This window comes from Lycium barbarum, chromosome 3, assembly GCF_019175385.1.
Source record: "Lycium barbarum isolate Lr01 chromosome 3, ASM1917538v2, whole genome shotgun sequence".
Classification (NCBI taxonomy): Eukaryota; Viridiplantae; Streptophyta; class Magnoliopsida; order Solanales; family Solanaceae; genus Lycium; species Lycium barbarum.
In genome coordinates this window covers 95,368,150-95,440,238 of record NC_083339.1, presented here as the reverse complement: position 1 = coordinate 95,440,238, position 72,089 = coordinate 95,368,150, and the positions used below count along the sequence as shown (strand labels likewise).

At 39.1% G+C, this 72,089-nt stretch overlaps 1 long non-coding RNA gene and 1 other non-coding gene across 3 annotated transcripts; one reads left to right on the top strand and one right to left on the bottom strand.

The window, feature by feature from the left end:
- Nucleotides 1–32,067: 32,067 nt before the first annotated feature.
- LOC132634429 (small nucleolar RNA R71) lies at nt 32,068–32,173 on the bottom strand. Its single transcript, XR_009580155.1, has one exon. It is a non-coding gene; the product is annotated as a small nucleolar RNA R71 (small nucleolar RNA).
- Nucleotides 32,174–45,848: 13,675 nt separating this feature from the next.
- Nucleotides 45,849–58,518, top strand: LOC132631644 (uncharacterized). 2 transcript variants are annotated; one of them, XR_009578949.1, is made up of 5 exons: nt 45,853–45,972; nt 46,083–46,217; nt 46,832–46,926; nt 48,344–48,425; nt 58,188–58,518. It is a non-coding gene; the product is annotated as an uncharacterized LOC132631644 (long non-coding RNA). The 2 variants fall into 2 exon arrangements; XR_009578948.1 differs by lacking the exon at nt 46,083–46,217 and having other exon boundaries at nt 45,849–45,972.
- The last annotated feature ends 13,571 nt before the right edge of the window (nt 58,519–72,089 follow it).

Sequence of the window (72,089 nt, the reverse complement as noted above, 5' to 3'; positions counted from 1 at the left end):
GTTCATCCAAGTCAAGAAATCACATTGGAAGTGAATTAGGGTTTTGGTGCAAGAGAAGTATTTCCACTCAAGGATTATTCCTACACTATCTAAGGTAAGTTTTATGATCATTCCATGTTGTTTAAGGTAATGAGAGGTTGAAAGACTTGGATTGCAGAAGGAGATAGAAAATGGGTCATGTATGAGAGAATAATGAGATTTTTGAGTTGTAGTTGAAATGAATCATGATTCTTGAGATGTTGTGATTATAAGAATGTTATAAATGACATTTAGAATATGGGATAAGCATTATATGCGAGAAAATGCAATAGTGAACTATGACCATGAGTAGGGAGGAATTGAAGTGAAATTGTGAAATGTGGATGATGTAGATGAAAGATGATTGTTGCTTATTATATTGTGAATGTTGTTAGGGATGTTTGGGAGTTGATATGTGGTATGAGGAAAGTTGTATAAACAAAGGAAATACTGCCCAATTTTCTCTAGCATTAGTAAGCGCGTTCATATAATCGATTAGCTAATGTTGATGTGAATTCTCTTGAAGGTGGAAACGTGAGCGTTGAAGGAGAACGATCAAGCGATAGGATAGCTAAACAAAAAGGTATGTGAGGCTAGTCCCTTCTTCCTAAGGCATGAATATTATGACATGATTTTCCCTCCTTCTCTATGAATTCGTTATATTTCGGAAACTAAGAGTCTATGTTCATGAATAGCCATATGAGATAAAGATAAGAGATGCATTATGAGCACGATAATGATATGATGTTTCTACAAAGCTAACAATCTTAACTACGATGCATTAATGTTGTTTCTTGAATACACTCACCTTATATGCTAATTCCTTCAAGGTGAGGCAGAATGCTTATGGATGCTCCATAATGGAATCGGGGGTTCACGACCTTATGTCACCCCGATAGAGTATAGTTGTCTTTGAGTTTCCATGCATGCAATATGATGAGTACATGATGATGATATTACATCGCGCCTATATGGTCGGGCAGACACAGCTAAGGCGGGCAGCGTATACACCATGTCTAGATGGCATGGGCAGACACCACTAGTGGGCGGCATGAGATGGTACCCCCGGACGCGGGAGGCCTGGACGCAGGCTAATGATGATCACACCGTACCTATATGATCGGGAAGCTTATACACATATATGCATACATGATATGATGATGTTTATGAAGTAAGTCAGCATGCATTGTTTCTATCATGATTAATAGTCAGTTATAGGTTGTTCTTCATTTGATATCCCTATATATCATTGATGTATCGTTATTGTTTATGCCTTACATACTCAGTACAATGTTCGTACTGACGTCCGTTTTCCTTGGACGCTGTGTTCATGCCCACAGGTAGAAAGGGAGGTGATCCAGACTCGTAGGAGCTACTAGCAGTCTTTGAGAGCACTCCATTGTTCCGGAGGTGCCATTGATTTATTCTTTTGTGCATATATATGTTTTGGGCATGACGGGGTCCTGTCCTGTCCATACGTCTAGTACTCTAGTAGAGGCTCGTAGATACGCATGTGTGGGTAGTATGGTCTCACGATTTTTCCCACGTGCATATATGTAATGTTTTGATAGCCGAAGGGCTTATGTATATAAAGGTAATGATGGTTCAAATTGAAAAATGGTTTTCCCATGATTTGAGTAAAAGATTAATGAATGAACGTTTGATGTGTACGATGGGTAATGGTACGAGCGGTGCTCGGTGGTTAGCCTCGGGTACCCGTCATGGCCCCTTGTCGGGTCGTGACAATAGTGGTATCAGAGCAGTTCAGTCCTAGAAAGTGTCTATAAGACGTGTCTAGTAGAGTCTTGTTTATGTATGTGTTGCGTGCCACACTAATAAATAGGAGGCTACAAGGCATTTAGGAAAAACGACCATTCTTCTCCTTATGAGATCGTGCGACAAAGCCATGTTATAAGATTTTCTCCTCCCTAATTGTGTGTTATGATTTCAACGATGCCGCCAAAGGGAAAAGCTACAGCTGCCCAGAAGGGCAAGACTACGATGAAAGGGCGAGTAGAAAGAGAGCCACCAATGAATGTAGAAGAGGGTGAATCACATAATGAGGCTCCATCTAATGCCTCTTCTACTCCGCCTATTATAGAAGAACAACAAGGGGCTTCAGCTCCAACTCCTATGCCTCTAGTTCCTCCACCGGCTACTTTGGGTCAACAAGTGACTGAGGCTATTCATCTATTGACGCAGTTAGTTGCCTCCCTGGCACAACGGAATGGTTCGGGTTCAAGTGACAGGGCCGTTAGTACTAGAGCCCGTGATTTCATGAGTTTGAATCCTCCGGAACTTTTCGGGTCAAAGCCGGATGAAGACCCGCAAAGTTTTATTGATGAAACGTTGAGAACATTGAAGATTATTCATGCCTCCGAAACTGAATCTGTGGAGTTGGCATCTTATAGACTCCGGGATATGGCGGTCTTATGGTAAAATAATTGGATATCATCAAGAAAAGAGAATGCGCCTCCTCCGGTTTGACAAGAATTCGTAGATGCCTTTATCCGTCACTATTTGCCACCCGAGGTCCGCCGAGCTTGAGCGAATAGATTCTTAAATTTGAAATAAGTATGAGTGCCCGGGAGTGTTTAATTCATTGGCTAGATATGCTCCGACTATGGTGGCCGATATGGGAGATAGAGTGCACCGATTTGTGAGTGGCTTTAGGCTACATTTGTTCAAGGACTGCTTGACGGCTTCGTTGCAAGATGGGATGGATATTTCCCACATTCAGGCCCATGCCCAGAACTTAGAAAGGCAACAACATCCACAAAGGGGTGAGCGTAATATTGATAGAGGGCAAAGCAAGAGGGCCAGATCTATGGGTACAGGTAGTGATTTTAGAGAGGGATCGAGGAAGACATATCCTAGACACTCAGGCCAGTCGCTGACTAGTGCACCTCCACGATTTGCAGGTAGGAGATTTGATGACTCCATTCCTTCAGGATAGGGTCAGAGTTCGAGAGCTTCAGGTTCTCAGTTTGGCGATGTTTATAGTCAGAGGAGATCACCAGTACCGCGATGTAGTCAGTGCAGTAAGTTACATTTCGGACAGTGTCATCGAGGTTCAGATGCTTGCTATGCCTGTGGCCAGGTTGGGCACATGATGCGAGATTGCCCGTCGATGAGTGGTAGAGTTGGGTTCAGCCCACAGGATCAGCGGCTGGTTCTTCTTCAGTGCGCCCGGCAGGGCATACTCCCCAGATTCCAGCAGGCCGAGGGGGAGCATCTATTTCAGGTGCCACTCAGCCCCGTATCTATGCTTTAGCCGGACGACAGGATCTTGAGTCCTCCCCGGATGTGGTTACAGGTATATTATCCGTATTTTCTCATGATGTGTATGCATTGATAGATCCGGGTTCTACCTTATCTTATATTACTCCGTATGTTACTGGTCGTATTGGGGTGAAACCCCAGCCAATTAAGCCTTTTGAGGTGTCTACTCCGGTTGGTGATCCCGTGATAGCTAGACAAATGTACAAAAATTGTGTAATTTTGATATGTAACCGCCAGACTAAAGTTGATTTAGTTGAGCTGGAAATGCTAGATTTCGATGTAATTATGGGCATGGATTGGTTGGCCTCATGTTATGCTAATGTTGATTGTCGCATGAAAATGGATCGATTTCAATTTTCGGGAGAGCCCGTACTTGAATGGAAGGGTAATACAGGATCTCCAAGAGGTAGGTTTATTTCCTACCTTAAGGCAAGAAAGATGATAGTTAAGGACTATATTTATCACTTAGTCCGAGTTCATGATACTGTAGCAAAGTCGCCAACTTTCCAATCCGTTCCTGTAGTTAATGAATTTCCAGATGTGTTTCCAGATGAACTTCCAGGCCTTCCTCCGGAAAGAGAGGTTGATTTCTCTATTGATGCATTGTCGGATACCAAGCCTATATCTATTCCTCCTTATCGAATGGCTTCGGCAGAATAGAAAGAGCTAAAGGCACAGTTGAAAGATTTGCTTGAGAAGGGGTTTATTAGACCTAGTTCATCACCGTGGGGAGCACGAGTCCTATTCGTGAGAAAGAAACATGGTTCCTTACGGATGTGTATCGATTATAGGCAGTTGAATAAGGTGACGATAAAGAAAAAATATCCTCTCCCAAGGATTGATGATTTGTTTGATCAATTACAAGGTGCCAAGTGGTTTTCCAAAATAGACCTAAGGTCAGGTTATCATCAAGTGAGAGTTAAAGAAGAAGATATTCCCAAAACAGCTTTCAGAACGAGATATGGCCATTATGAATTCTGGGTGATGTCATTTGGGTTAACTAATGCTCCGGCAGTGTTCATGAATTTGACGAATAATGTATTCAGGCCTCTCTTGGATTTATTCGTAATAGTATTCATTGACGATATTCTGGTATACTCTCGCACAGAATCAGAACATGCTGACCATTTACGTATTGTTCTTGGAATTCTTCGAACTCGAGAATTGTATGCCAAATATTCAAAGTGCGAGTTTTGGCTGAATTCTATGACATTTTTGGGTCATGTTATTTCAGATGATGGCATTAGAGTTGATACTCAGAAAATTAAAGCTGTGAAGACTTGGCCAAGGCCTACGACGCCTACATAAGTCCATAGTTTTCTGGGATTGGCAGGTTACTATAGAAGGTTCGTAGAGGGATCTTCATCTATGTCAGCCCCATTGACGAAGCTAAACCAGAAGTCAGCTAAATTTCAGTGGAATGATGCTTATGAGCATAACTTTCAGGAATTGAAAGATAGGTTAACTTCAGCTCCAGTCTTAACACTCCCAGATGGTTCTGTTGTGTATTGTGATGCTTCTGGCATTGGGTTAGGATGCGTATTGATGCAGCACGGTAAATTCATTGCTTATGCTTCGAGGCAGCTGCGGAAACATGAAAATAACTACCCAATTTATGATCTCGAATTGGCTGCAGTTAATCATGAATTAAAGATGTGGAGACATTACTTGTATGGTGTGCATGTTGATATCTATATAGATCACAAGAGTATTCAATACATTTTTAAACAGAAGGAGTTGAATCTGCGGCAGAGACGGTGATTAGAATTATTAAAAGATTATGATGTGAGTATTTTATACCACCCCGGGAAGGCAAATGTAGTAGTTGATGCGCTTAGCCGCCGATCGATGGGCAGCCTATGTGAAGTTCCTCCGGAGAAGAAAGAATTAATTCATGAGCTCCACCAACTAGATAATCTTAGAGTACGTCTAATTGATTCAGGTAGTGCAGAAATTGGTATTAATAATCCCACAGTTTCGTCTTTGAATATGGAAGTGAAAGAGCGTCACTATGAAGATTCTCAGTTGAGCCATTATAGAGACACATTTCATGAAAAATAGAAGTCTCCATTTGAAACTTCTATGGATGAAATTCTTAGATACCGAGGCAGGCTATGTGTTCCAAATGTTGCAGAATTACGTCGCCGAATTCTAGAAGAATCTCATTATTCTATTCATCCAAGAGTGACAAATATGTATCATGATCTCAAGTTAATTTATTGGTGGGATGGAATGAAGAAAGACATAGAAAAATTTGTAGCTCAATGTCCAAATTGCCAGCAAGTGAAAATCGAACATCAAAAGCCAGGAGGATTATTGCAAGCAATGGAAATCCCCACTTGAAAATGGGAAGTAATCAACATGGATTTTATTGTGGGATTACCCCGTTCCCGAAGCAAGTATGATTCTATATGGGTGATTGTGGATAGATTAACGAAAGCAGCTTATTTTCTTCCAGTCAGAACCACATACTCAGCAGCAGATTATGCAAGGTTGTATCTCAAGGAGATTGTGCGACTCCATGGTATTCCAATATCTATTATCACAGAAAGAGGAGCACAGTTTACAGCTAAGTTCTGGAAATCTTTCCAAGAAGGTTTGGGTACTCAAGCAAAGCTTAGCACGGCATTTCATCCGCAGGCTGATGGACAAGCCGAACGTACCATCCAGACCTTGGAAGATATTCTACGAACATTTGTTCTAGATTTCGGTGGTAGTTGGGATGACCACTTACCCCTTATTGAGTTTGCATATAACTATAGCTACCATTCGAGTATCCAAATGGATCCATATGAAGCTCTACATGGAAGGAAGTGCAGATCCCCAATTGGATGGTTTGAAATAGGGAAAGTACAGCTAATAGGCCCTGAATTGATTCAACAAGCAGTGGAAAAGATCAAGATAATTCGAGGTCGATTGTTGACAGCCCAAAATCGCCAGAAATCATACGCGGACAACCATCGGCGAGACTTAGAATGTCAAGTCAATGACTGGGTATTTTTGAAGGTGTCGCCAATGAAAGGTGTGATGAGATTTGGAAAGAAAGGGAAATTGAGTCCTTGATACATTGGACCCTATAAGATTATCCGCAATGTGGGTCAAGTAGCTTATGAATTGGACTTACCCTCAGAACTTGAATCAGTCCATCCAGTTTTTCATGTCTCAATGCTCCGTAAGTGTATTGGAGATCTTATGAGGATTGTCCCGATAGATGATGTTCAAGTGACAGAAAGGTTGACTTATAAAGAAGTGCCTGTTGTCATACTAGATAGGCAAGTACGGAGAGTTAGAAATAAAGAAGTGGCTTCAGTCAAAGTCTTATGGAGATATAATAACCGAGAAAAAATGAATTGGGAAGCGGAAGAGAATATGAAATCCAAGTACCCGCACCTATTTCAGCCCCCGAAGGAGACCCAAGATGAAACGTCAAGATTATGAGGTACGTATGTTTTCTTTTATGCATATGGGTCGTGTGTGGCCAAACTATATTGATATTATGTTGTGGCCCTATGAGGCATTGTTATAACGGGCTGTTGTGACAGGATTGCAGTGCCATATTACAGGGGAAACTCTGGCGAAATTTTCATAGAATTCCTGAGTGCTTAACATTCGAGGACGAATGTTCCAAAAGGGGGGAAGAATGTTACACCTCGGAAATTTCCTGTTAACATACAGTGAATAGACTAACGAAGGGCACGAAGTATACGATGTTTCGATAAGTAAGAAATAGTATTTGATGATCCTAACCGAGATTTCAAAGACATTCGAGGTAGGAGACGGAAGTTGTTAAGGAAAGCAAGGTATATGTTGTGTGTCGGGCAAGATTTGCGAGTATCGAATTAATGATGGCTTAATGATGTTTTGGAGAAGAGATATAACGTCCCTTGGATTGGTAATGAGGTGTTGAAAAGTGTCAAGAAGGTTCCATAAGGATTGGAGGTCAAACGAGTCAACGAGAATGAACTCCGGAAAACTGGGCATTATACGGCCCAACATACTGGCTGTATGTTAGGCCGTATGTTGTGACCAGAATGGGTCCTTCACTGGACCAGATCTACGGCCACACATACGGCTAGTATAATTTATATGGCCAGTTTGTTGGTCCGTAGAATCTGGTCGGGACAGCTTTTAAAATTTATATAAGGGACCATTCTCATTCCATTTATTTCATTCTTTCTCTCCACACTTCAAGAACACTCTAGAGAACTCTCCACTCTTCACCCACAAGAACTCAAGAGAGATTGGTGATCAACTTCATCAAACCAACAAAACTAAGCGTAAGAAACTCATTGGAGTTCATCCAAGTCAAGAAATCCCATTAGGGTTTTGGTGCAAGAGAAGTATTTCTACTCAAGGCTTATTCCTACACTATCTAAGGTAAGTTTTATGATCATTCCATGTTGTTTAAGGTAATGAGAGGTTGAAAGACTTGGATTGTAGAAGGAGATAGAAAATGGGTCATGTATGAGAAAATAATGAGATTTTTGAGTTGTAGTTGAAATGAATCATGATTCTTGAGATGTTATGATTATAAGCATGTTATAAATGACATTTAGAATATAGGATAATCATTATATGTGAGAAAATGCAATAGTGAACTATGACCATGAGTAGGGAGGAATTGAAGTGAAATTGTGAAATGTGGATGATGTAGATGAATGATGATTGTTGCTTATTATATTGTGAATGTTGTTAGGGATGTTTGGGAGTTGATATGTGGTATGAGGAAAGTTGTATAAACAAAGGAAATTCTGCCCAATTTTCTATAGCATTAGTAAGCGCGTTCATATAATCGATTAGCTAATGTTGATGCGAATTCTCTTGAAGGTGGAAACGTGAGCGTTGAAGGAGAACGATCAAGCGATAGGATAGTTAAACGAAAAGGTATGTGAGGCTAGTCCCTTCTTCCTAAGGCATGAATCTTATGGCATGATTTTCCCTCCTTCTCCATGAATTCCTTATATTTCGGAAACTAAGAGTCTATGTTCATGAATAGCCATATCAGATAAAGATAAGAGATGCATTATGAGCACGATAATGTTATGATGTTTCTACAAAGCTAACAATCTTAACTACGATGCATTGATGTTGCTTCTTGTATACACTCACCTTATATGCTAATTCCTTCAAGGTGAGGCAGAATGCTTATGAATGCTCCATAATGGAATCGGGGGTTCACGACCTTATGTCACCCCGATAAAGTATAGTTGTCTTTGAGTTTCTATGCATGCAATATGATGAGTACATGATGATGATATTACACCGCGCCTATATGGCCGGGCAGACACCGCTAAGGCGGGCAGCGTAAAAACCATGTCTAGATGGCATGGGCAGACACCACTAGTGAGCGGCATGAGATGGTACCCCCGGACGCGGGAGGCCTAGACGCAGGCTAATGATGATCACACCGTACCTATATGGTCGGGCAGCTTATACACATATATGCATACATGATATGATGATGTTTATAAAGTAAGCCAACATTCATTGTTTCTATCATGATTGACAGTCAGTTACAGGTTGTTCTTCATTTGATATCCCTATATATCATTGATGTATCGTTATTGTTTATGCCTTACATACTCAGTACATGTTTGTACTGACGTCCGTTTTCTTCGGACGCTATGTTCATGCCCACAGGTAGACAGGGAGGTGATCCAGACTTGTAGGAGCTACTAGCAGTCTTTGAGAGCACTCCATTGTTAGGGAGGTGTCATTGATTTATTCTTTTGCGTATATATTTGTTTTGGGAATGACGGGGTCCTGTCCCGACCATATGTCTAGTACTCTAGTAGAGGCTCGTAGATACGCATGTGTGGGTAGTATGGTCTTACGATTTTTCCCACGTGTATATATGTAATGTTTTGATAGCCGAAGGGCTTATGTATATAAAGGCAATGATGGTTCAAAGTGAAAAATGGTTTTCCTATGATTTGAGTATAAGATTAATGAATGAACGTTTGATGTGTACAATGGGTAATGGTACGAGCGGTGCTCGGTGGTTAGCCCCGGGTACCCGTCATGGCCCCTAGTCGGGTCGTGACTGTTTATGTGTTCTTCGTTTTCATCATATAGTGAGTGGTTGCAAACATTAGCTAATGCCATAAACTTGGGTTTATTTGGGAAAATAAATAGGGTTTGGTAAGAACACATAGAAAGAACTCAAGGCTTTAAACCTTGTTTAATCAGTTAGGAATAAGAGGAATCTACTTGGCATAATTAACCATTCTTCATGCATACTTTCTTATCTTTGGAAAAAGCATAGAAAGAAATAGTTTATACTTATTGGAAAATAAACTAGATTCACATAGAGGTTAAGTGCATCCATACAAACGATCCATTAGAAGTATATCAAGAGCAATACCCATGATCATACACTTCATCTAAAGGGGACACAACCTTGGTTTCTTTTATCATAAATTACAATCCAAGGCAATTAGTTAGCTATTAGTCATAAACAACCCAATTTTACAAACATCATCGGATTAAAACATTAGACCTAAATTAAGCATTCTACGAGTTTAGTAACCTTTTCACAGCATATTCCCTGTGGGATTCGACCCCAACCTTATTGGGTTACTATATTTGACATCATCCACTTTACACTAATTAAAGGTGTAATTTGAGTGTATGAATATACATGTATACCCATGTATACAATGGGTATAAGATTAGGCCGTCGCCCTTCCCTATTTAAATCACACCGAGCCCAAGCCCAATGCCTAGACCCAGACCATTTATGTATCCACCACAAGCATATACACGTAGCTCCTTATTGCCTATGATCTGTATATAGAGGTGTTATCAGTTAATTAGTGTGGTTAGAAATCTTCACATTCATCATGCTTGTTTAGATAGTTGTGGAACTGCTTAATTTCTTTACATCATGTGTTGTCTAAGTGACTCTAGTTACTGCATGTCTGTCCAACTCCTGATACACCTATTATGTGTTGTTTGAACTATTGAATTTGTTAAGGGTCACTATGAATTTACTAATGTCTAAAATAGTCAAGCATGAACCCCTACTTGTACTGAAAACTTGTTTGCTTGTGTACTGTCTATGGACTTATCTTACCTTAGTTTTAAGCCAAGCATGATGGGTGATTGAATCAAATTTGATATGTGTGCCCTACAGTCTCCATCATGTTCTTTTCCATGCCTATAATTAACATATGAAGCCATGCTATAGTTTAATAGAAGATAAATGCATTTCTGTCACGACCTATTTTCCTTAGGCCGTGCGGGCACTTACCTTCCCACATCGGTAAGCAAACCCTTATCCCAACAATGAACTAATACATAAATTGAAGAAAGTTAAGTAGCAAAAATCAATAAATACGTAAGTCTCACGATATATGTAGATAGATAGTAGTAAAAAGTGCGAAAGATAGTAAATAACCCAGGGTCTAGTTTGAATAATACAAGAGCATCTAAGGAGAATAGTACAGTCTGGAATACTAATACATAATGTCTATGTCTCTAAAATAAAAGTTAGACATATGATAGGAAAGTCTTCAAGGTCAGCGGATGTCATGCTCACCCTAGAAACTCGAGACGAAGCTGAAGAGTCGATCAGCCACGGGTCACAAAAGTAGATCCGTCCTGGTACTCTGCATTCATAAAAGAATACAGCAAGTGCAGGTCAGTACAAACAACAGTACTGGTAGGCATCATCGGCCGACTAGGCATAGTTAACACAATTCAGAAAATAAGGTAGATAAGCAAGGAATCTAACAAGTATAAGACTATATGATCACAACCAAGTATCCATCATCGCCTATGTAAAGCATCTAAACCCAACTACGTCAAGTCCGAATATATCCGATCCAATCCAAACATCACAAGTAAATCACCAAGAACCTCAATCAAGTCACAATGCAATGCAGTGCAATGATGAAATGAATGAAATGCAATGCCACGCAAATGAGGTGTACACATGTACTCTGGAAAGAAATATCGATGTCTCGGTAACACAACCCAGCGTGACTTGTGAAGTTTAAGTGCCACCCATCCCGGATCTTTGCCCAACAGACAGACGGGACCCTGGCTAATTGCTCACAGGGGGGGTCTCACCGGCACCACCCTGGGGGACCAGCGGAGCCCATGCACTAACAATGATTACAGGATAACATCGGAATTGGCCATGCAACAACGATAACAGAATAGCTCATCGTACAATGGCCATCTCATAGTCACTTAAGTAAAAGGGTCTGTCAAATATCTGTTTCACACAATCAATGATTCCGGAATTGAACCTTGGACATCGGCCTTCTCACAATCACTAAAGTAAAAGAGTTTATCAAAATATCAGTTTCATATAATCAACGAATCCGGAATGGATCTTTAGACATTGGCCTTTTTACAATCACTCAAGTAAAAAAGTTTATCAAATATCAGTTTCGCTCAATCAACGATACCGGATCGGCCTTCTCACAATCACTTAAGTAAAAGAGTTCATCAAAATATCAGTTTCATATAATCAACAATTCTGGAATGGATCTTCGGACATCGGCCTTTTACAATCACTCAAGTAAAAGAGTTTATCAAATATCAGCTTCGCTCAATCAACGATACCGGATCATCACCGGGTATCGGCCATGCATAACTATGAGAGAATGCATGCTATGCATATGTAAATAAATCAAGTTCAATATCACAAGTACCACAACGTGGTACACCAACAAGTATCACATCACAATACCAACAGTGGATATGCCAATATATATCAATAAGTCAAGTACTAACAGTGGGTACGCCAACAATATATCCAATACAAATATCAACCACGGGTATGTCAATTCTATCCAAATCAAGACGATAATACAGAAGTCGATATTTACTGACTACACATGGCATCAAGCCAACACAATTGAACATCAAGCACACATAACAGGGTGGCTAGTCCCAACACATATCAAGGCCCAACTTAACGCAATATCCATCCCAACTTCATGCCTGAAGGTTCACATGTTGTCTCTGACATTATAATCTAAATATGTGATTTACTATACGAAGTCTCACTAAAGGTAAACCATAACCTACCTGGGCTGCCGAATTGCAACACCAACAACACACTTCTTTGCCTTGCCCTTCTGTTGAAGCTCAGAACCAAAGTAGTCTAAGCATAATCAAATTCTATATTAGAAATCATGAAGAATGATACTAATATTGCTATGATTTCAATTAAGTCAAATCTAACCCTAGAATTTGGGGAAACGGACCCACAAGGGCAAAATACCAAATTAAGTACTAGAAAATCATAATCCAACCATTAATTGCTGATTTGGCTCAATAATTAGCCTAGATTCTGATTTCATACAAAACCCCCAAATAAGGTATAAACCCTAAGTCTCCAATCCGAAATTCAACATTAAAAGTGGAAGATCTATGATTAATGAACCTAGATTAGTCAATATCTAACAAAACATCACCAATTTATTCATTAATAACCCTAGGAACAATGTTCTTCCAAACCCTCTTTCAACTCTTACCACCATGGGTTCATTCAAGGGGAAGGGGGAATCTATATGATTATGGTTTAAAGGAAGAATGAAGAAATTAGTAAGAATTACCTCTAAGACTTTCCTCCTAATATCCTTAAGAGCAGTTTCTTCAAGCTCAAATATCGAAATGGGGTCAAATAAGGGTCTAGGGCTTTTTAACACTTCATTAATATTATTAACTACCCGTCACTCGCTGTAGCGGTACTGGGACCGCTCCAGCCGAGTCGCCCCAGCGGTCCAGCCTAAATGGCTAGGACCGCTTTAGTGGCAGGGCTACCACTCCAGCAGTGCCGCTGCTGCGGTGCTGGTGCCGCCAAAGCGGGCACCAGACTCCAGAAACTTAGCCCAAGTTTCACCTTTCGATCCAATTTTTTGACTAATTCTCGAGGCTATATGCTCACATACCAGACGCATAGTCCCACATAAAAACGCGCTACGAATGAGCCTGTGGCTTCGGAATTTCCAACGGAGGTGTCGTTGATCGAGTCAACCCCCGGTGCCTTAATAGCAAACTTTCATCTCAAGTGCATTGGGACCAGAACCAAATACACACACAAGTTCTAAACGACCATCCGGATCTCTTGGAATTGGCAGAATTTGTTTGCCCAAAAGTCAACTTGGGTCAATCATTTTTCACTTTAAACCTATATTTTCACAAAAGTTGCCCGAATCAGGTCTATACACCTCGGGAAGCGTGTCAACGGACCCCTCGGGTCAAAAGTGAGCTAATCGATGCTCGAGAAAGGGCGAAAATGCCGAGGAGACTATAACAACCAAACGGGTCGTTACAATTTCATGTCAAGATTCTGATATATGTTAAAGATGCTTTGCTTTGTATTCTGCATTTAGGGGTGTCAATGGTTTTCAAAAACCCGACTAACCGACCTAACCGTACCGTACCGAACCAATTTTTACGTTTTCTTTAATAAAATCGACGGTTTTTATATAATTTATAACCGTACCGAATAATTGGGTTGGTTTTAAATTTTATAAAATAAACTGAAAATACCAAACCGTACCGTAAATTTATATGTGTAAAATATATTCTATATATTAGATTTAAATATAATAAAATATTAAAAAAATTATCTTGGGTTCGGGATGTGTGATGAAATAATTAACACCTAAAGTTCCAACTCTGAAACCTATTATACTACTCTTATTGAAATTAAATTAGTTCTAGCGCCTTGAGTAGTAACTACCTTGTAAGCTACAAGGTATTCCAACGATGTTGGATAGAAATCTACAAAGTATTAGATATTTTTCCTCTCATTTGATTTTAAATTTCTCTTATTGGATACTTAATCTTAGTAGTCTCAGCTCTTGAGTCCCATCTTTATTGATGTTTGCCCCCTCGTGTGATATAAATTATAATTTTTGTCTTTGTTTAACATTGTTTTACACTATCGTAAAATAGTGGGATCAATCTGTATTCTTGTCGTCTTTTATGTTTTCTTGATTCATCACCTTTTAAAAAGTAAAAATATCTAGACTTTTTGCCAAAGTCCTATAGAAGTATGCATGATACCGTGTCTTTAACTTTTACTAGTGACTATAACATGATGATGTTTTGTTAAAAAAAATTGAAAATTCACCGAACCATACCGATACCGAAGGGAAACCGATATAATGGGATGGTTTCGTAAAGTATCATATTGGTTCTACAAAATGAGATGACCGAAAAATTGGTATGGTATAAATTTTATAAAATAACTGCCTGAACCGTACCATTGACACCCCTATTTGCATTAGCCTTCTCTGTGGTATGCTTGTGTTAATATACATGAAATATACGAGGTATACACAACCCGTATAGATTTCATACGTAGGTATATCTTGTGTATTACAAAGGGAAATGTGGGATTTTCAACTGATGTGTCTTGTAGTATTGTTTTGGGCCTGCCTTCCTCCTATGTGTTGCATCTTACTATTGAATGGGTCTTTCTTACATAAATTGTTGTTTTGAACTTCGTTTCCTTCGCTATCTGTAATTTGGGCCTGCTCCCTTATCTGTGTGTTTTCATTGGGCCTCTGTCTATTTCTGAATTTTGGACCCTCAGTTTTGTCTTATTTATTTCACTAAGTGTATATGATATATTAGGCATCCATGCAATAGTGATCGTATCATTTACCCTTCAATGTCCCAATTTGTTGAAGTTAAGTCATAATACTCTTTAATCTCATTTTCTTCTTACTTCTTTGTTGCATGGGGTTTCCTCTTGGCCCGTTACATTCTCGTATAAACCTGTTGAGCTGAGGCATAACATCTCTTCTTCATCTTGTCCAAAAGAAATAATGAAAGGGAAGCTAATATTTATGAAGACCAAACCATAGGTGAAGGCCCAGCTATGGGTCAAAATAGCCAACTGGTGGGCTTAGGTAGGCCCACAAGCCTAACCTTGCCTCATTTATTCATTTACGTGTATATGTATGTATATGTAAACACTTGAATTTTTTTGAAACCCATGTGGGTGTAGAACTTAGGAAATATTTAGTATTTTAGGAAAGTTGTCAAAATCATTTTCAAACTCGGATAATAACTACTTTTGCATAAAAATTGTAACTTAATCAAGGTCTTTAAGTTTAAGACTGATTACGACCATGGCTAAGTATAAAAAATGGGATTTGTTTAAGTCACACCCGTAACATTTTTTTAAGGTAAAAACCACTCTTCAAAGTGATTATTAACTAGTTTTGGTCCTTAAGCCCGTGAATGAGTAGCAAAATTGTTTTCTTGGACTAAGACCAAACTAAATTTAAAAATGAGATGATAATTTTAAAGGCAATTCTACGGTTTGTAAAGAAAACTGATTTGATTTAAAAATTTGGACTGAGAACAAGAAGATCCTGTTTGGGTCAATGTTTGAGATAAGATGGAATCTGGACTCAGACTGCGGATTGATTATTGAGCTTCAACGATAAAATTGGACTTGAAACTAAATACTTATATTTTCCTTATATTTATACGTATAAAAATCGGAGATATACTCCATATTTTCTAGATATGTATAATAAAATCGATGAGTACTAAACCCGTTTTATTAGGACTAAAATAGTAGTGAGCTACTCGGGAGAAATCCCGGGTGTATCTTAGTCCGGCAATAAAGTTGTCACGATCCAACTTCACTAAGTCATGAGCGCACCTACCTTTCCCGCCTCAGTAGGTGAACCCTTAACCCAACATTTCATAAACACGTAAATAGATAATAAATAAGCGGAAGACAATAGGATAACGGAAGTCTCATGATAATAATATGAGAAAGAGGAAACAATAGAAATACACTCCAGTATCTAGTCTGGTCATACAAGAACAACTAGCTAAATGCTACAAGTCTGAATAATAGTAATGCATCAAATGTCTCAAAAATCATGTCTCAAAAAGGAAATAAAGACATAATAATGGAAGTATCTTCAAGGCGGCGGACGTCCTCGTGCTCACCCTGTAAGACTCGAAACAGCAATCCTCGACTACTATCAGCAACGAGGAGTAGAGGTCGATCCCACCTAGAACTCCGCATTCATAAAAGAATGCAGCAAGCGCAGGTCAGTACAAACACCAAGTACTGGTAGGTATCATAGGCCGACTAAGACTAGATAACGTATATAAAGACAACAAAGCAAGATAAACACATAAACCAACAAGTACAAGTCAACAATAAGCCATATCCACGGTACAAGTCATCACCTATGTTGTAGCATCTAAATTCAACAGCGCCAAGTCTCAGTATAGCAATCTGAATTAGTACATCACAGTAGTATCACAACAATCAACATAAACCAAAGATTCAATACAGAACACTATGACTGGTGGAAGGCCAAGATGGAAGAATTCATCACTGTTGATGACCCAGAGCTATGGGACATTATCTCATATGGCCTTTTAACTTCTGCACAAGATAGTTATACTCTACAAAAGGATTAAAAAAAAGGATTCTTTTTTGAAGCATTGGATCAGGTCAATACAACTTAGTTGCCTTTTGTAAGATAGCAAAGGATATCTGGGAGGCTCTCAAAAGTACACACAATGGATTTGACAAGCTCAGTGCACAAGATCTAGGAAGAAGAAAGTTGAAAGAAGAAGAGAGTCTGAACCACAAGGCAGCTGCTGAAAGTAACTCAAGTGAGGAAGAGTTTGACCCGGACTATTTAAATCAAATACATAGTCATTTCATATACATAGCATTTACATAGCATACGCGACCTCATAGGATCGGTGTTTCATACATACTTGGCCAACCAAGGCTCAAGGTTACTCATACCTGGCCCTACCAAGGCTTCAGGGTTATCCATACCGTCTGCAGAGGTGTGCGCGCGTTTCGTAATAGTATACATACTTCATACATATATATCCTACCCGGCGTTATAAGCTCGGGGTTCATTATAGCCCTTCATAGGCACATATAAGTATAATAGCCCGTAGGCACCTTTTGCATCATTATTGATATCATTATCATTATTGTTACTTCTATATCATAGGCTTACTCGTCGTACGACGTGCGTAGTACAATCGTAGTACACATCAAGGATCGTGAGCTTATGAGCTCGGAATATCAATCATTTGAAGACAACATACTCATATAGAGGATTTAAGAGTTTGACCAAAGAACCATGCCTTATGAAAGAAGGGTTAGCCTTACATACCTTTTCGTCGGACTATTCTATACTTGCACGCTTCCTTCCAATGCTAGCGTCTATACCTTCATTAATATCATAACAATGGCCATTAGTCATTCACATTATCCACATTATCTAGATTCCTTAATTTGCCTCTAATTCACCCATATTCATGGTCATAACATCCAACTTCGTCCATTCGTCTAAAGTGTCTAGTTCATGATCTTAGTACCATTTATAATACATTCATATCACAACACAACAACATTCATGATTTAATTCAAACTATTTCTCAAAATGTCACTATTCATCATTCATGACCTACTTGACCATATTTTCTACAATCCATGTATTTCAACTCTTCAATACTTTAAACATCATGTAAAAATCATGAATCTTACCTTAGAAGTTGTAGGAACAAGATTTGGTTAATAATACTCCACTTTGAGCAAAACCCTAGTTTTTCTCCATTTGGATTTCTTGACCTAGAAGATCTTTGATGATGTCCTTACTCTTGATTCACCTTGTTTTATGTTGTTGATCCTCAAATATCCTTGAAAACTTGTATAATAAATGTAGAGAGAGGTTTTAGAGAGAAGTGGTGTAATGTTGTAATGAAATAAAACAAGTGTTGGTCCCTTTATTTAATGGATTGCAAAATCTGTGCTGAGGTGAACAGTGGTCGTCCATCATGGTTTACGGCCCGTATTGCAGTTTACGGACCGTCCCTCGCGATCGTCTTTAACCATTTCCAGAACCAGAAGCTTTGGCTGCTTGCATGGTGATTTACGACCATGGTTTACGGGCCGTAAATCACTTTACGGTCGTCCTCCAGGTTGTATTTTACCATTTCTCGGCTGGCAGAAAGTTGAAGCCTTGCATGGCAGTTTATGACCTGCTAGTTTACGGACCGTATACCAGTTTACGGTCCATCCTAGCACTTTACGACCACTGGGCAGTTGAAATTCTGCAACTTTCCATATTTCTTAGACTTCTCATTTTATTCACCCACGTCCATGCACATGCATTGCTCACCTTATATCTCATCTTAATTTAGCCAACTTTCTCATCTCACATCGGATACCTTCGAAATCTCGCCTAAGGTCATCAAACGTCGTTTCTTGCTCATGGACATCATGCACACATACCTATCACTAGTTCATTCACTTGCGTACCAACGGAGAATTTTCCGAGGTGTAACATTCTTCCCCCCTTAAGAACATTCGTCCCCGAATGTTAAAGTGCTCGGGAATTCTACAAACATTTCGCCAGAGTTTCCCTTATAATATGGCGCTACCATCCTGCCACAACAACCCATAATATCGATGTCACACAGGGCCGCAACATAACAACATAAAATTTTGGCCACACATGACCCAAAAGCATAGAAGGAAAATATACATACCTTACGATCTTGACGTCTCATCTTGGGCTTCTTTCAAGGGCTGAAATAAATGTAGGTATTTGGATCACATACTTTCTTCTGCTTCCCATGTCATCTCCTCTCGTTTACTGCTTCTCCATAGAACCTTAACCGAGGCCACCTCTTTGTTTCTAAGCCTCCGTACTTGCCTGTCTAATATGGCAATGGGTACCTCTTCATAAGTCAATTCCTCTGTCACTTGCACATCATTTACTGGGACGATCCTAGTGGGATCTCCAACACATTTTCGAAGCATCGAGACATGAAATACTGGATGGACTGACTCCAATTCTGGAGGTGGATCTAACTCATAGGCCACTTTGCCTATTTTGCGCACAATCTCATATGGTCCAATATACCGGGGACTAAGCTTCCCCTTTTTGCCAAATCTCATAATGCCTTTCATTGGCGACACTTTCAAGAATACCCAATCCTTCACTTTGAACTCCAAGTCTCTTCGACGATTATCCGCATAGGACTTCTGACGACTTTGGGCTGCTAGCAACCGATCTTGTATAAGCTTGACTTTCTCTATAGCTTGCTGGACCAAGTCTGGTCCTATAAATTTAGTTTCTCCGGTTTCAAACCACCCAATTGGGGATCTACACTTTCGCCCATATAAAGCTTCATATGGTGCCATTTGAATGCTGGAATGATAACTATTATTATAAGCAAATTCAATGAGTGGCAAATGATCATCCCAATTTCCTCCAAAATCTATCATACATGCTCGTAACATATCCTCAAGAGTCTAAATAGTACGTTCATCTTGTCTATCGGTCTGGGGATGAAATGTCGTGCTAAGGCTAACTCGGGTCCCTAAACCCTCTTGGAAAGACCTCCAAAACTTAGCTGTAAACTGAGTCCCTCTGTCGGAGATAATAGATACCGGGACGCCATGGAGTTTTACTATCTCATTAAGATAAAGTTTCGTATAATCTTCTGCCTCATAGGTCGTCCTGACCGGTAAGAAATGAACTGACTTGGTGAGTCTATCCACAATCCCCATATGGAATCATACTTACGTCAAGAACGGGGTAAGCCTGAAATGAAGTCCATGTTAATCACTTCCCACTTCCAAGTTAGGATTTCTATAGCTTCCAACAATCCACCCGGCTTTTGGTGTTCAATCTTCACTCGTTGGCAATTAGGACACTGAGCTACGAATTCCGCTATATCTTTCTTCATCCCATTCCACCAATATATAGACTTAAGATCATGATACATCTTCGTTGCTCCGGGGTGAACAGAATAACGGGAACTATGAGCTTCTCTCAAAATCTGGTGGCATAAACTTGCCACATCGGGAACACATAATCTTCCTCTACATCGGAGAACTCCGTCTCCTAAAATGTCAAATGATGACTCCTTTTTCTGAGGGAGTGTATTTCTGTACTGCATTAGCATGGGATCCTCATATTGTCGCTCTTTCACTTCTGCTACTAGCGACGAGACTGCTGTATTCTGGATAGTAGCTCCGCTGCTACCTGAGTCCACTACTCGGACTCCTAGGCTAGCTAACTGTTAAAGCTCACGGGCCATCTCTTTCTTTTATGGTCGTACATCACTTAGACTTCCCATTGACCTACGGCTAAGAGCATCAGCCACCACATTTGCCTTTCCGGGGTGGTACAGGATCTCAACATCATAGTCTTTTAGCAACTCTAGCCATCGTCGTTGCCGCAAATTCAACTCTTTCTGCTTGAAGATGTATTGAAGACTCTTATGATCTGTGTAAATATCCACGTGGACACCATATAAGTAATGTCTCCATATCTTTAATGCATGGACCACCGCGGCCAATTCTAAGTCATGGGTAGGATAATTCTGCTCATGTTTCCGCAATTGCCTTGAAGCATACGCAATCACTTTGCCATGTTGCATCAACACACAGCCTAGCCCAACACCTGAAGCATCGCAATACACAACGTATCCTTCCAATCCCTCTGGAAGTGTCAGAACTGGGGCAGAAATCAACCGACCCTTTAACTCTTAGAAACTACGTTCACAAGCATCTATCCATTGAAACTTGGCTGATTTCTGTGTCAACTTTGTGAGTGGTGCAGAAATAGAGGAAAAACCTTCAACGAATCTCCTGTAATAACCTGCTAAGCCCAGAAAGCTACGAACCTCTGTAGGAGTTGTGGGTCTTGGCCAAGTCTTCACGGCCTCAATCTTTTGACTATCCACTCGAATACCATCGGCTGCCACAATATGCCCTAAAAATGCCACTGAATTCAACCAGAACTCACATTTGGACAACTTTGCAAACAATTCTCGAGTTCGAAGAACTCCAAGGACAATACGCAAATGATCCGCATGTTCTGCTTCGGATCTAGAATACACCAAAATATCATCAATGAATACGATTACAAATAAGTCCAGAAAGGACCTAAACACATTATTCATCAAATCCATAAATACCGCTGGCGCATTAGTTAGCCCAAATGACATCACCCTGAATTCAAAATGACCATATCTCGTTCTGAAGGCTATCTTAGGGATATCTTTCTCCCTAACTCTCACTTGATGATACCCGGACCTCAAATCAATCTTTGAAAACCATTTGGCGCCTTGCAATTGATCAAACAAGTCATCAATCCTTGGGAGAGGATATTTATTCTTAATCGTTACTTTATTCAATTGCCTATAATCAATGCACATTCTCATGGAGCCATCTTTCTTTCGGACGAACAATACGGGAGCTCCCCACGGAGATGAACTAGGCCGAATGAAGCCTTTATCAAGCAAGTCCTTCAATTGCTCCTTCAACTCTTTCAATTCTGCGGGAGCCATTCTATATGGAGGAATAGATATAGGTATGGTGCCTGGCAACACATCAATGGTAAAATCAATCTCCCGTTCGGGAGGAAGGCCTGGAAGCTCTTCCGGGAACACATCTGGAAATTCGTTCACTACGGGAACTGACTGAAGAGTCGGCGATTCAGCTTCTACATCTTGAACTCGCACTAGATGATAAATACATCCTTTCGTGATCATATTCCTTGTCTTTAGATAGGAAATAAATCTACCTTTTGGTGATGCCGCATTCCCTTTCCATTCTAAGACTGGTTCTCCCGGAAACTGGAAACGAACCATCTTCATTCGGCAATCAACATTGGCATAACAAGAAGCCAACCAATCCATGCCCATAATAACATCAAAATCTACCATTTCTAGCTCATGCAAATCAATCATGGTACGACGGTCACAAATCGTGACTATACAATCCCTATATACTCGGCTAGCTATTACCGATTCACCCACGGGTGTGGACACCTCAAAAGGGTTGATCGACTCCGGCTCGACTATAAATTGACCCGCAATATAAGGAGTAACATATGATAACGTGGAGCCCGGATCAATCAAAGCATATACATCATGAGAGAATACCGATAATATACCTGTGACCACGTCAGGAGAAGACACTAGATCTTGGCGTCCAACCAAGGCATAAATACGGTGCTGAGGGCCAATAGTACTAGGAGCTCTGCCTCTACCTCTACCATGGCCGACTGGCGTATGTGAACCCGGCCCCGTAGGGCGTACAGATGTCGAAGATCCGGCTACCGACCCTGATGGTTGGGTCCTACCTCTATCATGTACTGAGGGGCAATCACGCATAATATGGCCTGGTCGACCACATGAATAGCAAACATCTGAACCCAATCGGCATTGACCCCAATGCGACTTCCCACACTGGGAACATCATGGTATAGGTGGCATTGACTGGCCTGAATCACCACTAAACTGGGACCCCGAATAACTCTGACTCGGCCCGGGATGAGTAGATCTATCAAGGCTATGGCCTGAAAACCGTGGAGGTGCACTGGTCATAGAATAGCCCGAATGTCTAGGGAACTGTTGCCTGTGTCCGCCTCTGGACTCACTTATTGGGCCCGAAGATCTGGCCCTCTTGCTATGTCCCTTATCCTGTTCACGTTCACTTCTCCGCTGCTGTAGGCTTTCCTCTAAGTTCTGAGCATGTGCCTGAATGCGTGCAATACCCATACCGTCCTGAAGGGACGCAGTCAAGCTTTTGTCCATAAGATGGGGCCCTAGGCCCTTTACAAATCGGTGTACCCTGTCGCCCATATCTGCTACCATGGCCGAAGCATACCTGGCCAAGGAGTTAAAACGGAGGCTATACTCTAGGGCACTCATACTGCCTTGCCTCAAATTTAAGAATTTATCGGCCCTAGCTCGCCGAACTGCTAGGGGCATATAATGATGGAGAAAGGCATCTACAAACTCTTACCATACCGGGGAGGTGCATTTGCTCCCCGTGAAGCCATCTATACTGTATACCACTGAATCGAGACATCTCTCAATCTATATGACGCTAACTCCACTGACTCGTTGTCCGAAGCATGTATCAACCGGAGCGTCCTTAGCATACCATCAATAAAGTCCTGGGGATCCTCCTCCGGTTTTGACCCAAAGAATTCCGGAGGGTTCAAAGTAATGAAATCACGGGCTCTTGCACTAACAGCCCTATCACCATACCCTGAACTGTGCCTCTGAGCCTGGGCCGCAACCAATTGGGTCAATAAAGTAATGGCCTCTTTTACATCTTGGCCCGAAGCATTTGGTGGAGGAGCTGGAGGTGCTGGAGCTGGGGCTGAGGCTCTCTCACGCTCCTCAGAGACGGGCACTGTCTGGGAGGACTGAGATTGAGCCGCACCCTAGGACTCACTTTCCTCTACTACCGGTGGCGGTGCTTTCTTAGCCCGCTTCTCTGCCACCGTCTTGCCTCTTTGCGCTGCCATAGCCTTTTTATTTTTAGGCATCTCTGAAGTACACAACACACGATTCAGGAACAAGAATTTCTTACATCATAGCTCTATCGCACGATTCTTATGAAGAAAGAAGGTCAATCATTCCTACAATGTCTGCAGCTTCTTGTTTATAAGTGTGGCGTGCAACACACCCATAACCAAGACTCTACTAAACACGGCTCGTAGACACACCCTAGGACTGAACTGCTCTGATACCACTTTTGTCACGACCCGACTCGGGGCCGCGACGAGCACCCGGTGCTAGCCCACCCAGGCACCCTCTTAGCGTACTCTTATGCTTACATCTAGGTGAGCCACATAATTATACATGCATTTCCATTCATTCGTCAACTAGTCCCATTTGGACAACAGCACATTTATATCATCATAGGCATCTATGCCACATCAATGTACATGGGCCAACGTGGCCGACAAAATGATATACAAAACATAGGCCGACAAGGCCAAACACATCTACCCACACACACACATGTCTACGAGCCTCTAAGAGTATAACATATCACATTAGCGGGACAGGACCCCGCTATGCCCATAATTATATACACAATAGAATGAGTACCCAAAAGATATGGCTCCGAAGGAAATGGAGCTCTCTATGTAATCTCCGAATAGGCAGCTATGGATCAAGTCTGTCTCCCTGTGCACCTGCGGGCATGACGCAGCGTCCACAAACAAAAGGACGTCAGTACGAAGAATGTACTGAGTATGTAAAGCATGAACAACATCAATAAATAAGCATCATGAACAACATATGAAATAGCATAGGAGGGGGAGACAATAATATCATCGTCATAGCACTTACCTGCCTTTCGTAGGACTTTCCATTTTTCATACGTATTAGTACACCTACGTCATCATCCGTATTCCATAATTGTACTCGTACCATACTTGTGCTCATATTCGTATACATGTCCTTATTCGTATTCTTATACATAGTCTTATCTCATTCATATTCATATTATATACATAGAAATTTCATATACATAGCATTTACATAGCATACCCGACCTCATAGGATCGGTGTTTCATACATACCTGGCCAACCAAGGCTCAAGGTTACTCATACCTGGCCCTACCAAGGCTTCAGGGTTATCCGTACCATCTGCAGAGGTGTGCGCGCATTTCGTAATCGTATACATACTTCATACATATATATTTTACCCGGCGTTATAAGCTCGGGGTTCATTATAGCCCTTCATAGGCACATATAAGTATAATAGCCCGTAGGCACCTTTTGCATCATTATTGATATCATTATCATTATCGTTACTTCTATATCATAGGCTTACTCGTCGTACGAGGTGCGTAGTACAATCGTAGTACACATCAAGGATCGTGAGCTTATGAGCTCGGAATATCAATCATTTGAAGACAACATACTCATATAGAGGATTTAAGAGTTTGGCCAAAGAAACATGCATTATGAAAGAAGGGTTAGCCTTACATACCTTTTCGTCGGACTATTCTACACTTGCACGCTTCCTTCCAATGCTAGCGTCTATACCTTCATTAATATCATAACAATGGCCATTAGTCATTCACATTATCCACATTATCTAGATTCCTTAATTTGCCTCTAATTCACCCATATTCATGGTCATAACATCCAACTTCGTCCATTCGTCTAAAGTGTCTAGGTCATGATCTTAGTACCATTTAAAATACATTCATATCACAACACAACAACATTCATGATTCAATTCAAACTATTCCTCAAAATGTCACTATTCATCATTCATGACCTACTTGACCATATTTTCTACAATCCATGTATTTCAACTCTTCAATACTTTAAACATCATGTAAAAATCATGAATCTTACCTTAGAAGTTGTAGGAACAAGCTTTGGTTAATAATACTCCACTTTGAGCAAAACCCTAGTTTTTCTCCATTTGGATTTCTTGACCTAGAAGATCTTTAATGATGTCCTTACTCTTGATTCACCTTGTTTTATGTTGTTGATCCTTAAATATCCTTGAAAAATTGTATAATAAATGTAGAGAGAGGTTTTAGAGAGAACTGGTGTAATGTTGTAATGAAATAAAACAAGTGTTGGTCCCTTTATTTAATGGCTTGCAAAATTTGTGCTGAGGTGAACAGTGGTCGTCCATCATGGTTTACGGCCCGTATTGCAGTTTCCGGACCGTCCGTCGCAATCGTATTTAACCATTTCCAGAACCAGAAGCTTTGGCTGCTTGCATGGTGATTTACGACCATGGTTTACGGGCCGTAAATCACTTTACGGTCCGTCCTCCAGGTCGTATTTTACCATTTCTCGGCTGGCAGAAAGTTGAAGCCTTGCATGGCAGTTTATGACCTGCTAGTTTACGGACCGTATACCAGTTTACGGTCCGTCCTAGCACTTTACGACCACTGGGCAGTTGAAATTCTGCAACTTTCCATATTTCTTAGACTTCTCATTTTAATCACCCACGTCCATGCACATGCATTGCTCACCTTATATCTCATCTTAATTTAGCCAACTTTCTCATCTCACATCGGATACCTTCGAAATCTCGCCTAAGGTCATCAAACGTCGTTTCTTGCTCATGGACATCATGCACCCATACCTATCACTAGTTCATTCACTTGCGTACCAACGGATAATTTTCCGAAGTGTAACAACGACATGGGAGCATCCATTGCAGATCTGAAAAATCAAATTGCTAAAGTAATAAGAGAAAACTCTCTGTTAAAGAATCAAAAGAAGCAATGGATAAATACTCCAAAAGAAAAGGAAGAAGCCTGTAAGGATCAACCTGAATTGGAGAATGAGCTTTAGAATTTCAAAGTGAAGTTTACTTCTGAGCTAGAAAAGAACAGACAACTACAGGAGGAACTAAAAGGGATTAGTATTTCTCTAGACAAATCTCTAAATTGGTCCTGGTCAATGAATGAGACCGATCCTATAGTCATGATTGAATGTGAAGGCAATAATAAAATTGACGTTCAGGACGATAAAACTCCTAACAACCCTGTTAAAAAAATTGATGCTAAGAGTGGAAATCATCTGAATACACACAATGCTTGGAGAAATTACCGCAAAGATGCCTTCAGAATTAGACATCAGTATCTTTAAAAGAGAAAGAAATCCATCAAATGGAAACTCAAAATGGAGGGACCTGGTCTCTGGGCAAGGAGGAACAAGGTGTTGCCTACATGGACAAAGAACAATCTAATTCATCCATTTTATCATGATAAGGGACACAAATTAGTTTGGGTTCCTAAGTCTGATAAATAATTCTACTGAAAGGCTTGAGTCAGAGGAGGCAGTCAAAACGGATACTCTGTGTAGCCCAAATATTAGATTGCGCCGAAAAAATACATCAAGTTCTTGTTCTCACTTAAGACCTACCAAAATGAGAGTGTGTCCTTTGGATTGTGGGGAAGCTGGCTATACAGCCTCCCATATATAACAAACATGTTATGCTCCCCCAAAATTTTCATCTACATGATTTGCAAATGACAAGAGTAAAGGTATACACACAAGGAAATACTAGGATGATTGAATATTGAAGAACTTGCTTTTCCAGAGTTCATGTTGATTCTCGTTTGTCGAGGGACCTGGTTCCCTGGATTCAGGTTAGTAGTTCTTCAGTACTGATAAGTCTTTAAATTGCTAAAGGGTGCCATGTCATTAAAAGTTTTCTTTATATCAACCCTACTGATCCAAAACACCTCATCTATCTAAACCAACCCAGTTGATAAAGAAAAGTTCTCCCAGCCAATCAATATTGGTTCATCACTGACTTCCCTTAACTAAAAGGCTCCCTTCCTACTCTCTCTTGAATTCTCTAACTATTCTCTCTATAGAACTCTTAGTGAAGAACTCTGGGCTTCTACCTCCTCCTCTCTCAGTTCGATCATGTCTCAAAACAAATTTTTAACCATCCTCGAAATAAAGATTGCTCTCTCACCCTCTAAAATCCCAATCTCATCAGACCTAGAGCCTCAATCCTCTCCCCCAAAATTCCCTAGTTCGACAAATCAAGATCCTTCTATCACTCCCTCGAAACCCAAAATTCTGAATTTCTCCAGGACTCATAAGAATCAGATTCCCAAAGAATTTGTATCCTCCTCTAAACATCCTCTTTCCAAACCTACTGAGACTGTCGTGGAAGCTCTTCAATACATTGAGGACTTTGAAGAAAATGAAGAAAAGTGATAACAGCACAGATAGCAGAAGACTTTAGAATTAGAAGATTAGAAAGGGGGAAGGATTGATTCTTGAGAAAGAAGAACAAAAGTTCAATTATTGACACTTGAAACCTTGTTTAATAGTAAAAGAAGCAGTGAATTAATTAAGAAGAAGAAGAATTGGAGGGAGGGAACTCAAACGAGTAATCTTACAATTAAAGAATCCAAGTTACGGTTCAAAGTAGAACAAAAAGGGAGGACCCTAAAGAGAACCTCAAAGGTCTCCACAAGCCACAAGGCTAATAATATTATTGATCAAACTTCATTACAATGAAAGAAAACACCCCTTTATATAGGAGTCTAAAAAGGGTTTTCATCCCCTTGAAACTACCAATAGACTAGTCGAACTACATTAAATAGGCTGAAATTTCCTAGGTGCCTAGAAGACTAAAAACACTTTGTTCAATAAAGCTTTAAAGGTAGTCAAACTAGAGTAAATATGGTGCAATTCCTAGGTGCACAGAATACCACAAACAATTAGTCTAATAAAGCATTAAAGTTAGTCAACATAGCATTAAATAGCTTCTAGAACACTAAATTGGGTTGTTGGACTTGCTCCTTCATTGGACAGATTTTGCACCACAATCCAACTCGTCTTGGTCTTCAATTTGGGCCACCAAATAGTTGTAAGACTCAATCAGAAAGATCTACTTTGGGATGGAGCTCTTCTTCCAAATGTAGACATATTTTCAATACTAATTGAAGCCCAATAAAATGTCCTGATATTTCCTGGTCTTCAATTGAGTTAAGCTTTCATGGATGCTATCATTCTCCCCTTCTTAAAGTAGGTTCATCCTCGAATCTTGACATTGACAGTAGATTCTCCTTCAATGGATTTGAGCTTCCAGGGTTGTTATCATTCTCTCCCTTTAAAGAAGATTCATCCTTGAATCTTGACATTGATCTGCAACCAATAATCACAATAAGTGGGAAAACACAACAACCACTTGGTAAAAATAACACAAGGTAGTGACCATGCAACCATTTAAGCCACTTAGTTCTTTTATGCACAAATACACCTTTTAAATCTCCAAGCATAACATCATCTAACAGAAAAATGTGATCACCAACACGAGAACTAAAAACACAATTCATAAGCTCTTTAAACAGTAGAGGATCACTAGCAAGACCAAAAGCATATTGTAACATTTCGTAAATCCGTACTAAACCATATTCATGACTCAGGAGGTTAGAAACCCAAGAAGGAGAGTGTTAGAATCGAAAATATGTTTCAGTTCAGAAAAACCCAGCGTTACACTTCAAGGGACGGACCGTAACGTGTGTTATGGATCATCGTACATACCGTAATGGGTAAGGCTTGAAAAATCACCGTCTCGTAACTTGGACCAAAGGACGGTTCATAGTTACGCACCGTAACACGAGTTACGGCCCTTAACAGGTTGCCGTAACCCAACCTCAAAAACTCGACCCTCACTGGAAATTTTACACGCATTACGGTCCAGTGTTACGGTCTGTAATAGTGCCGTGACTGAGACAATTAAAAGATGGGAATTCAATTTTATTTCATAAGTCTCATTCCTCTTAAGCCCTAACATGAAAGTTCTCTCCTCTCAACTTCTCCAAGCATCAAGGGAAGCTCCTTAAGACCATCCTAAGTGAATTCCATCAATTTACCATGAATTATAAGTAGGAATTTCATGTCCTTAACTTAGGGTTTTCAAGAAAACCCAATTAAAGGGATTCAAGACTAGGCTTTGGGATTCTTATTCAAAGTTCAGATTTTCATTACGCGTTTGGAACGTTACTAGGTATGTAGAGTTTCTATTTACATGTGGGAACATCATTGTTCTTCCCCACGCCCTTCTTCCATAAATTATGAAGTTATACGAAAACTAGGGTTTTGACTATGATCATGATAACCCTAGGCCCATGTCCCATGATTATAATATGTATGAAATTGTTAGTAATTCTTTATTGAAGTTCTTGATAATTCCTTATGGTTATTGAGAATCTGTCCTAATCTATGAAAAACCTATGTTTTGCATCCTATGGGTTCTTAAATGCAAGTTATGACTATTATGATATTTTTAAGAAATATACTGCATGCTTTACAAGTTTTCATACAATTATATTATATAATTACTCTTATGCCATGATACAAGATACATACATGCTAAATACAAGTCATGCTTTCATGAAACCATGTTTACAAGTTATGTCACAAAAATCAAGGTCTTCTTAGCCAACTATATCATGTTCATATTTTTGGGAGTTGCACAAATTACTGAGAAGGCTTAGATAGCCTGAAACAACGTAGTCACCGTAGGACAAGGATCGCTCCGCCCAGTTAGGACGATTCCTTAATTTTCCACTGAATGGATCCATTAGGCAAGTATGTGCGGTTTTGATGTGTTTTTGACATGTTTCAGGTAAATCGCGAAGTTCCGATTCAAGGACCAGAAGTTACAGAAAATTTGCACTGAAGCTTGATTTTCACGGTCTGTAGAAAGTTGCACGGACCGTATTTCTGGTCGTACAAAAGGTGGCAACGTAACAGAATGTCACAGTGGATAGATGTTGAACCACGGACACTTATACGGACCGTACAATATTGTACGGGCCGTGTAAGTAGATGCGATGATGTTGGAAGATGCTTTACAAGCAAGATTGTACGAGCCGTATAACATTATATGAACCATGGAAGGCCAGTTCGTATTATTCTCTGCAGACACCTGGATGAAGGCCGTATAAGTCTTGTACGGTCCAGGGAAAGTTGTACGGACCGTATAAGTACCGCCTGGGACTTAAATACAAATTCTGTAATTTTACGTTTTTGAAACCTATAAATAGTCCATTGTAGGGTTTTAATTACTATCAGTTATTATATTTTGACTTTTGGCTTAGAACATTAAATACTCTCTAGTTTTTGAAGGTTCAAACATCAATTCAAGTATTATCAATTCCTCTTTTCTTCCAAAGTAAGCAATTATGAATTCTTCAATTTCTTATTTCTTGTTCTTTGTCATGAGTAGCTAAATTCTCTTACTAGGGTTGTGAACCCGATGATGGGTGTTGTGTGATTGGGTTGTGATTGATATACGCGTAATGGATTATTAGGGTTTATTTATTCTTCATTCTTCATTCATAATTAATGGTTGCAAACATTGATTAAAGCCATAAACCTTGATTTATTTGGGAAATATAATTAGGGTTGGTAAGAATAAATAACAAGGACTCAAAGCTTTAAACTTTGTTTAATAAATTCACTTAGGAATAAGAAGAATTTACTTGGCATGATTAATCGTTCTTCATAGTTACTTTCTTATATTTGGGAAAATCATAGAAAGAGATAATCTTTATTTATTGGAAAATAGTAGAGATTCATATAGAGATTAAGTGCATTTATATAATGATCTGTTAGAAGTATATCAAGATCAATACCCATGATCATACACTCTATCCAACGGGGACACAACCTTAGTTTCTTTTACCATAAATTTCCACCAAAGCAAGTAGATAGCAATTAGTCGTAGAAAAACCAACTATTACCAAAACCATCGGATTAAGACATTAGACGTAAGCTTAGCATTCTACGATTTTGGAACCGTTTCACACCATATTCCCTGTGGGATTCGACCCCAACCGTGCTGGTTACTATATTTGACAACGTCCGCGTTATACCATTAATAGGTGTAATTTGAGCGTATCAAATTTTGGCACCGTTGCCGGGGAATACGGTTTTGAAATTACTAAATAGTGTTTGCTTTGATTGAACTCTTTTGCTTATTCCATCACACCTTGTTTGCTACTCTGTGTAAACCAGGTGAACATGAATCAGAATCAGCAAAATCAACGTGTTGGCAACCAAGGGAATCGGTTGAACAATCAGGCGAATGAATCAGATGATGAGAATATTTTCGTTGATCTTGTTCCGGAGAAGGACTATGCATCTGCTATTGTTCAGCTTCGAGTTGCAGCTGCAAGCGTGAAAATTGACTCCTCTCTTTACCAGTTGTTGAAGCTTGAGGGATACTTTCAGAACTCTACCGAGAATAACCCTCAACATCTTTTTCAGAATTTTGTGGATGTGTGTGCTAATCACATCCAGAACAACGTTCCACAAGATGCTATTCTGTTGAGGTTATTCAAATATTCCTTAACTGGGGAGGCAAGAACATGGTTTGAGAAGCTGCCCCGAAATTCGATTACTTCATGGGCAGAGATGGTGACTGCTTTTCTCACAAAATGGTACCCCCTAGCAAGAAGGCTGAAATTCGTGACAAGATCTATAAATTTAAGCAGCGACCGGGGGAACAACTATATGAAGCTTGGGAGAGATTCAAGGAGTATTTGCAGAAGAGCCCGAATCATGGTTTTCCGGAACACATATTAATAGAGAAGTTCTACCGAGGGCTAGATCCAGTGACGCAGTCAGTTGCTAATAATGCAGCTAATGGTTGTTTCATGAACAAATCTTATCGACGAGTGACCAACATACTTAACAAGCTGACGACTCATAATCAGGCTTGGCACTCAAACAATGTTGATGTGGTACCGTATGGTAGTACTATGATCCAGAATATAGTAAAGGAGAATCAAGACACCCAGCAAACATTAGCAGAACTTGCAACAAATATTTCCTTGCTAACGAAGAAGTTTGATGAATCCTATATCAAGAAGGTAAATGTTTGTGAGGATGATACAGTTTTGCCAAAAGGGATGTACCATACTCAAGATGGTCCGTTCCATGATGGACCACCTATGCAGGTTGAAGATGCTAATTATGTTAATAACTCTCAAGGGGGTTACCAAAGACAAAACTACCAAAGTGGTTATCAGAATCAGAATCAATGGAGACCTCAGCAAGGTCAAGGTGCTTATAACAAATCTAGGAACTACAACAATAATTATGGTGGTGCGAACCAAGGGAACTACAACAACAGTAACAATTTTGGGAACAAGAGTTCCAATCCTTATATACCACCGAAAGGGCAGTCAACAGAGCAAGGTAGTTCGAAGGTTGAATCAATGCTTGAGAAGATTCTGGCCAATCAATCTAAGTCTGAAAGGACTTTATCTGGGCTGACAGAAACAGTGGGTTCCCAGACAGCGGCTATTCAGAAGCTTGAGTCACAGATGAGGGATATTTCTAGAGAGCAGCACCCTCCTAAAAAGAGAGGACTTCGGAGTGACACTATTCCAAATCCAAAGAATGGGGGAGGCGGTGTAGTCCATGTGTTTGCCATCACTACTAGGAGTGGTAAAATACTCCAGGGGGCTGATGAGAAGGTGATTGATCTTGAGCTGATAGATGAAGAGGATGAGGTGCAGTCTGAATCATCCATTATTGTTGATGAGAATCCTACTGACAAAAAGGTTGCTGATATTCCAGAGATGGTGAAGGAAGCTGATAACACAAGCAAGCAGACTGTAAAAGGGGCTCTCCTCCCTTTGACGCAGCTTTTCAAATCTAAACCTCCCTTTCCTCAGAGGTTGGTAAAGAAGAAGGAAGATGTTAAGTTCGAGAAGTTTTATGATCAGTTGAAGCAGTTATCTCTAAATTTTCCTTTCTTGGAAGCTGTCAAGGAGATGCTCGATTTTGCTAGATATTTGAAGGATCTGCTGACCAAGAAGAAAACGGTTCAACATGAAATCGTGAGTTTGACTCACACTGTGAGTTCCGCCATTTCAACTACAACTATTTAGAAAAAGGGACATCCTGGGGCGTTCACCATTCCTTGTTCGGTTGGGCACCATGATTTTGCTCGAGCTTTGGGTGATAATAGGGCGAGTATTAATTTGATGCCCCTTGTTATATACAAACAATCAGGTTTGGGGATACCAAGGCCGACTACTATGAGGTTACAAATGGCTGATAGGTCTATCAAAAGACCTGTTGGGGTGGTTGATGATGTACTTATACGGGTTGGTGATTTTATGTTGCCCGCTGATTTTGTGATTCTTGACTGTGCTGTTAATGGGGACATTCCTATTATTCTGGGGAGACCTTTCCTTGCTACAGGGAGAGCTCTGATAGATTCGGAGAAAAATGAAATCAAGTTCCGAGTCAACGATGAAGAAGTGACTTTTCAGGCTAGCAAAGGGATGAAGTTACCAAATGCTTACGAGAGTATTTCGGTAATTGATTCATTTGATGTTGTTGATGAAGCAGTAGAGTTCAATATGGAAGAAGAAAGTTTGGGTGAAGCTCTAGATGGTATTCTTGTGAATTTCGATGCTGAGGACATGGAAGGCTATGTGGAGACAGTTAATTCACTTGTTGGGATGGGTTCATATTCATACCACCCAAAGAAGCTAAATCTTGATCTGGAAAATAGAACAACTCCTCCAGCAAAGCCTTCGATTATTGAGCCACCTAAGTTGGAACTTAAGCAGCTCCCATAACATCTGAAATATGAGTTCCTTGGTCCGGACAATACATTACAGGTGATTGTTTCAGCCCTACTGACTGAGGAGCAGATTTTACAGCTTTTGGAGGTGTTGAGGGAGTATAGGCCTGCTATTGGTTGGACCATAGCAGACATTTGAGGTATTCCATCTGGGATCTGTGAGCACAAAATCCAGTCGGAGGAGGATAGCAAACCGAGTGTAGAGCATCAGAGGCGACTGAACGAGAATATGCAAGAGGTCGTCAAGAAAGAGATCATCAAATGGTTAGATGCAGGAGTAGTTTACCTAATTGCTGATAGTAAATGGGTGAGCGCAGTCTAATATGTTCCTAAGAAGGGCGGCATCACTGTTGTGCCGAATGCAAAGAATGAGTTGATCCCAACCAGAACTGTCACCAGATAGAGAGTTTGCATGGACTATCGCAAGCTCAACACAGCCACTTGCAAGGACCATTTTCCTATGCCCTTCATTGATTAGATGCTTGATAGACTAGCGGGGCGTTCCTACTATTGTTTCCTTGATGGGTATTCGGGCTACAATCAGATCAACATTGCTTTAGAAGATCAGGAGAAGACTACTTTTACTTGTCCTTATGGGACGTTTGCATTTAGCCGGATGCCGTTTGGTTAGTGTAATGCACCAGCCACTTTTCAGAGGTGCATGATGTCAATCTTCTCTGACATGGTAGAGGACTTCTTGGAAGTATTCATGGATGACTTCTCTGTTGTGGGGGATTCGTTTGAAGATTGTCTTGGCCATCTGGGTCAAGTGCTGAAAAGATGTGAGCAGACAAATCTCATGCTAAATTGGGAGAAATGACATTTTATGGTGAAGGAAGGGATCGTCCTTGATCACAAAATCTCTGAAAAGGGAATTGAGGTCGATCAAGCGAAAATTGATGTAATTGCAAAACTTCCACCACCTGTCTCAGTCAAAGGTGTCCGAAGTTTCTTAGGATATGCTGGGTTCTACAGGCGCTTCATCAAATATTTCTCCAAGATTTCTAACCCAATGTGCAGGCTTCTTGAAAAATAGGCTAAGTTTATGTTTGATGATAAGTGTCGAAAGGCATTTGAGGAGTTAAAAGAGCGTCTCACTATTGTTCCTATTATTGTTGCTCCTGACTGGTCCTTGCCATTTGAACTGATGTGTGATGCTAGTGGTTTAGCAATAGATGTTGTGCATGGGCAGAGGCACAATAAAATTATGCACCCGATCTATTATGCAAGCAGAACACTGAATGCTGCCCAGATGAATTACACAGTGACGGAGCAAGAGTTGTTTGCCATTGTGTTTGCTTTTGAGAAATTTTGGGCCTACTTGTTGGGGTCCAAAGTAGTGGTTTACACTGATCATGCAGCCTTGAGATACCTCATGGCAAAGAAGGAAGCAAAACCGCGACTTATCAGATGGGTGCTACTGCTGCAAGAGTTTGATTTTGAGGTGAAGGACCGCAAGGGCACTGAAAACCAGGTTGCTGACCATCTTTCTCAGCTTGAAGAAGCTGGGAGACCTTCTGATGAGCTAGATATAGATGATGCTTTTCCAGACGAGAGGGTGTTGGCTGTGTCAATGGAGGTAGCACTGTGGTATGCTGACATTGCCAATTATTTGGTAACAGGCGTAGTTCCAGAAGATATCAAAGCTTACCAAAAGAAGAAGTTCTTGCGGGATGCTCGGCAGTACTAATGGGACGAGCCTTATTTGTTCTGAACATGCACTGACAACATCATTCGGCGCTGTGTTCTGGAAAGTGAAGTGATAGCGATTCTAAAGGCATGCCACGACTCTCCTGTTGGGGGTCATCATAGGGGTAATCGGACTGCAGCTAAGGTACTTCAATGCGGTTATTACTGGCCGACCATCTTTCATGATGCTAATTTATTAGTGCGGTCTTGTGATCAATATCAGAGGCAAGGGAATATAGGCAGAAGGCAAGAGATGCCTATGAATTTTGTTATGGAGGTAGAAGTGTTCGATGTCTGGGGGATTGACTTTATGGGACCCTTTGTGAGTTCAGGTGGCATGAAATACATCTTGGTTGCTGTGGATTATGTGTCAAAAATGGGTAGAAGCTGTGGCTTTACCTAACAACGAGGCCAAGAGCGTCATTGGGTTCCTCAAGGAGAACATATTTACTCGCTTTGGTACTCCGAGGGCTATAATCAGCGATGGTAGATCCCACTTTTGTAATAGAGCTTTCGCGGGATTGATGGAGAAATAAAGGGTAAAACATAGGGTGGCAACACCTTATCATCCTCAGACAAGTGGGCAAGTTGAAGTGTCCAATAGAGAGATCAAGAGTATTCTAGCAAAGACAGTGATTGCGAATAGAAACTGACTGGGCCCGCAAGCTCAATGATGCTCTATGGGCATACCGGACGGCTTTCAAGACTCCGATTGGAACTTCACCCTTCAAGCTTGTGTTTGGAAAAGCTTGTCACTTGTCGGTTAAACTTGAACACAAGGCCATGTGGGCTTTGAAGAAATTGAATATAGATTGGGAAGAAGCGACCAAACTCAGGTTGTTTTAACTAAATGAGATGGATGAATTCCGGTACCAAGCATACGAGAGTGCAGCACTATATAAAGAAAGAATGAAGAAATACCATGACAAGAAAATCCTTAAGCGAGAGTTCTACAAGGGTGATCCTATCTTGTTGTTCAACTCTCGGTTGAAGTTGTTACCGGGTAAGCTAAAATCAAGGTGGTCTGGTCCATTTGAGGTGGTAGGCATTTCACCCCATAGAGCGATTGAATTAACGTTTGGAGATGAAACTCGGACATTTAAGGTGAATGGGCAGAGGTTGAAACACTACCACGGGATGGTTTCGGAAGATAGAATTGTTGACTGATACCGGTTGAAGCACCTCAGAACGAATAATGATCTGGTGTACGCAGATCAAGAGTGAATGGCTACCACCGTCGTGCCGCGACGTTAAATCAAGCGCTTCTTGGGAGGCAACCCAACTGTAATGTTTATTTTCATTCCTAATCTGTTTGAATATAAGGTAACGTTTGTTTTGGTGCAGGTAAAAAAAATGAATTTCGAACAAATGAATTTCGAACAGAGGGTTTTTAAACCTTCCACCTGCCTGTTTTCTTTTATCAGTCATACTCCCTACATTAAGCCCACGATCCCAAGCTATCATCCACCTTCACCCATTCGAATTCCACTTTCCCACACCCATAAATTCACCCAAGAAACCATCAACACCTAGCCAAAATCCATTCCCAAAGTCAAAGAACCCTCTGTTCAAGATTAAAATTTGTGTTTTTCTTTTTGTTAAAAATCTGCCATTGTTGTGCACAAGGTGTTCTTCAAGGACCATTCTCCAATTCATCAAGGCACATGTATGTTAATGTTTCAATCCGAATTTTGCTCATTGGTGAAAGTCTTGTGTTGGATACTAGTATATTTCAGCAGTTGGTACAATTTTCCATGGTTAATGATTTTCTAAAATAGGGATGAGCATAATAGGCTGTTATACACTTATGGGGTGATTCAACACTCTATTGAGGCGGAGGGCACTTCAACTGAAGATTCTAAATTTTTGGACTCGAAGGTTGTTATGCCCGCCAATACAAGTGCCTTAAAAATGCTAATGAATTGTAAAATAGAAAAAAATGGGGGAAGTCTGAGTAACCCCACCCCCGTAAGAATTGAAACCATGGAATACTGTGTGTGTGATGATATGATGTAACCAATAAGTCGTATAGGATTGATAGGTTGGCAGATACCCTGTTTATGAATTCCCCGAGTCAGGCTATTATACGGACCATATAATATTACACGGTCCATGAAATCTTGTTCGTGGTTCACAAATGGGGTTCTGAATGTTCTGTTTCCCCATGACCAGACTTATATGGCCCGTATAATATTATACGGACCGTATAAGACTTATACGACCACAAAAAAAAGGAGCACTATGTTTCAGTCAGTTGTCCCTTCTGAGACCCATCACTAACATAGGTTCTTTTGCAGGTATGGTCCAAAAACTCAATGTCCAAAGGGGTACGGGGCCCTGGGCTGCTAAGGACCGAGGTCGAGCCCGCGACCAACCAGAGAAAGACCTTCATTTGCGGGATGAGGGTTCGGACGATGAGGTCATACCTGTGAAAAAAAGTTAGGGGGACTAGAAATCCTCAACCCCCAACCATGACTCCTTCCACCTCGGGGGAAGGAGAAAAATTTGGGGAAGCTGGAACGAAGATAGGTGACTCCTCAGATGATGAGCGGGATTTGAACAAGTATGGCTCATCTAGCCGACAGACACCCGAGCTCCAAACTCTGATGCTTCGCCAGAATCAGCACACGGCAAGCGCCAATTGGTTCTGCGAAGTAAAACAATACCAGAGGATGCTTTACGGTTTGGAGTTCCGGGGTCAAAAGCGCTGTACGAGGAAGGTTTGTCCACTATTAAGCGTGGGGATAAGCCGAATCGAAGCATATGGGAAGAGAGGCAGTTGGTGTTCGAGGGTCTAGAGGCTCTTTCCAACACAACCGAAACACTCCAATTCTACAGGTTAGAGGTGTTTGTTGAACCTGCTGAGGAGTTTTGCCCAGAGATTGTGCGGGAGTTTTATGCCACCTACGGGGCTGAGTTGTTGAAAATGAAAAAGCCCAGTTAGACTAATACTGCTTTCCCGTTGCTTGATGAAATTACGGTGCGGAATGTCAAGGTTGACATTTCAGCTGAGGCTATCAACATATTTTATTTTGGGGATGACTTTCAGGCACCAGAGGATGAGAAAGAGTACTTCGATAAGTTGGATCGCCAAAATCATCGGTCGATAATCAAATGGCTGGCTATGGTAATTACCCACCCGGAGGTAGATTGGGTGACTCAACAGAGCCCGAAGATTGTCAAGGGTTCACTCAATAAGGAAGCTCGATTTTGGGGGCACCTGATAAGGTACAGACTGTTAGTGACCCAGAATGACAATACAATCACAGTTGCTCAGGCAATAGGCGTTGCAGCGATAATGAGTCGGTATCCAGTGAACATGGGGCTTATAATAGCTGATGAAATTCGACGGAGAGCACCCCAGCCTATGACCTCATCGGCATTCCCGTGCCTTATCACGGAGCTGTGCCGACGAGCTCAGGTTGTTGGCATTCCAGATCGGGGCCAATGTATCAAAAATAAGACATTTGGAGATTGGATAAAGGGTAAAAAGGGGGATGCACCGGAGATATTTGTGGTCCCACCTGAGGCAAATATAGAGGCTCCACCCGAGTCAGAGTCTGGGGCCATGAGAGATACTATTGCTACTGATCCGCGATGCCTGAGGCGGGTGGCACTGATGCTACAGCTTAGGCCCATGCCACTTATCCTAGTTCTGAGGCGATTGAGGGTGCTGCTGATATCACTACCACCACTGATCCACCACCACCTCCCGACCCTGCACCCACCACTTCTGCGGGTCCCACCACTTCATCTGCTCCACTTCCTGCAGCACAACAGCGATTGATTTGTTTACATTTTTTAGAGCGAGTTACCGAGAGTTAGCCTTCAAGAAATTAAAGGCTGAAAAACAAATTGAGGTAATCATGCTGCAACTTAATCCTCAAATAACTAAGCAAATCAACATTGCCAAGAGAGAAATTCAGGAGGAATATGCTCAGTCTCGCGAGGTTTTCCAATCACGATTGGATGGGTTTGAGACGAGGTTTTTTGCTTTGGAGCAGTCTAAATCAGGGGGTGGTTCAACTATATTTCATACGGAATTGGAGAAACTTAAGGCTGAATTGGATGCGCAAAAGGCGCGCGAGCGAGTAGAGGACCTTGTTTTGGCACCGCACACTAACTTGGATATTAATATCCCGGTCCAAAACCTGCTCGACTCTGAGGACGAAGGAGAGGAAAGATATAAGGCACGGGGAAAATGGCCACTAGATGTCGTAGTTGAGAATGTGAATGAGAGTAACAAGAGGCTGCACAAACAGGAGGAGAAGATGGTGCAAGCCGCTGCCTTGAATTCGCTGCGCGACAACTATCCAGATCCAATAGGCGCGTCGGGCAGCCAGCCCCGAGAGGCAACGCCTGATATTGCTACGTCTGAGGCAGCACATTCTCGAGTCGAGGAACATAGCGCCTAGGGCGCCCACGTATTCCTCACCATTTTTAATATTGCACCTAGAGTCGATGCATTGGGGACATTGCATGATCTTCAGTTGGGGGTGGGGGTACATGATCAGGTTGTTTATTGTACATATTTGTGTAGGAACCCCCTCGACTTTTCTTTGCCAGAGTTCTTTTCCTGAGGGGTTTTATTTTGTTGAAACTGGCATGTTTAGGATGTTGCTTAAGTTGAGTAGAGTAGTTTTGACTTAGTTGGTATTGTTCTGTAACTGATGGCATGTTGTGATCGTTTGATGAAAAGGTTGGACCCTTCGAAAATGTGAAAAATGCATACTTAGAACAATTATTGGTTGACATGATTGATTCTTTATATGACATTATGATTGTTGGGGTGTTGTGTGCGATAAATGACTACTTAGGAGGTCACAATTGTAAAAATAATTATCCTTATGCCAATGTGTGTGTGAGTTGTTAGTTTGGTTCTGTTTATGCATGTATAATCTAGAACTTGCCCGGTTGGTCGTGTTTGAAATCCGAAAGCTAGTTTGGTTGTGAGATGATCTTAGGTTTTCTTTGTATAACTAGTCACTTTGCCTAAATAAGCCTCACCAAAAAGCGAAAATATCCCTAGTTTACCTCTTTGAGCCTTTTGACCTTTTTCTTGGCTAGCCAATTATGAAACCTTACCCTGTGTACAATCAATCCATCTTCGCACCCGTTCCCTCCTTGATGCTACTAGATAGATGAGGCAAAATGCCTAAGTTAGGGGTGAATTAAATGTGGAGTAGATGTTAAAAACATAAGTTGGGGGTGGTGGAGTTTGCTAGTGGGAATTCGATGTGGTAGTTGCATATACATACATATATATATATATATATATATATATATATATATATGAAAATAAAAAGAAAAAAAATCAGAAAATTGTAACAACAAAAGATTTGCAAGTTGGATAGGAATAAAACCACATCAAGGTCGAAAACTTGAAAGAAAATAAAGGGGTTGGAAAGAAAAGAGGTGAATTAAGGTGAAGAGATGTTGTAGTGTTCAAGGAGGGGAAAGTCACTAATATCCAAAAAGTATCCCACCCGTCCCTAAGCCTACATTACAAGCCAAAACAAGTCCTAATGTGATCACAACCAAACGAGCCTAGGGTGAAAACATAGAAAATAAGGGCAAGCCTATGGTATTTGCATGTGTAGATATGAAATTCTTTGTGAGTGTGAGTGTTTTTCTCTTCTCATTTGTCTTCGTCCCATTCTTATTGTATATATGGTGTTGGGACATTCTTTGGTCTATGTGAGGGCATAAGGATGAAACTCGAGCAAATTGAAGTGACCTCCTAAAGTAGCATTTGTGTGCATCATAATATGCTCGATAAGGTGATGTCATGCATTGAAGCTTCATTGTTAGTCATAGCGTTCTTGGGGTGTGTATATCGTTTGACAATCGAAAAAAATGGGGGGCTCCTTGGAAGAAAAACATGCATGTCGATAGTTCAGAGTCAAATACAATGTATTACTCTATGATATCTAGATGTTAGTTGAGTCCTAGTTGCGTCCACTACTTGCTTGAGGACAAGCAAAGACTTTAAGTTGGGGTGTTGATGTGCCGGGAAATTATGGCACATTTGATACTCTTTTACGAGAAGTTTTACTTGTTTTTAGGCAAGTATGTGCTGTTTTGATGTGTTTTTAACATGTTTCAGGTAAATCGGGTAGTTCCGGTTCAAGGACCAGAAGTTACAGAAAAGTTGCACTGAAGCTTGATTTTCACGGTCCGTAGAAAGTTGCACGGACCGTATTTCTGGTCGTACAAAAGGTGGCAACGTAACAGAATGTCACAGTGGATAGATGCTGAACCACGGGCACTTATACGGACCGTACAATATTGTACGGGCCGTATAAATAGATGCGACGATGTTGGAAGATGCTTCACGAGCAGGATTGCACGAGTCGTATAACATTATACGAACCGTGGAAGGCCAGTTCGTATTATTCTCTGCAGACACCTGGATGAAGGTCGTATAAGTCTTGTACGATCCGTGGAAAGTTGTACGGACCGTATAAGTACCGCCTGGGACTTAAGTGCAAATTCTGTAATTGTACGTTTTTGAAACCTATAATCCATTGTAGGGTTTTAATTATTATCAGTTATTATATTTTGACTTTTGGCTTAGAACATTAAATACTCTCTAGTTTTTTAAGGTTCAAACATCAATTCAAGTATTATCAATTCCTCTTTTCTTCCAAAGTAAGCAATTATAAATTCTTCAATTTCTTATTTCTTGTTCTTTGTCATGAGTAGCTAAATTCCCTTACTAGGATTGTGAACCCAATGATGGGTGTTGTGTGATTGGGTTGTGATTGATATACACATAATGGATTATTAAGGTTTATTTATTCTTCATTCTTCATTCATAATTAATGGTTGCAAACATTGATTAAAGCCATAAACCTTGATTTATTTGGGAAAAATAATTAGGGTTGGTAAGAATAAATAACAAGGACTCAAAGCTTTAAACTTTGTTTAATAAATTCACTTAGGAATAAGAAGAATTTACTTGCCATGATTAATCGTTCTTCATAGTTACTTTCTATATTTGGGAAAATCATAGAAAGAGATAATCTTTATTTATTGGGAAATAGTAGAGATTCATATAGAGATTAAGTGCATTCATATAATGATCCATTAAAAGTATATCAAGATCAATACCCATGATCATACACTCTATCTAACGGGGACACAACCTTAGTTTCTTTTACCATAAATTTCCACCAAAGCAAGTAGATAGCAATTAGTTGTAGAAAAACCAGCTATTACCAAAACCATCGGATTAAGACATTAGACTTAAGCTAAGCATCCTACGACTTTAGTAACCTTTTCACACCATATTCCCTGTGGGATTTCACCCCAACCTTGTTGGGTTACTATATTTGACAACGTCCGCGTTATACCATTAATAAGTGTAATTTGAGCGTATCAATACGTCTCATGATGATTTAGCAAGCCATGTGGTTCGTTCGATCGCATGCAGTATGGCACCGGGTGCCGTGTTACGCCCAGGCCCTGGTTCGGGGTATGACAAAGCTTGGTATCAGAGCTTAGGTTCAAGTGTCTTAGGGAGTATATGAAATCGTGTCCAGTGGGGTCACTTTTATATGTGTGAGGGCCCCATACATATAAGTAGTTGACCACCAAGACATTTAGATTATCTCACTTCTTTCATACTCTAGATCGTGTAGTTGGAGCAGTACTTTCAGGATTATGACAGTTACGAAAACCAAAGCAGCTACTTTTGGAGCTCATCAGCTGCAGAGCATTGCTAACACTTGGTATGAATCTTGGGAATTATCCCGAGGTGAGGATGTACCTGATGCTACATGGGATGAGTTTGCAAGCGCATTCCTATACCACTTCATGCCAATAGAAGTTAGAGAAGCTAGGGTTGAGCAATTCCTGAAGCTTAAGCAGAATAGCAGATCAGTTCAGGATTACTATTTGGAATTTGTTAGTCTGGCTAGGCATGCTCCACTTATAATATTGGACATGACGGAAAGAGCGAGGAGGTTTATTGGTGGTCTAGATCCCCATTTGTATGATGGGGTCAATATTACTGCACAGAACGGGGGAATGACTATCTTCAAGATGGTTGCTTTCGTACAGGGGAATGAGACAAGGCTAAAGGAGAAGGAAGCCTTGCAGAAAGGGAAAAAAAAGGAGTTCAACAAGAGGGTCAAGTCTACCGGACAGTTCAACGGTAATGGGAGTAAGAAATTCTTTAAGAACAGGTCAGCAGGACCTGCTCCATCCACAGCAAGTGCCCCAGTCCTGAAGTTCTGAAATGATAAGAAGGAAAATTTCAGGCCATCAAGTTCTTGCTCTCAGGCTAGTGTGGGTTAGTCGACTTATACCCATCCGATATGCGGCAAGTGTAATAAGAGACACTCAAGTGAGTGTCGTGTGGGTACTGATGCATGCTTTAGATGTAGTTAGAAGGGCCATTTTCAGAAGGACTGTCCATCAGAGACAGGGTACCTGAGGTTACATGGAGTAATCCACGAATTCAGCAGTCCTTCGTAATACTCAGGCCTAGCAGGGGCACAATGCAGCTAAGTTTGGAAACGCAGGCGGAGGACGAAACCATTTGTATGCGTTGACAGGTCGTCAGGACACAGAAGCTCGTGCAGATGTTGTCACGGGTATATTAACAGTATTCACATTCGATGTTTATGCCTTTATTGACCCAGGATCCACTTTATCGTAACCCTATTTGTTGCTAAGAAGTTTAGTATTGAACCAGAAAAATTGCATGAACCCTTTGAGGTGTCCACCCCAGTGGGAGAGTTAGTTATAGCTAGCCGTATTTATAGGGGTTGTCCAGTTTTAGTCCATCACCGCAGAACCATAGCTGAGTTAGCAGAATTAGAAATGGTAGACTTTGATGTGATCATGGGTATGGACTGGTTAGCTTCATGTTATGCCACGGTATGTTGTAGAACCAATGTTGTAAGATTCGAGTTCCCTAATGAGCCAGTCATAGAATGGGAGGGTAATTCAGTAGTACCCAGGGGTAAATTTATTTCTTACCTAAATGCCAGAAAAATGATTTCCAAGGGCTATATCTACCACCTAGTTCGAGTCAAGGATTCAGATGCCCAGACTCCAACTCTCCAGTTCGTCCCAATCGTTAATGAATTCCCAGAAGATCTTCCCAGAGTCCCTCTTGACAGGGAGATTGACTTTGGAATTGATGTACTTCCCGACACTCAGCCGATATCTATACCACCATACAGAATGGCTACAGTGGATTTAAACGAGTTGAAAGCCCAGTTAAAAGATCTTCTCAACAAGGGATTGATTAGGCCCAGTGTTTCACCTTAGGGTGCGCCAGTTTTGTTTGTCCAAAAGAAGAATGGTTCCTTACGCAAGTGTATTGACTACCGCCAGTTGAACAAAGTCACCATTAAGAACAGGTACCCTCTTTCCAGAATAGATGACTTATTTGACCAACTTCAGGGTGCCCAATGTTATTCCAAGATTGACCTCAGATCAGGCTACACTACAAAAAAAAAACAGCATATAGCTACGGATTTTAGTGACAAATCATTTTCCGTTGCTAAATAGCAATAGATTAGCTACGGAATTTTAAATCCGTCGCAAAATAAGAAATAAAAAGTAGATGTATAATATGGCGATGGATTAGCGACGGAAATTAAAATCCGTCGCTAAAATTGGCGCTAAGTTTTGACGCTTGCTTTTTAGCTACGAAATTAGCGACAAAAGAGTCATTAAATTAATGAAAAGTTAACTACGGATTTAACCACGAATTATTCGTCGCAAGCTATATTTAGCCCCCACTTGACCATAAGAATTATTCACTTTATTTCGGAAATTTTTTTCACTTTTTTCCGGAATTAGCGTTTGGCCAGGAGAATTTCGAATACAGCTTGAAGTTGTATTCCGGAATACCAAAAACTCAAAAAAAATATTTTTCAAAAAAATTTCACTTTTTTCAATTTTTACAACTACATTTCACCAAAACTACAATTTCAAAAATTATGGCCAAATACAAATCTAGTCTTTCTTCTATATCGCCGCTCTCATTTTTCTCGCCTCTCGCGTCTCTCATCTCACGTCACCTGCAAGTGAAATTCCATGTCTCCTTCTATATTCAGGTTCGCTTGCTTCATCTATAGCTTTCTCGCCTCTTTAAATCTATTTGTTTTCTCTGGAATTACATGTTCCCCCTCTTGTTTCTTGATCAATACTTGTGGTGGTTTTGTAGTAGTCCTATTTTGACAACAAACTATTATCAGCTACAATGTGGAAACTCGAAGAACTTTTTGGTGATTTTGGGATTTTGAATAACCAACTTTCAAACTGAATCTTGGGTGCATTCGAGGCATTACATAGTTCAAAAGTTAGTTTATCCTCTATTTTATTACTTTTGTGTGTCAATTGTGTTACCTTTGTTGGAGATCTGGAAATATTTAGACTGGGGTTCTGCAATTTTGACCTATGGGACAGGTTTTGAATTTGTAGTTTTTTATTTTGATACAACCGGGTTATTATTCGGTTGTATGTGGATTTTTCCATTTGTATTTGGATTCAGAGTACTGCGTAGTTCTGCTACTTTCTTCCCTGGAAGTTGCCATTTAGAATAAAAATAGTAGTGACAAGGGCTTTGATGCCAACAATCTGTTTGCGGAAAAGAGATATTGTCTCCAAGAGTGGTCTTTTGGTAATGGTTTACTCCATTTTCTTGCAAATTACAGTATGACTGCTATTTGTCTATAACTTTGTCTCTTGACAGAAAATTAGATATTTAGTTTTCCAGAATGAGTAGATATTTTCCCAATGATATCTTTTTTAATTGGTAATTGAAGCAAACTTGATAAGTTGTTGTATGTCAGGAACTCCTGCTTCCTGGTGATTTATTTTCTCTATGAGATCTTTTTTAACTTCTACATTATTTATTGAGGAACATTCTTGTGACAGTTGTTGAATTCCTTGATGTTATTGCGAAATTTGCAGTGATAATAAAGGCTGAAATTCAAGGACTTGGCTCAAATCGGGAAAGGAATGTTGATAATGACATAGATTAGTTGGCCGCCTCTTATGATATTGAAGTAAGATCCTGTTCTCTTTAAACTTTTTCACTTTCTTACTTTCAACTTCTTGCTTTAGTTTTGAATTGTGTCCAGATATTTATATATTGTTTCCTGTTCAGATCTTGAGATGTTATTTCTATTCTCTTTGGATTATGTTCTCTTTGTTATCCTAAAATCCTTGATTACATATTCTTTTTGGTTGTTTGCTGCACTAAGCTTGAACGCTTATTTGACATTATTCACTAGTACTCCATTTTTGCTTTTTAATTGAAACATTAGAATAAAATGTCGAGCCTAAATCTAATTCCGAATAAACTAATTGATCTTAAAGTTCTACGATTGGAATAAACTATGCAGTTTAAGAAGAATGTCCCATCATTCTTTTTGACAATAGCATCCTCATATTTCTGACCGACTAGCATCGACATTTGAGAATTTAGTTAGTCTTTGTTATCTTTAAAATTTTATGTGAAGACACTAGAACAATTGTATGTTGATGTTTTCCTTTGTCAATATTGTATATTTAAATGACACTTGATTGTAATGTTCTTTGGTGAAAGGCAACTCCTGGATTGGAACCAAGTTGTCCAATCTTATAGAGGCTCTCTTGAGTATGAATAGATCCCTTTGTAACTAATATTAGCTAAAAAGACTTAACTTCTAAGCAAGGTTACACAAAGGTTATCTTTTTAAACTTATTTCTCTGGAAAAAAAAATCATCGGGATTATTCAATTAATACTATTGTTCTATTTGTTTAAGTTTCTGAATGGTTTGAATGGTTCGAAGTGTTCTGAAGTTAATATAGAATAAGAGAACAAATAAATGCATTACCATGTTAGACTTTTTGCTTGTTGAAGCTTTCCAGTAGGTTTAAAGTTCTATTTACTCACTCATATACACACGTATGACCAATTTAAACCTTGCCTACTGCAATCACTATGTCAGTCTCTAATTGTTTATGCCTAGCATGAATCTAGATTCTGCTATTCGCAATGTCTTTGCCCTGCTGTTAGTTTGGTTCAATGGGTCAAAATTGATCTATGGAATTTGTCTTGTCCACACACTAAATAATTCGCTAATATGAGATGATTGAGGTTCTTAGTAAAATCGATAGGTCTCTCTTAAGGTGAGGTTTAACCCCATTGAATATATCAGCTATAAAAAAACTGTCAAATTCATGCTAAGCTTGTTCTGTTCTTCTCTTTCATTAAAATATAAAAAGGAATTAAAGAGGAGTGCATGCACAGCTGTCTTATAGTCCCGTAATAGACAGTTTTGATTTTTCAAATGACATGAAGTACAAGAGCAATGTAAGCTTTAAGCTTTACATGCTTGGATTTCAGGAAATCTGAAAAACCATGAAAACACTATAGTACATTATTACTTGTGCTAATTCCACATAGTTAGTATTCTTTCACATTGAAAACTTTACAGAAGGTTCTGGTCCAAATTTGAAGATAACTCTGGTGGATAATGCAAGACCAAAGAGCAGTAAAACACCATGTCTAATCATCAGGTGCATACTTTATTTTTTATTATTTTAGTAGTCTCCTCATATACCAAACTAAGAGCTCTTATATTGATAATTGCATTCTGCCACAAAATAAGGAATCTCATAAACACTAAGAAGTCACAGTAGAATTAATGAAAATTCCTAAACTACTCCTGTTTTCGTCCCATCAGCTGCCACTTTTACGTATTAGTAATTCAATGTAATAACTAACCTTGATTTCAAAATGGCTATATCAGATGATCCTATTACTTTATGCCTTAAAGTATTATTTTTAAGTCATTCATGAACAATATGAACTATGTTATGTTTATCAATCTGAAACTGTGTTAGCAGAATATCTTTGAAGTTTTTGCTTTAATACACAGTGAACTCAAAACTGATGTTTAGATAAGTATCTTTCGGATTCTCTGTAAAAAAAAAAGATATTTTTCAGATTATTTATACTGGTTTGAATGGGCTTCTCGGTTCTGGTTAACAGCTCCATATAAACAATTGAAACTAATATTCTTGAGTTTTATTCCTTATGTATTGGATTTTAGCTTTGTGGTGTCCTTTTATTTACCTATTTTTTCCTTCATTAAATAGTTTTTATGCTATAGGAGGTGTATGAAATTGCTATTGCAACTGAAAATTAATTTTTACTGAAGTGAATTTTGTTCCTTTTTTTCACTGCCATCACCATAGTACTTTATTTAAAGAAATGTGTGGGTACTATTCATTTTCTTAAAATTGAAACAAAAATCAGAAGTTGTTACTTGCTACACTGCTATTGATAATTGTTGGATTAATCACCTGTATGCAGTAGAATTTGGCCTCTATTTATATATGTTATTATGTATAGAAAGGCTGAACTATTCAAGATATCTTCATAGTTGATAACAACAAGGTTAGGGAGATCCCAAATTTATAATTAAAATATAAGAAGTGCGGAAGCAAATATAGAAAAGAATCTAAAAACTAGAAAATAAAAGATATGTGAAATTCGAAGGAACAATCCACGAATTTTCAAGAACGTTAGTTCTAAAGTCTTGACAAGATCCAAGTAACAACGTATAGATTTATAGGAAGAAATCTAACGCCTTTACTTGAGATAACAAATCAAAAACAGTAGATTCGGATCCCGACCGCTTTATGAGTAACTTAGGACAACAATTAGTATTTAGAACTAATCGCCTTCGAAAGAATACCAAAAAGAAATCAAAGATATCAAAGAAGAAATTATCTTACTACCTTGAACTAAGAACTAGTTAGGTTGAAAGATAAATCCTAAAGTAATGTCACAAAGGTTCAAAAGAACTCTCAATATATAATATATTCTTCAAAATTTGATTTACAATGAATGACAATCACCCCTTTATATAGTTGTAAGAAGGAGCTAGTCAAAATAGAAATAAATGAGAATTATCTTCCCTAGAAGCATAGATGACTTCCCACACTTGGACCAAGGCAGTCAACATAGATTAAAACAACCTAGAAGACTACCCATACTTGGACTAATGCAAGTCAACATAGATAAAAACAACAATTAAATATTTATTCTAGAAACTAATATTTGGGCTAATTTTGAGCTGTTGGAAACTTCTTCTTTTGGGGCTGATTTGGGCCTCATTCCATCTCACTTTGGACTTTAATTTGGACCTCCAAATAAGTGTAAGACTTGAGGAAAAAATTTGAATTGGGCTGGAGCTCTTCTTCCATCACAAGACACTTTTGAATTGTTGATTGCAGCCCATTAAGCTTGTCTTGCAATTTCCTTGTTTGAGATCTTGTCATGGGTCTTCTTGGAACTTCCAAATCTTCATCCACGTCCTTCAATAATTCTGAGCTACCATGGATGCTATCAATAGTGTAGCTACAATATTCACACTTGACAATTTTTTGTGTATAGGTTGTTGAAAAGGTTCGAGTTTCAACAACAAGTGAGAAATGTGTGTATGTCTATTCAAATGATTGATGATCATCAACCTTCAGTCACAAATTAGTTAGTTTTTATTTGCTTGGACGTTATTGTTGGTGTTTCGGATGTATTAAACTCAACTAAACAATTATTAAATGCACTATGTTACTTATATTGGATCTTGTAGAATATTAATTTATATGAATTTTAGTTTTTTTTAGTGTATTTAATAATTTTATGTAATATGCTTGAACTAGGTGTATCAAAAAATCAAAAAAAAAAAAAAGATTTAAAAAAGGATTTGCGATGGATATGTTTTTGTAGCTAAAATTAACATATAAAATATAATGTTGCGACGGATTTGCGACGAATAATTTTGTCGCCATAAACAAGCTAGAAAAGACTTGGAAAATATTTTGCGACGGATTAGCGACGGAATTTCGTCACAAATTAATTCCACAACGAAATATATTAAGATATTAGCAACAGAATCTCTTAAAAATAGCGACGAACTTTTATGTTGCTACGCTTTGCGACGGATAAAATTCGTCGCTAAACTGTTGCTAACTTTGCAACAGATATAATTTTTCCGTCGCAAAGTGGTTAGCAATGAGCATTTTAGTAATAGACACAATTCCGAAGCTAATCCGTCGTTGAACCCGTTTAGCGACGGAAATATGCTGTTTAGCAACGGATTTTGTCCGTCGCAAAATCAGTTTTTTTAGTAGTGCTACCATCAGTTAAAGGTTAAGGAAGCTGATATTTCGGAGACCGCTTTCAAAACCCATTATGGCCATTTTGAATTTCTTGTTGTGTCATTTGGGTTGACAAATGCGCCAGCTGCTTTCATGGATCTTATGAACAGGGTCTTCAAGCCTTATCTCAATTTATTCGTTATTGTCTTCATTGATGATATTTTTGTGTATTCCCGTAGTGAGGTTGATCATGCAGAAAATCTCATAATAGTGTTGCAGACTCTTAAAGATCGCAAAGTTTTTTCAAAATTCTCAAAGTGTGAGTTTTTGCTTAAGTCCGTGGCGCTCTTAGGCCATGTGATCTCAGGTGAAGGTGTTAAAGTTGATTCTCAGAAGATTGATGCAGTAAGGAGTTGGCCCAGACCCACTTCAGTTTCTGATATAAGAAGTTTCTTGGGTCTTGCAGGCTATTATAGACGTTTCATAGAAGGATTTTTCTCTATTTCTGCTCCGTTGACTAAGTTGACTCAGAAAAAGGTTAAGTTTTAACGGTCAGGTGCTTGTGAGCGAAGCTTTGAAGAGTTGAAGAAGAGACTAATTTTTGCTCCAGTTTTGACGCTACCAGAAGGAACCGCAGGGTTCGTGGTTTATTGTGATGCTTCGAGAGTCGGTCTCGGATGTGTCTTAATGCAACATAGTAAGGTTGTAGCTTATGCATCTCGTCAGCTCAAGGTTCTCGAAAAGAACCATCCGACTCATGATTTAGAGTTGGCAGCCGTGGTTTTTGCACTTAAGATATAGCGTCATTAGTTGTATGGTGTGCATGTTGATATTTTCACAGATCACAAAAGCCTACAATATATCTTCAAGCAAAAGGAGTTGAATCTTAGGCAGAGGAGATAGCTCGAATTGCTTAAGGATTATGATGTGGATATTCTCTATCATCCAGGGAAAGCGAATGTTGTAGCCGATGCTCTTAGTCGGCGTTCCATGGGGAGTTTAGCCCACATTGATGCAGATAAGAGAGTTATGACCAGAGAAGTCCACCGTTTGGACAGTCTTGGAGTTCGACTTTTGGACTTCGAGGATGGTGGTGTGGTTGTTCAGACTAGAGCTCTTTCCTCTTTAGTCGTTGAAGTCAAGGAGAAACAGTTTAATGATCCCTACTTAATGCAGCTGAGAGAGGGGATTCACAAGCATAAGACGACGACTTTTGAACAAGGGGGAGAGGATGGTACCTTGAGTTACCGAGGCAGATTATGTGTTCCAAATGTAGATAGGCTCAGAGAGCAAACTATGTCAGAAGCTCACACCTCCAAGTATTCCGTTCACCAAGTTCTACTAAGATGTATCATCTTAAGGAGATTTATTGGTGGAATGATATGAAGAAGAATGTGAAAGATTTTGTAACTAAGTGTCCAAATTGTCAGCAAGTGAAAGCCGAACACCAGAGGCCTGGTAGCTTGGGTCAGAATATTGATATTCTTGTCTGGAAATGGGAAATGATCAATATGGACTTTGTATCAGGTCTACCTCATTCAGTTAGGAAGCATGACTCTATTTAGGTAATCGTTGACCGGCTTACTAAGTCGGCGCACTTTTTACCAGTCAAGACCACAGATTCAGCAGAAGACTACGCCAAGCTGTATGTCAACGAAATTGTCAGATTGCATGGGACCCCAGTGTCTATTATTTCAGATCATGGTGCTCAGTTCACAGCGAACTTCTGGAAATCCTTTTAGAAAGGATTAGGCACCAAGGTGAACCTCAGCACAGTTTTTCATCCGCAGACAGATAGCCAGGCAGAGCGTACTATTCAGACTCTTGAGGACATGTCGAGAGCACGTGTCTTAGATTTCAAAGGTAATTGGGATGATCACTAACCCCTCATTGAGTTTTCTTGTAATAAGAGTTATCATGCTAGCATTGGGATGACACCGTTTGAAGCTCTGTATAAGCGAAGGTGTAGGTCACTGATTGGTTGGTTTGAAGTTAGTGAAGCATAATTGTTAGGGCCGGATTTGGTCTATCAGGCTATGGAAAAAGTCAAGTTAATTCAAGAGCGTTTGAAAATGGTTCAGGTTCGCCGGAAGTCTTACACAGATGTAAGGCGAAGGGACTTAGAATTTTCAGTTGATGACTGGGTGTTCCTTAAATTCTCACCCATGAAGAGTGTTATGAGATTTAGCCAGAAAGGCAAACTCAATCCCAGATATATTGGACCGTACAGAATTCTGCGAAAGGTCGGTCTAGTAACTCATGAACTTGAGTTGCCACAAGAGTTGGCTGCTGTACATCCAGTGTTTCATGTGTCCATGTTGAGGAAGTGTGTAGAAGACTCGTTGGTTGTTCCTGCTGATACTATAACAGTTAAGGATGGTTTAACCTATAAAGAGATCCCCGTAGTCTTCCAAGTTGAGAACTAAGGAAGTGGCCTCAGTAAAAGTGTTATGGAGAAGTCAGAAAGTTGAGGAAGCTACATGGGAAGCCGAGGAGGATATGAAATCCAAGTACCCATTTTTATTTGGAGAGCAAGCAGAGAACTCTCAAGTTAACTTTCCATAGCCCATGTTATGTCATGTCTTATGTTTCACGCTTATGTCATGTATCCAGTGCTCATGTCTCATGTCCCATGTCTCATGTTTTAGTATTCATGTTTCCATGTAATCACATCATTTCATTTCCCATGTTTCATGTTATGTTTCCTTCATGTTCGTGCATTCAAGCCATGTCCAGTCCCAATCTTAACCACGACCCATCATTCGAGGACATGTGTTACGAACCGTAACAATGTTACGGTCCGTAACAGTGTCGCGACTGAGACAATTAAAAGACGGGAATTCAGTTTTATTTCATAAGTCTCATTCCTCTCAAGCCCTGACACGAAAGTTCTCTCCTCTCAACCTCTCCAAGCTTCAAGGTAAGCTCCTTAAGACCATCCTAAGTGAATTCCATCAATTTCCCATGAATTATAAGTAGGAATTTCATATCCTTAACATAGGGTTTTAAAACAAAAACCAATAAAAGGGATTCAAGACTAGGCTTTGGGATTCTTATTCAAAGTTCAGATTTTCATTATGAGTTTGGACTGTTACCAGGTATGTAGAGTTTCTATTCACGTGTGGGAACATCATTATTCTTCCCCACGCCCTTCTTACATAAATTATGAAGTTATACGAAAACTAGGGTTTTGACCATGATCATGATAACCCTAGGCCAATGTCCCATTATTATAATATGTATGAAATTATTAGTAATTCTTCATTGAAGTTCCTGATAATTCCTTATGGTTATTGAGAATTTGTCCTAATCTATGAAAAACCCATGCTTTGCATCCTATGAGTTCTTACATGCAAGTTATGACTATTATGATATTTTCAAGAAATATACTACATGTTTTACAAGTTTTCATGCAATTATATTATATAATTACTCTCATGCCATGATACATACATGCTAAATACAAGTCATGCTTTCATGATATCATGTTTACAAGTTATGTCACGAAAATCAAGGGCTTCTTATCCAACTATATCATGTTCATGTTTTTGGGAGTTGCACAAATTACCGAGAAGGCTCAGATAGCCTGAAACTACGTAGCCACCGTAGGACAAGGATTGCTCCGCCCAGTTAGGATGATTCCTTAATTTTCCACTGCATGGATCCATCGGGCACGTTACACCTTATACCCTGGCAAGGTATGGGAGCTCTGCTGGTCCGGCGAGGTACCAGACTCTACGTACCCACGTGGTGATATCATGTTGTCAGTTTATGAAATGCTCTCCCTACATGATATATATATATATATATATATATATATATATATATATATATATATATATATATATATATATATAACATGAGTAAAATATAGTAAGTAGGGATCTTCTTATGACGGATTCTAGTTTCAGTCTTAAGAACTTGTACTGGTGTATGAGTAATATTTTTTAAGAAAATTACTCCATCTCTTGTAATTATATAGCTGCCATTATTATGTAACATAAAGTCTAATCCTATGACAAAATCTATATCTATATTAAGGTCTCTTACCCATATCTTATCCATTTTATAGCTTGGTTTATAAAATTCTGAACATGTATTTATAAAGCTAATATAGGCCTTATGAACATAATGTCTATATATGTTATGTATTCCGTCCATTTGCATGGCTGCAACTGTTTTTTCTAGAATTTTTATTAAATTAGGTGGAATTATTCTCTTGTTTATTATGCACTTAGTGCACCCTAAATCTACTAATGCTAATGTTTCTATCTCATAAGCATCTATTTTAATTCTTGCAAGTATTTTTATTGTTCCTAACTTTTTATCTTCATTACATACTAATGCCTCATGGTCTTCTATACTCATTAATTCTGCTTGAGACTCCTCTGGTATTGTTCTTAATGGTCTCATTATTGGTTGTATATTTGATAATCTTATTTCTTCATCTTCACCATCTACTTCTTTTTGTTTTCCTTTTTCTAGTTTACATAATCTAGTTTCTAATTCATTTATTCTTGTTTCTAATGTTATCATTCTTAGATTAATAGTGGGGTCTTCAATTTTCTTTTGAGTTTCCTCTTTATTTATTTTTGTTTTAAATTCTTTTTCTATACACATTGTACATCCTTCTATATAACAATTTTTACATTTAGTTCTTTTGTCTCTACTAGGATACCATTTACAAAAGAAACATGCATTACTATTCAATCCCTTATTTCGTTCGAATTCATGGTTACAGTTTTCCGCTATATTTGCTAAATTATCTATTGCTTCTAAGTCTAGATTTTCTAATTCCATTTGCATTGATTAATTCTTCTGCTTCTGAGTCTGACGAGTCTGTTTTGATTTTTTCTTCAGTGTCTACCCTTACTATAGAATATATACTTTCTGTATCTGACATATATTCGTCTACATTTATTAACGTTTCTTGAAAATCTTCAATTAGCTGAGAATTTCTTGTCTTATTATTTATTCTTTTTGGACATGTGTTTGCTAAGTGTTCTACACTTCCACAAGTAAAGCATTCTAGTGTATTTTTATAATTCCTTTCTGTTCGATATTTTTTTACATGCCTATTTCTTTCTAAATAAGGTTTTCTAGCTGCTGATTTTCTAAGATAATATTTTTTTCTATTATATTGAGGATAATTTCTATTATAATGTGGTCTGTATTTTTTATGCTTTTTCTTTTTATAATTGTCTTTATCATAGCTTTGTGTAGTGTAAACCACGCTTTTACAAAAGTTCATTTCATTTTGTTTTAGCTGTTTTTGTATCTGTATATGGGTACATTTTTCTTGTAGTATATCCATTATATGTTGTATTCTATGTCCTATAGACCATTTTAGATTAGGATTCTGCACTACTCCGTCTCTTTTATTCCATCTATCTTCTATTTCTCTTCCTAAGTCTCCTGGTAGTTTATTAAATAATTTTTTACCTAATTCTTGATCAAACGCATTTCCACTAATAGTACAGTAGTAAAAATAATAGTTTAAAAATTTCTTAATATGAAACCAACTACTTATGCTTAGTTGTTCTAACTTTATTACCGCATTTCTTTGTAGTACTAATAATCCACTATTTGGATCTTCCCCTGTAATTAAAGTATGTATTTTATTAGTAAAATTATATGGGTTTGCTCCCATGGATACTAAGTGTTGAAATTCCATTGGAAAATTTTCCTTATAAGCTTCCCATAAAGCTTTGGCTGATTCTCCTAAAAACGTTTCTAAATATTTATACATTGTTTCTGCGTCTGTATCATTATATGTTTTTATATAGTCTGCTACTACTATTCCTTTCCAAAGATCTATTACTGAATTCCATCTTTGCGGATCATGTGGTGCTATATTTAATATTTTACCTTTATTACCTCCTTCTTGAAAAATAATAGGTTCTTCTATAGGCATTCTTTTTCCTGATGGTTTGACATTGTCTAAGGGTTCTCCCGCTGTTCTAAAAACTCTTTTTCTAGGTACATTTCCTGTACTAGTATCTACAGTGTATTGTTCTCCTACCGTTGTTCTTTGAAATGGACCAGAACTAGACGCACTAGATTCCATTAATTTTTTTTGACTTATTATCGAGTCTATCTCTATTTCGTCATCACTATATTGCATATCTTCTAATATTTTATCGAATTCGTCTGATTTCTTTTGGTATATATGTTCTACTCTATATCCCCAATTATCAGTTCGGGCTTCACATAATTTAAAATGATTTATGGTTTCTTCTATTGTTAGTTCTCCTAACTTACACCCTTTACATCTAAAAAGCATATCTTTGTTTTCTTTTTGGAGTCTTTTTGCTCCTTCTATAGCTATGGCTACCGCAAACTCGTCTTGTATTAGCTCTATATTCATAAAATTTGATTTTATAATTTCATTTTCGTCTAAAGTACTTTCTTCTTCTATGTCTTTTTGTGGCGTATAATTATAATTAGTAAAACGTATAGATGTCTCTAAAATAACGCAATAGGTAGAAGTTTTAAATAGTGACATTAAAGCATTAAAAACGACAGTGGAAGAACTAAAAGAAATCCCTCTTTCATGAGTAGACCAGCATTAGTTCAAGAAGAAGCCTCAAAATTAATAGAAAAGTCTATACCTTTACCAGCAGACTATAAAGATTATATATCTAACGCTAAATCGGATCAAATAACACTACAACAAAATATTACTATAATCTCATTAATATTAGAAATAATAAAGAAAATAGAAATAATAGTACCAAGGTTAGAATTAATAAGTGAGCGCGTTCGGTTGTTAAGTGAACAACAAAAGGAGAAAAATAAAGAGACCCCTAAAAATAAAGAAGTTGAAGAATTAATAGAACAATTGAAGAAGGTTGAAATAACACCTCAGAAAGAAAAAGTTAAAGTAATTAGGAAACCACAAAAATGGACTTATTATATATATATATATATATATATATATATATATATATATATATATATATATATATATATATATATATATATATATATATATATATATATATATATATATGTATGTATTCATGCTCATGTTTATATATATATATATATATATATATATATATTCATGCTCATGTTCATGTCCAGGTTTTTAGTTTCACTTTTTATCATATTATTCCATGTCCCATGTTATTTCTTTCAGTTGCATTACATACCAATACATTTAATGTGCAGATGTCCCCTTTTATTGTCCGGGGGCCTGCATTTCACAATGTAGGTACTGATTTACAGGACGACGCATCTGCTTAGTAGGATTTCGCACTTATCAGCTTTTGGGTGAGCCCCATCTCTTCCTGGGATTAGACATTTATTGTTTATTTATTTTCATGATAAGATGTGCATTTAAAGGTATGCTTGGGGGCCTTGTCCCAGCAGGTACGTTTTCATGTTCAGACTTATGTTAGAGGTTTCATAGACTAAACAAGTTAGTTAGGTTATGTCAGACTTTTAGAGTCGGTTAGCCATTTTGGCTCATTTATGATATTATTCGCATTCATGATTTAAACGAGTATTTCTATTTAATAGATATTAGGACTTACTATGTTTACAAAGGCTCACTATGCATCCATGTCTTATTCCCCTTATGATACGTCTCATGATGATTCAGCAAGCCTTGTGGTTCACTCGGTCACATGCAATATGGAAACGAGTGTCGTCTTACGCCTAGGCCCTGGTTCGGGGCATAACATATATGAATACCAAGAAAACATACCATATTTGCTCTTTCTAAACAACTTAACCTTACCATTCTATATACCATGGTCAAGATATGGATCAAAAGTTATTTTCTTGAGACTTGGCTTGGAATGAACCTGCAAATAAGGATCTACAAAACAAGATAAAGATATTGGGATGTTGGAAACATGTGAGCACTTATCCTTTTCCACACTTAAGTTATTACATTCTGCACCTAGCTTAAATTTCTCTCTATATATAGGGCACCAAAAGATTCATGTATCTCATTATCTTCATTGGTAACTTCATCACCTACGCTTCATTCATTGGAATCCTAAAGTGGATAAAATTGTACAGTAAACTCATGTTTAGTATCATCCCACAATGGGTTATCCCACACTTTAAAATCTTGACCAATGAGATTGTCTTCTTCAAGTGAGGTGTCATCACTCTTTACACAAGGTTCATCCTTAATAATCTGCATGAAAGGGGATGTAAGACTAAAACAAGAAAGAGATAGTTGATTGGCATATGAACAAGATTCATCCTCTCTCAAGTTTCCTTGGATTTGTTCACTGAACTTATCTCGTCCTTCACTTTGATCAAATTGTGGCAGATTGTTCACATAAGAATAATAGTCAACAAAGTCATGTTCACTCCAAATTTGAGTTACACCTTCACTAACTTTGGCCTCATCAAATTGTGGCACAAGTTCAGTTTCTACACCTAAAAATAGATCATTGATTAGGTCATACCACATGAGATCATCAAGCTAAACTTTTTCTTCCCCTTGATGTTGCTTCCACGGATAATCAGCCCTTTCACTTTTCAAATCTTCTTTGAAGATAGAATCTCCCTTCAGTTGTTGTTCCAACGCTTCAATGGGTTCTTCTTCAATAACCTGCACATTTGGAACACAAACACTAGAAAGAGAATACATTAATTGGTTAGAGCTTGAACAAGAATCTTTCAAAATTATGCACTCTCTATTTTACCTCTTGAACTCATTTCACTCAATTATGTCCACTCTTTTCTGGTTCTTGACAACTCACTCTTCTCACTCATCACTTCCTCTCCTTTTTCCTCTCTCGAGTTGTCAAGTTGCTCACCCTTACTTCTCTCTTTCTTTTGTTCTCTCATCCTCGCTTTTGTTTGGATTGAAAAAGGATCCAACTGATGAAGAAACACTCCCTTGCTTTCCTTGGAAGAATATGCTATTTGAAGTATCATAAGCACCCGCATACTTGCCAATAATTCCTCTTCTATCTTTTGGAGGACTTCTAACATCAATTTTGATTTTTGATTTTCTACGAGCACTTGATGTGTCTCTTTGGCCCTTCTTTTCATATGCCTTGTGCTTCAACTCTCCCTCATTAGATGAAGGATAGTTTAAAGACGTTCTTGTGGAATTATGTTGTTTCTTCTTTCTTTCATCCCACTCATCATTTGCTTTCTTCATCTGTTCATAGAGTTTTTGTAACCAGTAAAAGGTATCTTCATCTCTTTCTTTTAATCTTTTATCTTCTTCCTTTCTTTTGGTATTCATGGATGTAGCCATAACCTCCCAAAGACCTGCAAATTACTACAAACAAAAAATTGTTAGAAGCAAAAGCACCTCACCAGAAGAATCACACCCTTACATTTTATCACTCAAGTATTGGCTCTCAACACTCGTGTATCACACAAGTAGGCTTTTACCCTAAAAAAATCTCACCACTCTTTCCTTTTAGCACTCAAGGGCTGCTCCTCGAAGTTCTTTAATAAAACAGCAACTCAAACACTTCAAAGTAAGTACCAAAGCTTGGTTCAAGAATGGAGTTTATGTCAATCGAAGAAAAGGACTAGAAAACTATAACGGACTGGAAACAAAGAAATACACAATGAAAATAAAGAGAAAAGCACAGAACAAATTGGCACGAAATAAAGAAATAGGCACAAAATTACTAGACAACTCTAAGTATGAACAAATACTCAAAGTATCTAGTAAGAGAACAAATAGAAAACTAAATGTAGGGAATAAACACTTTCAAGAGAAGATCTAGAACATATCAATGAGCTTTTAACCAAAAGTGTTGCAATGACCTTTGCACTTCTCCAAGTGACTTTTGAGTTTCTTGATGACCTTTTGGGATTTTTGATGAACAAGACTTGAATACAGCTTGAAATCCCAATGAATTTTCACAAATTGATATCTAGATCTGAATACCAACAACTTAAAGTTACAAAATCACATATCAAGACAAGTGAATAATACCAAAAAGGTATTGTTCACGCACTATTCAATGAGCATTTTTTTTACTTTTTTTTGTTACTATTCATGCTACAGTACTTTTTTCTATTCTTTTTTCCCGTTTTTTTTCCCAGATTTTCTTTATATCTAGAATTCAAATCAATAGATCGGGTGAGTATAAGAATACTCAACCATCCAAAGCTCTGATACCACTTGATAATAGCACGGATAGCGGAAGACTTTAGAATTAGAAGATTAGAAAGGGGGAAGGATTGATTCTTGATAAAGAAGAACACAAGTTCAAGTATTGACACTTGAAACCTTGTTTAATAGTAAAAGAAACAGTGAATAAATTAAGAAGAAGAAGAATTAGAGGGAGGGAACTCAAACGAGGAATCTTATCATTGAAGAATCCAAGTTACAGTTCAAAGTAGAACAAAAAGGGGGGACCCGAAAGAGAACCTCAACGGTCTCTGCAAGCCACAAGGCTAATAATATTATTCATCAAACTTCGTTCCAACGAAAGAAAACACCCCATATAGGAGTCTAAAAAAGGTTTTCATCCCCTTGAAACTACCAATGGACTAGTCAAACTACATTAAATAGGCTGAAATTTCCTAGGTGCCTAGAAGACTAAAAACACTTTGTTCAATAAAGCTTTAAAGGTAGTCAAACTAGAGTAAATATGGTGCATTTCCTAGGTGCATAGAAGACTACAAACACTTAGTCTAATAAGGCATTAAAGTTGGTCAACATAGCATTAAATAGCTTCTACAACACTAAATTGGGCTATTGGACTTTCTCCTTCATTGGACAGATTTTGGACCACAATCCAACTCATCTTGGTCTTTAATTTGGGCCTCCAAATAGTTGTAAGACTCAATCCAAAAGATCTACTTTGGGATGGAGCTCTTCTTCCAAATGTAGACATGTTTTCATTACTAATTGAAGCCCAATAAAGCGTCTTGATATTTCCTGGTCTTCAATTGAGTTAAGATTTCATGCATGCTAAAATTCCGAATTTCTCTAGGACTCATAAGAGTCAGATTCCCAAAGAATTTGTATCCTCTTCTAAACATCCTCTTTCCAAACCTACTGAGACTGTCGTGGAAGCTCTTCAATAAATTGAGGACTTCGAAGAAAATGAAGAAAAGGTTGAGGACACAAAGGATCAAGTCAGTGCAAAGGAACATATCGTCGATAACGGAAATGAAATCTCTGAGGAAAACTTAAAGACACGTGGACGGAGAAGGGAGCAGAGAGTGAGATGTGTTGTGATGATGTTGTTAAACTAGTGGAAAAAGGCAACAGTGGAAGTCAGAAAGCAAAATTATCAAGAGGAAAGTTTACAGAGGAATCTAGTCCCTCTACTTAGGAGAAGTCAAAAGAGACTACATGGAAAAAGAGAATAATGTTGTTGAGAAAAAGGCTCATCGACGAGGAAATTGATCTACCGAAATATATCGCGGTTGCTGAAGTCGAGAGAGGGAAAGAGAAAAATCCTACTCAGGAGAAAATAAACTCCAAGAAAAGAAGAAATGAACAAGAAAAAGCATCTGAGGAGAAGGATACACATTCCAAAGAAAAAGGGAGATCCTCATCTTCTAGAAAAATAAAAGTCAGTTCAAAAGGATTGCCTGATTACTCTGCAAAAAGATGAAGGCTTAGTAAATTAGAACTGCAGAGGCAAGAGAATCTGAGGAAGAAAAAAGTGCTACTTGGGAGAGTGTTTGATGAAAAGATCACTGAGTACAATGGAATGAATGAATTAGTAGAGATTGTTGAGTTCCAACAGTTGAGTCATCTTTTTGTTGCCCCGGGACCAAAAGTGTTTAGCAGAGAAGTAAAGGAATTTTATGCAAATCTCTATTGTTCTGATGACTACACCATCTTGATATCTTATGTGAATGGATATGAGATTAAATTGGATAAAGTAAGGCTGAGCAATATCCTCGATGGACCTACCGACGGAATAAAGTCTGTAAAGGGAAAATCCACTCAAGCTTCAAGGACTTGATTGTCAAGCTCAAAGGCTCAGCCACTGGAGAATGGCTCTTCAAAAAACAACTCGTTAACAAAGTGTTACTGCCAAGAAGTGAGGGGAGAAGCAAAGCCTTTATCACCGACCTGTATCTCCTTGAAGCTATCAATCCGTTAGTCTGCTGTCTCTAATGATCGAGCATATAATTAAGGTCGTACATACCAACAAGGGTAGACATAGTCTTCCTTATGGTTTCTTCTTAACAATGATCTTTGAACACTTTAGAGTGACAACCGGCAAGGCCACAAAGGGAACACAGAAGCAGATGATCACAATAACCACATTGGAGGAGTGTGAGTGTATACCCATGAGGGTTGGGGTTGGACCTACTTCGACTATTTCAAGTCTAATTAATGCTCAAGAAAAAGCAACTGCTGAAATTGCTAGGCTACGAGCTGAAAATGTTCTCTTGAAGACTCAGTTGCTTAAGGAACCTAATCCGTGTGCTAAACAATAAGCTGCAAACACAAGGCTGAAGGCTGAAAATGAACAATTGAGACAGTAGATTTATGAGATCAAATATCAGCTTGTCAGAGATCAGCGGGCATCGTTTGGACAATCTTATCAAGGACTTTGCCTCTATCTCTTAGCCCTATTAATTCCATGGTCTTCACATCTCCAAGCTTATATCCTCTTCTCGCTGTCTCACTATGTCTCAAGTTTCCCTCTCTAATCCTCTATTGACACTGGCTCTCTTTAACGTTTTAATTATCATATGTTGTATCTGGAAAACTGCTTTCTATGTTGCTTTAAGTTGTCACTGATAATGGCGCGCTCTAGCTTTTTCTCTATAAAGGAAATTATCCTCTACTTGTTTTATATTTTGCTTGTTACGTCCTGATGTGCCTGGGCTTCTATGCGAGGACGACGCTGAAATTGAAAGCATATGTTGTACTTTTTTATAATGCCAAAAGGGGGAAGATATTGTGAGGCAGTGAACTATAAGGGGGAAAGCAGAGAACTGTAAGGGACTGCAAGGGAGAATTACATGGGGAATGACGTGTCAAAAAATTATGCTGAGCAAGGAGGAAGAACTGGAAGATTGATCTGTGATGATATTGCGGCAATGTTTATCTTCTAGTTGAAATAAGTATTATGTTCCTAACATGTTGCAGGTGCCTTGATAATGATGGTCTGCTTTGCAGGGGGAACAAGTGGGAAGCTGGTTCTCAGGGGGGACATCAGTCTATGATTTTATCATCATCAAAAGGGGAAACTGATAGTCCTAAGTGCATTCGTGTTTTGATGATTGTCAAACTATTTCAGAACCAGACAAAAACCCGGTCTGTAATCTGCTCTCTGTGCACCTTGCATTGTCGGCAGAGACAGCTGTAAAGCCGAGCCTGTCACGACCCAATCGGAGGGCCATGACCGGTGCTCGGAGCTAACCTTCCGAGCACCTCTTATCATATTTCTCATATTCATATCTAGGTGGACCCCATGGCTAACTCATAATTATCATAATCTGTAAGGGCATAGACCCACAAAATATTAGCTCATCTATATGATCATCATCAACTATGCCTATGTATATATGTACACAAGCCAACAAGGCTGCCAAAATGATATTCAAAAAAAATATGAACCGATAAGGTTATAGGGCATCCAGCTATATACATCTACCTATGAACCTCTACATGGATTGCTTGAAATCATAAAGACGAGACTGGACCCCGCCGTGCCCAAATATGTGTTCAAAAGAATAATACCACTAGACTGCAGCTCCGAAGCAAATGGTGCTCCCCATGGCGACGAACTAGGCCTAATAAAGCCTTTGTCAAGCAAATCCTTCATTTGCTCCTTTAACTCCCTCAGTTCTGCAGGAGCCATTCTATAAGGAGGAATAGATATTGGCTTAGTATCCGGTAACACATCAATGGAAAAATCAATCTCCCACTCTAGTGGAAGACCTGGAAGCTCATCCAGAAACACATCTAGAAACTCATTCACTACTGGAACATATTGAAGAGTTGGTGGCTTTTCTTCTGTAGCTTGAATCCGAACTAAATGGTAAATACAACCTTTAGAAATCATCTTCCTTGCTTTGAGATAGGAAATAAACTTACCTCTTGGAGATGCTGTATTACCTTCCATCCTAGAATCTGTTCTCCTAGAAATTGGAAACTAACCATTTTTGTTCTGCAATCAATATTGGCGTAACAAGAAGCCAACCAATCCATACCCATAATAACATCAAAATCTACCATATTTAGCTCAATCAAATCAGCCATAGTATGACGGTCACAAAATACATGTTACACCTTGCACTTTCAGAGCATGAGCATGCCACGTACTTCACCGTATTAATGGAGTATCGGAGCCGTCCTATGAAGTTTTGGGAGGTACAAGCCATGGGAAGTACGTAACAATGAAGCACAGGATGAATTACGATCTATAAGTCGTAACCGGGAAGGAAAACCTTTAAACCAAAGGACATGACCATTATCAAGTATGATTAATGATAAATATCATGTATGGAGAGTTTCGGAAGATTCCGGAACCAAGCAAATCGGAGAAAATAAATTTGTCAAAAATTTGGAAAACAATTGGCAGAATTTTGGGTCAACTTTGGAGGGGTATATATCCAGGTATATTAGGAGTGTTAAGGTGTTTCAAAATCCTAAAATGAAGTTTGTCGAGTCTAGATTCCAACGCAACAAACCGCTCGTCAAAACGACATCGGAGTAGGGAGTTATGGCCATTTTAAGATAACCATCCAAGCTGCCAAATGGTTTCCGCGTGTCCCACTTGGGAAAGTCGGTGGAACCGACTTATGAGGGGTATAAAAATCCCCCATCAACCCCATTTGTTCATCATTCTAAACACTCATGAGTCCTAGAAACTTCCTATCACATCCCCCAAACAGTTATAGCCCATTAAATCAAGGATTTAACAAGATTACACCAAACTAGTCCATGAAAGGTAATTGTTCTTGCTTCTACTTGATGTTGTGGTGAGTTTGGTCTTGAAGAAAGTTGGTGTGGCTAAATTTCTTCAAGTATAAGTTATGTTCTTCATCCTATCTCTTATGTTGAGTTGATTTGAAGGTTTAACAAGTCTTAAAAGTGAAAATAGTTATGGAGGAAAGGTCATAAAGTGTTGTGTTATAGTTTTTGTGTTTATGGACTGTTTTGAGCATGTTGTGGCCGTGTGGTTGGGCTAATTTACATGTATAAGTATGGTATCTAATTTTGTTGGTGTGTTGATGAGATTATGCTTCTTGATTGGGAAGAAAGGAAGTGTATATTGTTGTTGTATGTTGAAAAACATCGTATGGGATGTTTTATGGAATATTTTGGTATTGATGATGATGTGGTTGATATTAGTATCGCTATTGTTGTTGTTTTGTTGGTATTGTGATTTCGGGATAGGAATATAAACGGGGAGATGCTACCCGAATTTCGACAGATTCTAAAGGGGTTTAATTTGAAGGCTTAAGAAAAACATATGACGATAAGCCTAACAATAATATGAATTCTCTTGAATGTAGATTTACGAGCTTGGGAGGATAAGCGTTAAGTAGTTAAAGTTAAGGCGACCGAAAAGGTATGTTAAGGCTAAACCCTTTCTATCAAAAGGCATGATTCCTATGTTATGATTCCATATATGTTTCCATAACCTTCTTACTTCCAAAAGTTAGAAGTTCATGATTCTTAAAAGCTTCTTATGATACTAAAGAAGAGATTTTTCTATGATGAACATGATGATGATGATTTTAATTCTAGAAATTCCAAAGCTTATGATTTTAATGTTATTATGAGATTATTGAGCTTATTTCATGATTTTCTTGACTTTATTCATTGTTGTTGATTTCACCTTATAATAATTGTTCCTTTAAGGTGAGATATAGCGATGATGATTGTTCCATAATAAATCGGAGGTTACTGACCTTACGTCACTCCGATAGAGTCGTAGCTTTTATTTGGGCTCTCATGCATGCTATTTATACATACATACATATACATACATACATACATATATATATATATATATATATATATATATATATATATATATGTAGGGGATATGGGGAAAGGTGAGGTGTTATATACGCATAACCACCTGATCAGTTGGTATACTATGATATCGTCCCGGACGCGACGCGAGATATATGGATAAATGGATTGGGCCGTTCGCTCCGCGGAAATATATATATATATATATATAATGATATGATATATGCATCGGGCTGCATGTTCCGCAGCAATATAAAATATTTATGGATTGGGCTGCACGTTCTGCAGCACTATTATTTATATATATATGAGGAATGTTTTTTTTAAAAGAAAGCTAAGCATGTATGGTATCCGCCTTATAAGGCAATCAGATGTACAGGTTATCTTTATCTCATATTATGTTCTATATTTCTTATTATGTTGTTATTCATGCCTTACATACTCAGTACATTTTTCGTACTGACGTCCTTTCTTGTGGACGCTGCGTTCATGCCCGCAAGTAGACAGGTACACGGATTTGACCCGTAGGTGATTTATCAGCGAATTCTCAGGAGCACTCCACTTACTTCGGAGCTGCAGTCTATTGGTATTGGTCCTTATGATCACTTATATTCTATGTAGAGGCTCGTAGACATATGTGTATAGTTAGACATTTCATAACCCTACCGGTCCATATCATTGTATAACATTTTAGTAGCTTTGTCGGCTCGTGATGATGGATTTAACTGTTGAAGATTATATAGAGATGTGTCGTTATATTGTGATATATGCCCTTACAGATCATGATATCCAAGAGCTATTCTCTATGGTCCACCCAGAAATGTTTGTGAGGAGTATGTTTAGAGGTGCTCGGTGTGTTAGCTCCAGGTGCCCGTCATGGCCCTCTGGTTGGGTCGTGACACTACAACCACATAATTTTTATATACCTGTCTAGCTATCACTTGGTCACCAACGGGTGTAGATACCTCAAAAGGTTTAATCGACTCAGGTTTCACCCCAAACCAACTAGCAACATAAGGAGTAACATATGACAATGTAGAACCCGAATCAATCAATACATATACATCGTGAGAGGATACCGATAATATACCTGTGACAACATCGGGCGAAGACTCAAGATCCTGTCGTCCAGCCAGTGCATAGATACAGTTCTGAGGATCGCTTGAATTAGATGCTCCCCCTATACCTCTATCACGACCTGCTAGTACCTGTGAACTCTGCCCCAGAGGGCGCACCGATGATGAAGAACCCAGCTACTCATCCCGTGGGCTGAACCATACCTCTAACGCCTCTCGACAGACAGTCGCGCATCATATGGCCTGTCTGGCCGCAAAAATAGCAAGCATCCGTACCTAAGAACCACTGTCCAGTATGCAACTTAACACACTGAGTGCATCGTGGTAAGGGTGGTCTTATCTGGCCTGAATCACCTCTACATTGAGAACTCGGAGCTCTGAAACTCTGACATAGTCTAGAATAAATAGGGCGATCCAATCTCTTGCCTGCAAACCGTGGAGGTGCACTAGCTGCTGAATGTCCTGAGTGCCTGGAATACTGCTGCCTCTGACCCCTTCCCCCTTCCCCCTGCCCCCCCCCCCCCTCCCAACCCTGAACTCACTAAAAACACTTGAGGATCTGGCCGTCTTACTATAACTCCTATTATACTCACGCTTACTCCTCCGTTGCTGTTATCGCACCTCGAGATTCCGTGCATGGGCCTAAATGTGAGAAGTGTCCATGCCTTCGTGAAGCGAGGTCGTCAAACAATCATCAATCAAATGGGGTCCCAATCCATTCACAAACTGGTGAACTCCATCTCCTATATTAGCAACCATAGCTAGAGCATACCTGGCCAAAGAATTAAAACGAAGGCTATATTCACGAGCACTCATATTCCCTTGTCTGAGGTTTAGGAATCTATCGGCTCTGGCCCATCGAACCTCTGGTGGCAATTAACGTCAGAGAAAAGCATCTACAAACTCTTACCATACCGGTGGAGGTGCATTTATCCCTCTAGAAGATATTTAGGTTCCATACCAATGAACGGCTACATCTCGCAATCTATAAGAGGTCAACTCTATTGACTCAACATCAGAAGCATGCATTACCCGCAATGTCCTCAACATCTCATCTATGAAGTTCTGCGGATCCTTGTCTAGTTTTGACCCAAAGAATTCTGGAGGGTCCAAACTGATGAAATCATGAACTTTGTAACTAACAGCTCTATCTCCATGACCCGTACCTTACCGCTGATCCTGGGCGGCTACTAATTGGGTCAGCAACTGGATGGCCTCCCTCATCTCCTGGCTTGAGGCATTCGGTGGAGGGACTGGGGATGCTGGAGCTGGAGCCTCTTTATGCTCCTCTGGAGTGGGTGGAGTATGAGAAGACCGTGATGGAATCTCATTCTAGGACTCACCCTCCTCTATATCTGTAGGCGGTACCCGCTCAGTCCTCCTACCTGCCACTGACTTACCCTTCTGAACCGCTGTAGCTTTTCTCTTTACAAGTATCGCTGAAATCATAACACACGATTAGGAAAAAGGGAATCCTGATAACATGGCTCTATCACACGATCTAAGAGGAGAAAGAAAGTTCAATTGCTCCTAAATGCCCCGCAGCCTCCCGTTTATAAGTGTGGCGCGCTTCACACCCATAAATAAAACTCTACTGTACACGGCTCAGAGACACACCCTAGGACGAACTGCTCTGATACCACTTTTGTCACGACCCAACCGGAGGGCCATGATGGGTGCCCGGAGCTAACCTTCCGAGCACCTCTTAGCATACTTCCCATAATCATATATAGGTGGACCCCATGGCTAACTCATAATTATCATAATCTGTAAGGGCATGGACCCACAAAATATTAGCTCATCCATATGATCATCATCAACCATACCCATGTATATATGTACACAAGCCGACAAGGCTGCCAAAATGATATACAAAAAAAAATATGAATCGATAAGGTTATAGGGAATCCAGCTATATACATCTGCCAACGAGCCTCTACATGGAGTGCATGAAATCATAAAGACGGGACAGGACCCCGCCATGCCCAAATATGTACACAAAAGAATAGTACCACTAGACTACAGCTCCGAAGCAAATGGAGCGCTCCTGGGCAATCGCTGATGAAGCACCTACGGATCTGATCCTTCTCCCTGCCTACCTACGGGCATGAACGCAGCGTCCACAAACAAAAAGACGTTAGTACGAATAATGTACTGAATATGTAAGGCATGAATAACAACATAATAAAGATATGTAGAAATATGAGGTAAAAGAGGTAGCTTGTACATCTGATTGCCTCTTAAGGCGGATTACATGCTTAGCTTTTAAAAAAAAAACATTTTTCATACATACATACATAGATATATATATTGCTTCGGAACCTGTAGCCCGATCCATATATAACGTACCCACTGCAATGGTGTGCACATCTACGTGCCGTACCCAGCCAACTATAGTGCGGCTCGGTTTGAGAAAATAGCTACATATATATAAAGCATGCATGAGAGCCCAAATGAAAGCTATAACTCTATCGGAATGATGTAAGGTCGGTAAACCTCTGATTGTCATTATGGACTATCATCGTTATCATATCTCACCTTGAAAGAACAACAACAATAAGATGATATCAACAACAAAGAATAAAATCAATAATCATGGAACAAGTTCAATAATATCATGAGAACATCAAGAACTATAAGCTTTGGTATCTCTAGAATGAAACCATCATCATCATCATTACCATCATCATCATTGAGAACATTTGTCAACGATATCATAAGAATCATGAGCTTCTAACATTTCTAGGAGTTAGGACAGTATAGATATCATGGACGAGTTCACAATAAGGGAATCATGCCTTAAGAAAGAAAGGGTTAGCCTTTAACATACTTTTTTGTCTCCTCAACTACTTAACGTTTCTCCTTCTAAGTTCACAAATCTACATTCAAGAGAATTCACTCAAGTCTTGAAAATGCTCATAAGTTCAAATTAGAGTAATTAATAAATTAGCAGAAATTGGGCGGCACTTTCCCTATTTCATCTACTTCCACCAAATTTCAAATCAATATACACTTGTATACAACACTTCTCCATCATCATCATTACCCCTCATAAGAAGATTATACTCAAAGCATTCTAATAACTATAACTCAAGTTAATTTACTACTCAAAATATCCTTGAATTCATATTTGAACTTCCTTTTTCCACTTTCTTTTCTCAATCAAGGTATACAATAATTAAACATCCTCAACAACATGCAATAGATGTGAAAACTTACCTTAATCACACAAGAGCAAGCTTTGGATCAAATTATTCCACTTGAGTGAAACCTCCAACTTCAACACCAAAGGAATTCTTGGACTCTACAAATCCTAGTGAGCCTTTCAACACTGGAATCTCTTGATTCTTGCCTTTTGATCTTTAATTTCACTTGGGGTTGGTTGGATATGTTTAGGAGAGATTTCTAGAGCTTTCATGGGCTATGGGAAATGTTGAAATGAAATAAAATGAACAAGGGTCGAAATTATATATAAAAAAAAAAAACTGGCACCGACTCAGATTTACGGTCCCCTTTTATGGACGGTAAAAATTATACGGTCCGTATAATTGGACTGTAAAATCCAACCAGTGGCTTACCCCTTCTGGAATTAATTTACGGTGGGAGTCAGCGAGATATACGGTCCGTAAAAATTATACGGTCCGTATATCTAATCGTAAAACCCACTTTCTCCTGAAACATATTTTCGTCGATTTGTTCAACCTTTAATCCTTCCAATACCTGCTAAACATGAACTCAACCCCTTAGAACTATAAGATAAACTTGTCTAATCTCATTTAACCTTGATAACTCCCATATCCAAGACTAGAACCACTAACACACGACGAATCTCAATGTACAAAACCACGAGTTGAAATAGAGCCACTTGCTGCACACAAGTACAGCTGTGAGTTGGCCCATGCTTTAGGTCAAAGTGAATAAGTGGTCTCTATCCATCACACATGCTCCCACTATATAAAGAACACGATGGCAACATATTTGGTAGACTTGAGAACCGAATCTAAATCGTGCAAAGCTGCCAACACAAGATCTCAAGATCTCTCAAGAACAAAGTTCCTTTCAAGCTGAAGAACCAGATCCTGATATGAGTTTAGCCTA